Source organism: Poecilia mexicana, unplaced genomic scaffold, assembly GCF_051168715.1.
Source record: "Poecilia mexicana isolate PSO_F unplaced genomic scaffold, ASM5116871v1 scaffold_5, whole genome shotgun sequence".
In the NCBI taxonomy this organism is placed as follows: Eukaryota; Metazoa; Chordata; class Actinopteri; order Cyprinodontiformes; family Poeciliidae; genus Poecilia; species Poecilia mexicana.
Window position 1 is genome coordinate 31502469 of NW_028263374.1, and position 71717 is coordinate 31574185.

At 43.7% G+C, this 71717-nt stretch overlaps 1 protein-coding gene and 1 long non-coding RNA gene across 6 annotated transcripts; one reads left to right on the forward strand and one right to left on the reverse strand.

The window, feature by feature from the left end:
- The first annotated feature begins 3259 nt into the window (after positions 1–3259).
- mtss1 (MTSS I-BAR domain containing 1) lies at positions 3260–37794 on the forward strand. 4 transcript variants are annotated; one of them, XM_015014173.2, is made up of 15 exons: positions 3260–4045; positions 15031–15092; positions 17883–17956; positions 24080–24164; positions 26925–27016; positions 27086–27160; positions 28902–29059; positions 29200–29307; positions 29759–29853; positions 30832–30907; positions 31548–31724; positions 33088–33210; positions 33446–33596; positions 34325–34351; positions 35364–37794. In XM_015014173.2, the coding sequence occupies exons 1-15, from the start codon at positions 3974–3976 to the stop codon at positions 36317–36319; spliced, it is 2331 nt and encodes a 776-aa protein (XP_014869659.2). In that variant the 5' UTR covers positions 3260–3973; the 3' UTR covers positions 36320–37794. The 4 variants fall into 4 exon arrangements, with proteins under 4 accessions (XP_014869659.2, XP_087862041.1, XP_087862039.1 ...); XM_088005915.1 differs by having other exon boundaries at positions 3260–3506; XM_088005913.1 differs by lacking the exon at positions 34325–34351 and having other exon boundaries at positions 3265–4045.
- A 24915-nt stretch (positions 37795–62709) lies between these two features.
- On the reverse strand, positions 62710–71040 carry LOC148159829 (uncharacterized). 2 transcript variants are annotated; one of them, XR_015762922.1, is made up of 5 exons: positions 70772–71040; positions 68535–68605; positions 67949–68391; positions 63674–64299; positions 62710–63585 (listed from the first exon to the last, which is right to left on the reverse strand). It is a non-coding gene; the product is annotated as an uncharacterized LOC148159829 (long non-coding RNA). The 2 variants fall into 2 exon arrangements; XR_015762921.1 differs by having other exon boundaries at positions 67949–68605.
- Between the last annotated feature and the right edge of the window lie 677 nt (positions 71041–71717).

Genomic DNA, 71717 nt, shown 5'->3' on the forward strand with positions numbered 1-71717 from the left:
TAATTCAGACAGTCTAATTTCGGTTTCATTGTTGAAATACACTGCTCAAAAAAATAAAGGGAACACTCAAATAACATCCTAGATCTGAATGAATGAAATATTCTCATTGAATACTTTGTTCTGTACAAAGTTGAATCTGCTGACAACAAAATCACACAAAAATCATCAATGGAAATCAAATTTATTAACCAATGGAGGCCTGGATTTGGAGCCACACACAAAATCAAAGTGAAATGTTCCCTTTATTTTTTTTAGCAGTATATTTCTCTTCAGATGTGACAGTGGCGCAGTTGGTAGAGCTGTTGCCTTGCAGCAGAAGGTTCTGGGTTCGACTCCCGGCCCTGGTCTTTCTGCATTGAGTTTGGATGTTCTCCCTGTGCATGGTGGGCTCTCTCCAGCTTCCTCCCAGTCCAAAAACATGACTGTCAGGTTAATTGGTCTATATAAATTCTTCGTGTGTGTGTGTGTGTGTGTGTGTGTGTGTGTGTGTGTGTGTGTGTGTGTGTTGCCCTGCGATGAACTGGTGACCTGTCCAGGGTGACCCCGCCTGTTGATCTCTGGAGAGGCACCAGCACCCTTCGTGACCCCGATGGATGGTGTAGTGACACAGTTCACCCACCAGGTGGCAGTGTTTCACAGCGTGATAACAGACACCCAGATGAAACAAACAGAACAGTAACAATGAATCCCTCACTAAGCTCCGGATAGACTGAGGGCTGATCTGAAGAAACAGATGACCTGATGGGTTCCTGCCTCAGTCTCACACCTTCAGGGCTTTTAACATGTAACTTTATCCAATAATTAAACTATCATTTTACCAGCTAAGGGTTGGAGGAGCAGTTCGCCTTGGTGCCACCAATCTGTTTTCTCTCTAGTTTTCCGATTCAGGAGGAGCATCACCACCTTCTTCCTGGTGTTTGGTCTCCCTCTCCTGTCGGACTCTTGGTTTCCATGGAAACCGCACCACTGTTTGGCGGCTGCTGATCCTGTGACTCAGCAGTTCATTCACACAAACCCGAGCCCGCGCCGCGTGCCTGTCACCATGGCAACCAGCGTAGCGATGAGGCGGTGACTCAGCTTGTTGCCGGTGTTCTGTCAGATCAGCATACGTTGTCAGATAGTCATACGCTTAGCTCATACATGTATACGCTGTCATTACCATATGATTTTATTTAATCATCAACATAGAATCATGACGTAGATCATCATACACTTTGTTATTAACAGCTGCATGGCATCCTGACTTAGCGGTTAAGTAGGTTAATGAGTTGTACACAGGCGTGTGTTGTAGTTGACTGCAGCTGCAGCCAGACCTGCTTTAAATACACTTTGAAACCACGACAACGCATGTATATTTATCTAGTTATCATATTATGTGATATTATAGACAATTTAATGACTTATTTTCGTCATAACTTGTTGCGTATGCTGAACTGACGACTGTGCTGACGGTCTGACTTCTTAATTCGCATGCGTGGGCATGCGTACTGACTGCATGTATGATATTCTGACAGCGTATGGCTATCTGACAGAACACCGGGTGAATCAGAAATACACAACCAACCTGGATGTTTAGGACCTCAGTGTCACGTTACCATGGTCACACACACACACACACACACACACACACACACACACACACACACACACACACACACACACATATATATATTTATAACAGCTACAATAAAGGTTTAGATGTAGCATAACAAAGCAAGCGAGTCAAACACTTTTAAAATTTTATCTAATTTACAAGATTGATGATTGAAATGTTTCATAAAGTTGGATATTTAATTTGACTGAAAAACATTTTAGTGAATATCAATGGGAAAGAGTGAATTATTCATCATCCACCTAAGAAAGTTTTATCAAAATGTGAACAGATCATGAAGACTATAAAAATATTTTCATTTATTATTTCACTAAGCCCAAACATAGATTTCTGCACAAGACTAAAAATGCTTCCACATAAAATGTGAGGCTACTGGAAACTAAACTGCAGGTGTACGGAGGGCCAAAAGGGACACATTTCCATTTTTATTAATACCTATAAATGTGATCATTTCAGTTCAATCAGAAATTCATATATAAAAATTAATTATCCATCCATCCATCCATATTTATAATAATTTCAATGCAAAGTGTTTAAGTAGACATAAAAATGATTCTTTAAAATGTATAGTCATTGTATATTAGAAGCAGGAGATATTTAAGTTTTTGTTAGAATATTATTCTTCTGAATTTATTTTCAAAGTGTGTGTGCGGGGCTAACATGTGATTGGCCCACAGCAGAGTTACTGAGCTTCTACTGTGCAGGTGAACCAATCAGGTGCTTGGGGATATTTTCAAATTTTCAGTTACATTTTAAATTGTCGGATTATTGCACAGGAAATATGAAAAAATATTTAAATATAAATTGTGGTAACATATAAGAAACATACATTTGAATCAAAGAAATATGTTATTTTATTTAATTAATACATAAGATTGCTTACTGAGTTACAATTAGTATAAAACTGATGTAAACAATAACATGATGAAAATGTTGGCTGTTTTGATGCTGGGTTCGTTTAAACATCAGCTGCTGACTTGATGGCCTGCAAAGATTTTCACATATTTGTTAAACTATGTATTCGTGCACATCTACAAACAGATTCCCGCATATTAAACTTTGAAGTAGAACATATTTCAGCCCACTTTAAAGTCCTGACTCTGTGGAAAAACCTCGGCACCTTTTGTTTTGGTAACTTTCCTGATCCTCCGTGGCTCCGCCCCCTGGACCGCGGGCTTTGAGACGCAAAACAAACAATCCGCCACCTTGCACCGCAGACAGGAAGTCCCAAGGCTTTCAAAGTAAATGTACCACTTTTTTTATTTTATTAGTTGTGAAGCTAATGTATAACTCGTAATCCTAGGGGTATCACACAAAAACAGGACATAATTTTCCTGATGTCTCGCACTGTACTTTACAATACCCTAAGTTATCTTACATCTTGTATAAAGCCCTGTCTGGCTGGGGATGCAGTGAAGTGGCCAAACGTTTTTCTGCAGTGGAAGTTTCTACAGTGTTTCTTCAATTCAAACACTGATTGGCTAGTTTTATTTGCGCTGGTTTTCTTTCGTAATTTTCAGAGTTATATTTGTGGGTCGTCAATTTGCATCATCTATCTTTGTATCTAATTTTATGTCATAGTTGTTTGTGGTTAGCTGTAGGCTTTTATTTTGAAACCCCGCAGGGGATGTGGTGCTTGTAAACGCGAGTGCCTTGACGGGGTCTCCGGGAGAATCTCATTCAGTTCAGGTTAGGACTCCTGTTAGGGCAGCGAGAGGGACGCGGCTGCTTCTGTCGACCAAAATTCGCTGGAAAATAAATTATCCCGCCGCTCCTCTGGATACAAACACAGTCGGCAGTAAAGAGTCCCGCCGGATCGCAGAGAGGCTCCCGGACCGGTGAATCCGGTCGCAGTGATTGATCCGGATCGAACCGTGCGTTTGGACGCGTCAACGTGAGTGCGTGTTCCGTTCGGACTCGTGCACAGTCACAGGTTGCTAGCGGAGTTTACGCTAACCGAGGCTAGCAGAGTTAGCAGGCAGCGGGGCTTAAGAGCCGCTTCTCCCGGTTTCTGGGACTGCTACTCGCCAGGGTTAACCGTAGAAACCCGGTCAGACTTTCCCGGAGAGTGCTGGAGTCTCTAGCCAGGATGTGTTGTTGTTCCGGGCGTTTATCCAGCTGGCCGCCCGGTAGCATCGGATGAGTGCAGCCCAACGGCAGAGTTGGTGTTTTTTCCTCCGTTTGTTTAAAAGCTGGACTTTGGCTCCTGAGTTGCAACCCAGTCACCTCTGCTGGATAAAAAACAGCTATTTGACCCTTTGGAGCGGGATTAAAAACGCCTTTTTCTGTTTGCTTGCTTTTACTGTAAGAGGTAGAAGAAAAGTTTAGTGTTTGGAGGATTTTTCCGAAGCGTGTGGAAAAATGGATGCGGGTATAGAGAAGGAATGCAGCGCCTTGGGAGGGCTTTTCCAGCTCATCATGAGCGACATGAAGGTAATTATGCTTTTAACTCTTCATCCCCCACGAAAACGGAACATATTTACCTCTGTTCACGACGGCAGTGCAACTTTTTTTTCTGTGGTGATGTTTAATTATCGATCATTCTGATGATTAATCTGATAATTTACATTCTGCAGATTTTCCATTTAACTGCTGAAGTTTTTTATGCAATAGTAGAAATACATTAAAATATACAAATAAACTACTCATTTTTTTTAAAAATAAGAAAATAAACATTTTATTGCCTAAACTGCAACACCAGCATTACTTTAGTGAATTAACTGGAGCAAAATGTTCATCTAAAAAGTCATCCAGTACGGCTGACCCGGCCTCCATCATCCTGCAGCCTTGATTATAGTTGATGATTATAGTTTTGTAAATCTTTTTTGCTGAAACATGATTATCAGAATCAGTTTGAAGCAATGCCGCCATCATTCAGTGAGTCATTACGCCACTGACGGCGGAAACACCTGAACCAGGTAAAACCAGAGGATGGATCCGACTGGTTACTGACTGGTTAAGGACTTGGCTACTGGGGTGCTGTGGTGGCACAGGGGCAAAGCACAACCAACGTGTTGAGGTCTTAGTCCTCATGGCGGTGGTCACAGGTTCGATTCCCAGCCTGGCTACATTTGCTGCATGTCTTCCCCTCTCTCATTACCCTGTTTCCTGTCAAACTACTTTAAAATAAAGGCCACAAGAGCCAACAAAACTTTAAAAAAAAGAACTTGGTTACTGACTGTGTCCAGGTTTGGACTGGAAAAGAGCCATCAGAGAGGCTGGATTGGGGATTTACCAGCCGTTTGGTACCGCGTTGAGACAACTGGCCAGTCAAACAGTCGTTCAGTCAGATGTTCATGTTGGAAGCCGTGACCCGTTTGGCTGCTTCCTCCAGGTTGTGAAATATCAGGTTTTCAGTTGAATCTGAACGTTTCTTCCTCCTACGGATGAGTTGGACTAACTGGAGCGAGTCGGTTCGGATCCAACAAACTCAGAACCAGAATCGCTCTGACTCACTCCCCTTCTGATCAGCCTCTCCAAGTTTTTACATGATCACTTAAGTTCTTGCAAATCGATAGATTGCCACATTTAATTAGGCTAAATATGAATTTATTGCAAATTTTCCAGAAAGTTGGTCCAAAATGTTGGGCTAAAGTGATGATGTATTCCTAAATATAAACGGGTTACATTAAATTGATTATTAGTGTTTTAATGACTGACTTCCTGTTTCAGAGCGTTCCTGGACCTGGTCCCATTTAGGGGAGGTTCTGGTTCCAGTAGCTCTGCTGGTCTGTTTGGTGGTTCTGATCCTCTTATTTGTCACGCAAAGATAGTTTCCAGATTGTTCCCAACTCGTCTGATTTGTTGAGTTTGTGAGCAAACCACACGCGATGATTCAATCAGAACGAATACCAGAACATTGTGTAAGAGAGGATCCTCTGATGATTCAGTCCGGCAGAAATATGGAGCATGACTTCAGGTCCGGGTCGTTCCTCTGAACAGCTGCTGCAGTGTCTGTGTTGGGAGGAAGACGAGGGAAAGCCTAGCGATGAAGAGTTGCAGCAGCCTGTCGTGTTCTCGCCCTCTGCTTCAACACTTTGTGTGCAACATGATGAAACCTGCAAACACAGCAGTGAGTCATCTGTGATAACCAGGAAGAGACCGGCTTCAGTGGATGCTGTGGTATCACATCCTGGTTCTGGTTCTGACCAGCAGAACTTCCTGCATCAGCCTCTCCTACGCAGCTTCTGCTGAGGAGGGAGCTAACTGAGCAGCTGGCTGACCCAACTCTGTGGGCCGGCCTGGCGCTGCGCTCTGAAGGCCTCTGCAGCGAGTTCATCCTTTTAAAATTAAACTAAGCTTTAATTTCTAAAGATTGCTTAATGCTGGAACTGGACAACGTTGTAAATATCCAGAATAAATAAACAAAACTGCAATAATTAAAGTGAATTACTTTGATCTGGGAGTTGAATGTTTGCAGCATTTTTCACAAATGTCGGTTTTTCAACGATATTAAACAAATGCCACGATCAAACAGAGAAAGGAGACTGGTACCGGGCTGCTCGTCATCCGCCGCGCTGTTACAAGCGTAGTGTGCATGAAGTCAGTGTAGCTTAGCCTAGCACCGAATGTCAGCCATGACGAGGAACGGCGGGCCGAACTTCCTTCAGAGGCCCCTCACCCTGTGGGCCCCACTAATATTATACTTTCATATCTTCTCCTTCAGCCTTCCTCTGGGCTGAAAGACACTGAGTTTAATCTGATTTATTGAGGTCATCCTGGAAACAACTGTGGGTACTCTCTGGTTCTCCCTGGTTACTCTCTGGGTATTGTTGGCATGGTTAAAGCTGTGCTAGGCTAAAAGAGTTGAAGCTTCTGCATAAAGCAGAATGAATGTGAAGTAAAGCAGCCCAGACATTTACAACACAAACTACACGAGTAAAAACTCAAAACATTTCTGCTTTTCATGTCAAAACTCAATTTGAGAACAGGAGGAGCAAATACAGAAAACCCTGGGAGAATCAATCCTGTGTTCATGACGTACTGAATGCTGAGTTCTCACCCTCCGCAGTTTGAGGTTGTCGATGCTAAAATGCAGAGTTTTGTCCTTTGGGGTAGATTTGTATTTTTCTTGGATTCAGAAATGCTTCATGTGTTTTCATCAGACTTATGGCTGCAGACGGAACAAGTTGTTTTTGCATTATTCATCCCTCTTGAGTTTAGGAGTGTTTTTATACTGGAAACCAAAACTGCTACTAGATCCAGAGAGTACCCAGCGAGTACCGACGAGTACCGAGCGAGTACCGACGAGTACCCAGCGAGTACCGACGAGTACCCAGCGAGTACCGACAAGTACCCAGCGAGTACCCAGCGAGTACCCAGCAAGTACCCAGCGAGTACCGACAAGTACCCAGCGAGTACGCAGCGAGTACCCAGCAAGTACCCAGCAAGTACCCAGCGAGTACCGACAAGTACCCAGCGAGTACGCAGCGAGTACCCAGCGAGTACCGACGAGTACCCAGCGAGTACCCAGCGAGTACGCAGCGAGTACCCAGCGAGTACCCAGCGAGTACGCAGCGAGTACCGACGAGTACCAAGCGAGTACCGACGAGTACCCAGCGAGTACCGACGAGTACCCAGCGAGTACCGACGAGTACCCAGCGAGTACCGACGAGTACCCAGCGAGTACCGACGAGTACCCAGCGAGTACCGACGAGTACCCAGCGAGTACCGACGAGTACCAAGCGAGTACCAAGCGAGTACCAAGCGAGTACCGACGAGTACCAAGCGAGTACCGACGAGTACCAAGCGAGTACCGACGAGTACCAAGCGAGTACCGACGAGTACCAAGCGAGTACCGACGAGTACCCAGCGAGTACGCAGCGAGTACCGACGAGTACCCAGCGAGTACGCAGCGAGTACCGACGAGTACCAAGCGAGTACCGACGAGTACCAAGCGAGTACCGACGAGTACCCAGCGAGTACCGACGAGTACCAAGCGAGTACCGACGAGTACCCAGCGAGTACCGACGAGTACCGACGAGTACCAAGCGAGTACCAAGCGAGTACCCAGCGAGTACGCAGCGAGTACCGACGAGTACCAAGCGAGTACCAAGCGAGTACCCAGCGAGTACGCAGCGAGTACCGACGAGTACCCAGCGAGTACCGACGAGTACCAAGCGAGTACCGACGAGTACCCAGCGAGTACCGACGAGTACCAAGCGAGTACCGACGAGTACCAAGCGAGTACGCAGCGAGTACCAAGCGAGTACGCAGCGAGTACCGACGAGTACCCAGCGAGTACGCAGCGAGTACCGACGAGTACCCAGCGAGTACCGACGAGTACCAAGCGAGTACCGACGAGTACCAAGCGAGTACGCAGCGAGTACCGACGAGTACCCAGCGAGTACGCAGCGAGTACCGACGAGTACCCAGCGAGTACCGACGAGTACCAAGCGAGTACCGACGAGTACCCAGCGAGTACCGACGAGTACCAAGCGAGTACCGACGAGTACCAAGCGAGTACGCAGCGAGTACCGACGAGTACCCAGCGAGTACCGACGAGTACCAAGCGAGTACGCAGCGAGTACCGACGAGTACCAAGCGAGTACGCAGCGAGTACCGACGAGTACCAAGCGAGTACGCAGCGAGTACCGACGAGTACCCAGCGAGTACCGACGAGTACCGACGAGTACCCAGCGAGTACCGACGAGTACCCAGCGAGTACCGACGAGTACCCAGCGAGTACCAAGCGAGTACCCAGCGAGTACCCAGACTCATGGAGGGATTCAGACCCAGAACCATCCTAAGCCAACCCAGCAGTTTCTAACGGCAACCCGCCCTGCCCCATTAAAACACCAAGAAAAACGTTCAGGTGTGAAATATCAGAACTATTGATCAGGCCCGATCTGTCACAAGGTATGAAAACTGATCTATTGATCAGTGATTCAAGTTAAGCTGCTGATTTAATGTTTTTCTCCCTCAGAAGAGGAACAAAGGCTTTGAATTGGCAATATGCATGGTGTGTGTGTGTGTGTGTGTGTGTGTGTGTGTGTGTGTGTGTGTGTGTGTGTGTTCCAGCTCAGGTTGTGTGTGTTCTCTAGTCCATATGTAATTAAGTGTGGGTGTGACGTTAAGTACAGGCCGTTTGGCTGTGACACACAGCAGACACACCCTGCGTCTGCAGGTCGCGATGTGCCGAGCGGCGCTGACTCACTGTACTGATATGATATTTCATATTTCCTCATAGCGCCGCCGACTCCTTACAGGGAAACGGGCCGCAGGTGAGCGTGGGAGGAACACAGTTCAGTTTTCTGTAGAAACTAGCAGAGAAACACTGGGAGGATTTCACCTAGGAGAAGGTTAAAGGTTAGACGATGACAGACACGAGGTTGGTCTGGCAGCTGGGTGACTTGGTCAAGTCCTGATGCTTCTCACTGAGGCGACACACACAAAGCAGGCCTACACTCAGTTATCTTACTTTATATACGTGTTGTCGTTTAGTCCACTGACGCGTATCCGTCACGCTGCAGCTCCGCTTGAACAGCAGCTACAGCGATGAGCCTCCAGAGCCACATGAAGCCGGTTCCTCAGTGGTCCTTCCAGCAGCTGCAGGACATTCAGGCCCAGAGGACTAAAGTCTCCGACCAGAGAAACTCATCCAGGATTTAGTGGTTTGATTCCTGCAGCAGGTCAGACTGACGACCAGAAGCTGCAGCTGGAGATCTGACTAGAACCAGGAGGGTAGAGACACCACCCGGTTCTACTCCACCCGGTTCTACACCATCTGGTTCTACACCACCCAGTTCTACACCACCCGGTTCTACACCACCCGGTTCTACACCACCCGGTTCTACACCACCCGGTTCTACACCACCCGGTTCTACACCACCCGGTTCTACACCACCCATTGCTGCTGGATCAACCTGCTGGTTCTGGTTCTGTTCTGCATCAGAACCAGAACCAGACATGGAGAAGCAGCATTCAGCTTCTATGCACCACAGATCTGGAACAAACTTCCAGAAAACTGACAAACAGCTGAAACACTGAGTTCCTTTCAGGCTAAAAACCAGCTGGTTGGAGCTGCTTTGATTCGTAATCAATGAAAAAATTGATAAATATATTTCTTGTGCTTTTGCTCGATGATTTTGACGAATGCTTTTGGCAGCAGGAATGTGTATTTCCTGTTTTATAATTTACTATGTGATGTTTCTGTTATGAAAGCACTTTGAGCTGCTGGTTCTGTAGTAAAGATGGCCGCAGAGGGACGCTGCCGATTCCCACCACTTGCATCGCCTGTTAAGGTTTTGCTTGAGGTATAAATGCTACTATGTGATCTGGCAAAATGGAAAAATGTTCTGGTAATAAATTCACTTAATTTAGACATAAAACATGCTAAATACTTGCAGGCACAAAACAGCAGCTGTTCAGTCAAACGGACTGAAAAACCTGCAATCAGTACAATAATATTTAACAGTAAGGCTCTCAGCCATAAATTATACAGGAGCCAAATAAATCTCACAACACAGATATGAAATAATGTCAAGAAGAAAAGGAAACAATCATTAAAGCATCAAAATAAACACCTGCAGTGAACTCACACCGAACGTCTGCTTCAAGCTGCAGCGCGACTTAAACAACAAAAATATTTTACATTTGTATTAAAACTTTCAATAACATTAGACAATGTAAAAAACAACCAAACGGTTTCCGTCTGTTATTTGGATGAACCACTGATGATTTGTAGTGGATTGTTCTCCACTTTGCTTCTGTTGGTTAATGCAGGTTTAGTTTGTTTGGCAGGAAGGAAACGAAGTGATTAATCCTGACCTGATCTGCCTTCAGCTCATTCTTTGTTTGTTTTTTGCTTTTAACAAAGTGAAAGTAAAGGAGAGAAGCAGCTTGGTCGAGCTTCTTCCAGCTGACGTCAGCACAAAGTCAGTCTTATCCAGATTTTGTTCAAGCAGTTAAACGCAGCAGAAACAGCAGAATATGAAATGTTTGTTGCTGAGCAGGAAATGAAAGGATTACATAATTACTCCCATTTACACATGAAAGCGTGACTTTATCAGACCTTACCAACTGCGTCGCTGTGCAGTTTGGTGATGTATTGATGGGAAAAATGTATGATTTTAATTTAGATGCATTCAGTGACCAGTGGAAAAGTTAGCTTTCTGAATATTTGACATTCCTATCAGATCTGGAGAAACTCGTGAATTTAATGAAAGCTTGTTTTTCCTGCTGTGTTTTTCTTTGTTTCAGTTTTGATTGGTTGTTCAGGTTTCCCTCTTCGCCTGGGGAATGAGGTTTTCTGTTATAACGCTGTAATCTCTGATGTAGCAGCTCGATCTGCAGCGCCTCTGCAGCGGTTCCAGACCCGGCTCGGACCCGACATGCACAGATGACGAGGCTGTTCACCTGAAGGCAGCTGGACGCAGGGTGTGGCCTTATCTCACGCCCGGCTCAAAGCCTGATGAGGCAGATGTTTCAGGAAAATCAGAGTTTATGACGCTGCAGCTTCCAGTCAGACAAAATGATTCAGCTTCTGAAAAAGCAGCTGACTGCTTCAGCTTTCAGAGGCAGAAGAGAAATCAGTTGGAAAAAGTTTGAAAGCTGGATAAAGATAAACAAATCAGATGCAAAGAGGGATAAGCGTCATGTCAGACTTGGCTCACTTCCTCTTCTCCAAATCAACAGACTCTTTGTTGCTGTTTGCTAAAAGACAAAGATAAAAAAATCACATTGTTTTGGCTGAACACATCATGACTGGTTCCTGAAGCTAGCAGCTGCTAGCAGCAGCGTTTCCTGAAGAACATGCTGAAAAACCTTTTTGTTCTTCCGGCGGCGTGTTTGCGATGTTTTAAAGCTCTTGGTATTCCCAGAGCTGGAATCAGGTGATGAGTGAAAGCGACTCTGTTGCTCGTCAGGTTGAGGAATTTTCCTGTGAAGCTTCATCTCCTTCAGCCTGCTGCTAGCACGCAGCATGATTAGCGAGGTCTGGCTAAGCTGGAGGCCACGTGTGTGTCTCCGCTTTGAACCTCAGGATCTTCATCAGCAGATCAGCTGAGTTAGGATGGGGCTTTATGCCTTTCCTCAGCAACACAAAGCAAAGATCAGAGTAAAGCGTTGTGGGTCAGGATGGGAGGAAGATCGCAGCATGAAATCCTCCATCTTCCCCCTTCTGCTCCCCTCTGGGTGCTCAACTTCATCTCTGTTCCTGAGAATTGTCACAAAAATAACTTGATCATAACTTGGAACAGCTGAATTGAGTGGTAAATATGAACAATAAGCCTCACCTTCCCTGAATCCAGCCACCTCATTGGTTGGTTGAGGAATGTCTGCTTTGGTTTAGTCAGATCTGGGAATGTTGTCGCACCAGAATTCAGCTCTTTGTGGTTGCAGGTTGGAAAACCTCATGCAGTGATATCGCTGCACAGCATTAGCCTGTCAGCTAATGTTCATTACGACATTTCTCTCTCTAATGGCATTAGCTCGCATTGCTAATAATATCAATACATAGGCAGTCAATATGCTACTCAGGTCTAAACCAGGAAATGAGATTTTGTAGAACATCTTGTCAGCTCTGTCTCTGTTTCTATTCGCTGTGGTTAGAATAGTGAGCGTTCATTGGATCAGGGATGCAGAGTTCCTCTGTCCAGATGCTATAGTCTGTGCTTAAGGATCTATGTTTTGGGATCTATGCCTCCAATTAGTCAGATGATTATCAGCTTGATTATTCGGGAGGAAAGTTTCAAGCAGCTGTCATCCTGAGGGGAGTGACTCTTTGTCTGTGCAGACAGAGCGTTTGCATTGTGTTGAATGAAATTAAGTCATTTCACAAAATGCTGTAGGAACATTCTGCTTTCCTTTAACGTCTCCAAAAATCTGTCAGTCTGGGTTAAATTATTAAATTATTTTTGATGTAAACAAACCCAGAAGTGATAAACTTTACAGTTTATTATCACTTTATCTTCTGTGTGATGTCTGAACTTTCTGTCCTGTGAAAAACTTTATGGTTGCATATATAAAATTTTTATATCTGGTAAAAATAGGACTTTTTGTCTTTGGTGTCCTAAAAAGCATTGAATAAATTTGATGTATTTTAATTTGGGGTAAAATGTGCGTGAAGCGTTCTGAGCTTTATTTCCCCTCAGCAGCGTCTCGTCCTCAGACGGTTTAACTCTTTAATCACTATATTTATCTGTTTCTTCACTATTTCATTACATACGGGATTCTCTGGGTCACAATGGGACAAAATGGTTTTTTCCCTCTTTGGTGTCAAATTGTTATTTATTGCTAAATTATTGATCTCTTCTAGCGTGAGAAGCCAAAGTCAGGAATTTGTGTGTGGGACGCTGGTTAGCCACAGAGTTGCTTCATTCTGCTTCTTTATTGGAAGTTAATTAGATTTAATTATTAGTATGTAATCATTTCTGATGCAATTGGGATCTACGATTCAGACAATGCAGTTAGAAAATATTTTTGTGTTTTCTTCCATTTCCCTTTAGGCTAAAGTTATTCAGCATGTTTCAGTTGGGTTGGTTAGTAAGGGTTGGTTAGGTTGGTAAGGGTTAGTTAGGTTGGTAAGGGTTAGTTGGGTTAGTAAGGGTTGGTTAGGTTGGTAAGGGTTAGTTGGGTTAACTGTAATCCTTGTTCAGTGACATTCAGTGAACCAGTTCAAACTTTAGGGGTCTCAGTCAACATGTTGGCTGCTTAAACACGGCATGAAACATTAATTAACATTAAGGCCTTTATTTGAAATGTCACCAGGCCGGGAATCGAACCTGCGACCACCGCCACAAGGACTCAGTCCTCAATACGTGGGTTGTGCTTTTGCCCCTGCGCCACCACAGCACCCCTTGGCATGAAACATTCATAACTAAGCTTTACAACTACAAATCTACTCAGAAATTATTGTAATTTTAGTATTTTGTCAGTTTCTTCAATGTCTAATTGTTAAATTTCAGTTTATTCTTCTGTTTTAGTCGCCACCGTCTTTCTTTGGTTTGGTTTCCTGGGTTCTTTCTGTCAGAAGAGCTGAAGTCCAACTGGCCTGAATGGTTAATGAGGGTCTGAATGTAATAATGTGGCTGATGTGACACATTGGAGCCTCTTCACTGGTTTACAGACTGAAGGATTTAACTAACAGACTGGAACCAGTTGGCCCTGCAGGTTCTAATGGTCCGCAGGACCGGGCCACTCAGAACCGTTCAGGTCAGAACCGTTCAGGTCAGAACCGTCCAATCAGAACCGTTCAGGTCCAATCAGAACCGTTCAGGACAGAACCGTCCAATCAGAACCGTTCAGGTCCAATCAGAACCGTCCAATCAGAACCGTTCAGGTCCAATCAGAACCGTTCAGGACAGAACCGTCCAATCAGAACCGTTCAGGTCCAATCAGAACCGTTCAGGTCCAATCAGAACCGTTCAGGTCAGAACCGTCCAATCAGAACCGTTCAGGTCCAATCAGAACCGTCCAATCAGAACCGTTCAGGTCCAATCAGAACCGTTCAGGACAGAACCGTCCAATCAGAACCGTTCAGGTCCAATCAGAACCGTTCAGGTCCAATCAGAACCGTTCAGGTCAGAACCGTCCAATCAGAACCGTTCAGGTCCAATCAGAACCGTTCAGGTCAGAACCGTTCAGGTCTAATCAGAACCGTTCAGGTCAGAACCGTTCAGGTCAGAACCGTCCAATCAGAACCGTTCAGGTCCAATCAGAACCGTTCAGGACAGAACCGTCCAATCAGAACCGTTCAGGTCAGAACCGTTCAGGTCTAATCAGAACCGTTCAGGTCAGAACCGTTCAGGTCAGAACCGTCCAATCAGAACCGTTCAGGTCAGAACCGTTCAGGACAGAACCGTCCAATCAGAACCGTTCAGGTCAGAACCGTTCAGGTCTAATCAGAACCGTTCAGGTCAGAACCGTTCAGGTCAGAACCGTTCAGGTCTAATCAGAACCGTTCAGGTCAGAACCGTTCAGGTCAGAACCGTTCAGGTCCAATCAGAACCGTTCAGGACAGAACCGTCCAATCAGAACCGTTCAGGTCCAATCAGAACCGTTCAGGACAGAACCGTCCAATCAGAACCGTTCAGGTCCAATCAGAACCGTTCAGGTCAGAACCGTCCAATCAGAACCGTTCAGGACAGAACCGTCCAATCAGAACCGTTCAGGTCCAATCAGAACCGTTCAGGTCAGAACCGTCCAATCAGAACCGTTCAGGTCCAATCAGAACCGTTCAGGTCAGAACCGTCCAATCAGAACCGTTCAGGTCCAATCAGAACCGTTCAGGTCAGAACCGTCCAATCAGAACCGTTCAGGACAGAACCGTCCAATCAGAACCGTTCAGGTCCAATCAGAACCGTTCAGGTCAGAACCGTCCAATCAGAACCGTTCAGGTCCAGTCTGTAGGCTCGGCGTGTTAAACATGGCTGCTGTTCAGTGAACCAACCGTCTGTCTGTCCGTCTGTCTGCTGCAGGCCAGCTATCCCACCTGGGAGGATTTCGTCTCCAAAGGAGCCAAGCTGCAGGCCCACCTCAGGTAACCACAGCCGCCATAACTTCATGATTCAGCACTTTCAGAGCTCAAAGTGGATCCATGCAGGCTCACACTGCTGAAACAGGAAGTTTTCCAGGTTGTATCTCTTCACAGAAATAAGAAATCTGGATACCGCTTCTGAAAATATTGAAATGAAAGTATTGGTCACATTGAAGCCACATTTAGCCTTTCCTGTTGTATCCGTAATTTGATGAGCGTCACTCTGCTGCCAGTCGGCCACAGAAGGAAACTCTCTGCTCCTTCACACACTTTGTTCCTTGAGTCACGGCAGTAATGGAAAATCTCTGAATTGGTTTCATGTCTGCACTGACAGCAGCACCTGTGGCCTGAGTTTTCATGCTAAACAGGATCTGCTAACACAACATGCCGCCAGCTGCTGCTGCTTTATGTTTCTGAGGACTGTAGGATTATCTCTGCTCTACACTGAGATTGATGCTTCATTTTAATCAACAATTTTATCTAGAGGTGTGCTGATCGATCAGCCACCGATCATAATCGGCCGATTTCCGTGAAAAAGTGCATGATCGCTGATCGCGGTCTTTTGTTGCCGATCACACAAACCCATCATCACCTGCTTCTCATTTCCAGCCTGCCTGTGCAGCTGGTCTCCTCTTTCCTTCACTCTGCACAAACCCTAACCCTACTCTGCTCAGCCAGAAACAGCCAATCAGAGCTAGCAGTAACCAGCTAGCCGCCATGCTAACAGGAAGTTTTCATTCAGTAACTCTGGATTGTTTATTGTAATGGAACCTGTTTTTGCCTTTGAATGTTAAGTTTTATACTTGAGTTTTTGGCAATGTTGAGAGGTTTTATTTTGGCTCTGCATTATTTAGCCTCTTCAGAGCCTTCATATGTTATCAGTCTGTTAAAGATGGTATTACTATAGCAGTACAATTTGCACAATGCCTGTTTTGTTTTTTTCTTGGAAAAAGTTATTAAAAACAAGTTTTTGTCTAAATTAAGGTGAATTCATGGTTCCTTTTTCCACATAATGTAACCGGTAGTGGCTATGATTAAAAAAATAATAATTATGTGATCGGTATTGGGAGGAAAAAACCTGATTGGCACATCTCTAGTTGTATCCTCAGTCATTCCAACCTCTGAAGGTTTTTTTTAACCTTTTAAACTTCCAGATACAGTCAACACTGAGTGTTTGAAAAAATGAAGGAAAAAAATTGGATAAAACTGGGGATGCTCCGATCAGGTTTTCTTTTGCCGATTCCGATACCGATCACCAATGAGGCCGATCGCCTGGATTGACTGTTAATTTTCTATGTGATATGACAAAATAAATAAATGTTCTGGTAATAAATTCACCTAATTTATGCTTAAAACATGCAAAATATTTGCAGGCACAAAACAGCAGCTGTTCAGTCAAACGGACTGAAAAACCTGCAATCAGTACAATAATATTTAACAGTAAGGCTCTCAGCCATAAATTATACAGGAGCCAAATAAATCTCACAACACAGATATGAAATAATGTCAAGAAGAAAAGGAAACAATCATTAAAGCCAAAAGCATCAAAATAAACAATCCTTCCTGTTAGCATGGCGGCTAGCTGGTTACTGCTAGCTCTGATTGGCTGTTTCTGACTGAGCGGAGTAATTATGCAGATCAGGGAGGAGATTCAGAGATTATCTGTCTCATGTTAGGACAGCAAAGTTTTAATACGTATGTAAAATTTATTTTTTTTAAGTTAGATGCTGCAGCTTTAAGCAGGTTCGGTGTGAGAGTCACCACCAGGTGGAGCAGAAGCGAAGCTCCGTCTGTCAGATATTACTACCTGTAGCGTAGCAGCGGTTCAACAGGAGAGCAGAACCAGCGTCTGACATCGCAGCTCGAAGACTTAAATAATTTTCCAGGTTATTTGTTTAGCTTTCTGACCGTCATGCTAATCCGGTGAGTGTTTGTAGCTGTGCGCTGCTTTACCTGCTGTCTGATCCTCCGTATGTCTGATTTACTGCAGTGAGCCTCGATGTAGCCAAACTCCGTCATTGTTTTTATGTCATATTAGCTTCGCTGTGTTGATGCATTTTGACCTGCTTCAATTTTCCGCCGCAACACGCAAACTTCCCCTTTCACTCAGTGCGTTATAGTTCCACATCGCTTAGGATTTGTTGCTGCCCGTTTGCGCAGAGTGAAGGAAAGAGGAGACCAGCTGCACAGGCAGGCTGGAAATGAGATGCAGGTGATCAGTTTGTATGATCGGCAACAAGAGACCGTGATCACCGATCATACACTTTTTCACGGAAATCGGCCGATTATGATCGGTGGCCGATCGATCGGCACACCTCTAGATGCAGCTTATCGGCTGAGTTCCCACCAAGCTGCTTCGATCCCACGCGCTCTGCGGCCTGAAACCTCCAATCGTGACGTTCTGTCAGTCGCATGTCGCCTGGATCAGAACCGGGCTGCCGAACTACCAAACCTTCCATGAGACGCTGCCTTTTGTAGGGTCTCATCTGGATCCAGCAGCTCAGCTGGCAGGATGGACCTGCTTTGGTTCTGCTGCAGGAAATGCATAAACCTGTTTAGTGCGGCGGTTCTGCTGGTCCGTTTCCTGTGGTATCTGGTGATCTGTAATGCCAAGTCAGTGAAATGTCTGAAGCTCAGATTAGTTTTGTTCTTCTTGCTGAAAGTGCTTCTGAATGTTCTCTAATAAATCGGGTGATTATTGGTGGCCGATCGGCCGAACGCCGGCCGGCTGTTTGGAACCGCACTGGAAGCTCGGAGCTGTGATATTTCTGGATGTTTGTGTGCTTTGTGCAGGACGACCCTCCTGCTCACTGGAGCCTTCCTGGACGCCTTCCAGAAAGTGGCGGACATGGCGACCGGGACCAGAGGTGAGAAGGACCGTTACAGAACCTGAACTGGGCCCAGTTGGTGTTCAGGTCTGGGTTACTGGTGGGAAACGAGCGGCAGCAGGAAGCTCAGACTGATTTTGTTTGAAATGAGACTCGTTTCCTGAGAACGTCTGTAGACCCGAGCAGGAGGAGAACTCCTCACCGGATCCAAACCGGCGTCTGGATCAGAACCTCCTTACCGTTTCCTGTTTCCTGCTCTAAAATAGTTCCTGCATCCACTTCCGGAACAGCCAATCAGGAAGAGTTGCTCCTGCTGGACCAATCATGAGGCTGGAATACTGCCAGGCTAAGTTAGATTAGCAGCAGCCAGACATGCTAACGCTAATGTTAGCATGCTAATGTTTCTGCAGCCTTTCACTTCAAGTAACAGGAAGGACATGAACGAAAAGAGGAGAAAAAACTAAAGACCAGATGAATAATGATGAAACCTGAACGGTCCAGTCCGGAGAGCTGCTGCTGTTTAGAGAGACAGAAAGCGAAGCGGCGTTCAGTGTAGGGCTGAAACGATTCCTCGAATGATTCGAGTACCTCGATTACTAAAATTCCTCGAGGAAAATTTACCTGCCTCGAAGCTTCGTTAATTTATGTTTTATTAGTTAGCGCACCGTGTTCCGGCCGGGACTTCATTTGCGTTGCGCGGAGCTCTCACTTCCGCCTCTGAGTTGTTGACAAAAGCTAAGTCTCAGCGGCATAAAGTCCAATCTTCAAGATTGGCCCGTGGGGATTTTATTGATTGATGATAATGCCCGACTTTTTATCGTTTTTGGGGAACCAATAAGCATCCTTAAAATGACTGGGGGAATGCCTGGAGTACGGCAGCATTTCTCCTCCGGGGCTGCTGGTTGAAAGCGAACGGCGGGAAGAGCGCTGAGGTGAGCGGATAGCCTGAACAGGGCGGGCGGCTGAGTAGCTGATGCTTACCGTGTAAATGTAGCTTTACCGACGAACCGCACAATAAATTTCATATCCCGGTCTGAAGAAACGGGTGGCGGAGCGCATCGTACATGGCTGGTAGATGAGTTTCTGAGTGTGACCAGTGAAGGTGTCGTAAATATCCCGTATTGCTTCCCCCCGTGTTCGTCCCCCGGTCTAACGGTTCGTCAGTCCGCTGGTCTATTTCCTCCCCTCCACCCCATGTTCGTTCATTCGCCCTCTCCTCCCACTCCAGGCGGCATTTCCCGTATTTTCAAACCCAAAGCGTGACAGGTTAGGTGGCAAGGTGAGTTTAATTAATCTATTAAACTCACTGAAGATGAATACATAAACTAAAAGCTGGATTGTAGACATTTTTTATAAGCATATTTGTGAGCCTGCCTCTTTGTTATTAAATTCAATATAATTTCAGATTTTTCTATAACTTTTCTTCTGGTTAACTTAGAAAGTGAGCTATTATTGTTACAGGTTAGTTTTTTAAACTACAAAAAAGCAACTGTTAGGGATGCTCAAATATGGAAAATTGGACTGATATTGATATCTGATAGTAACACCGGTATTATGCCAGATTTACCAATATTTCATTTTAGATTTTTTTTATCCGATTACTCGATTAATCGTAAGAATAATCGATAGATTACTCGATTACTAAAATATTCGTTTACAACAGCCCTAGTTCAGTGCAGAGAAACGTCCGTTTTATTTCCTTCATGTCTTTGGCAGCTGCTGCAGTTCAAACATCTGTTCTTTGCAGTCATAGCTGATGTCTTTTTTATTGTTTAGATATTTTCTCTTAAAAATGTCTGAAATTTGGACTGAGGAAATAAATAATAGTTTATTTCCTCAGTTGTTCTTAAATAGTTTATTTTTGACTTTCTAGATTTCGTTTCTAATTGCTTTTTGAAAAAGCGATATTTAAAATGAGCTGCACATAGGAGAGATTGACTATTTATATTTTACTTATTAGACATCAATAAAAGATAAATCCATGTTCCAAAGTTTAGTTTAAAATATTTCTCTTTTGTTTTTCCAAATCAGTTGTTTGACATGTTAAACTTTTAAAAATAAATCTGTAAAATATTCTTCATTAAAATACTATTGTTTTATATTGCGATATAAATCAGTATCGTCTGTTTTGGATTGTTTTCCATATCGCTGTGCAGTCTGAACTCAGCTCCATGTTATGGATGTAGATATTAATTATGATGTCAAAGGTAATTGTTCCCAGTTGTCTCTGCAGCTGGATCTGAGAAGACGGTTAAATCAAAACGTGGGTTAAAGTCACGTCAATATTTACGGAGTTACTGCAACGTCTGCAGCTGGCAGTGCAGCTTTTTGTCCTATTTAAAGTCCGACTCACTGAATCTGTTAGTCTGGTTAGAAAATGGATTCTTTAGATCTTCTTCAGTTGCAGTTTGACAGAAAAGGAGAATCGGATGAAACCAGAGGCCACTTTTTACTGGACCTTATTCTGCAGCAGCGCCGTCTTCTCCCGACTTTAAGTTAATGAGGCCACGCCCCCTTAGGCCACGCCCCCTGCTTGCCATCAGAACCATTCTGATGTGTCTGTGGCAGGTCTGTTCTTGGTTTCCATGGTAACGCTGCTGTCCTAACGTGCTGCAGTGGGATGCATTTCAATGTGTCCTGATGTCAGAAGGGGACGCATGTCTCTGACGGACGGACAGTGACATCACTTCCTTTGGCTCTATTGTTTCCATTCTCCTTCCACACTTTTTATTTCTTTCTCTTATTAAAAGTTATAATGACATTTTTTCCAGATTATTTCACTTATAACTAGAACTTTTTCATCAGTATTAAGGAGTTATTAACTTAAAACAAGCTCCCATTTTTTGTTAGTTTCTTGTAAGCTGTCTGATGTCAGCAGTTCTAATCTGCTCTAGAAACCAGAAACACATTTTGTTTCTGCAGTGTAATTCGTTAACATCCAACTCCTCCTTCCTTCAGCGCTTCTATAACACAAACTGACCACATTTATTGAATAAACTTCATGTTTATAGAGAAAATCTCCCAATCAGCTGATTTTCAAAGCGGCTTCCCGGCTAACGGCTCTCTGGTCGTTTCACATGACTGGGTTTCTCTGGAAGCAGCAGAACTGTTGACGCCTTCGGCATCATGAGGTTTCACATCTTCAGGAACACGCACATCACAAGACAGCCTGGTGGGCCCGACTGGCGCTGGCTGCGCTCACCTCAGGTAGACCAGCAGCAGGCAGACCTCCAACATGCCCAGCTGACTGCGGCTGAAAGAAGGAGGCGCTTCTTTACTCAGAATAAATTGGTTCCAAAACCAAGTCTGATATCCAGATGACTCTGATTCAAGGAAAAGAAACCGGCCGAAAGGACAGAAAGCTCATTATGGAATTTATTACATTGTGAGAGTGAATAAACTGTAAAAAACATTCAGTTGTCATGTACAGACAATGAAATGCAATTATTAGATTTCTAATCATTTTAACCTGATCCAACATTTTAATAATCATGTTTAATTTACCATAATTTAAATATAGTCTAAAAAAAGTCTGTCATATTTTAAGTTAATCAATTCAAAAGTGCACTTTCAACATCTTAGTCATCAAAAATAAAATAAACTTATTGTGAAACGTAGTGCGCAATATCAAACTCAAAAGTGTGGCTGCATTCTGTTCTCATCAACTTTAAGCTCCACTGTCCTTCAGTACAAAAGGGTCAGAACCACAAAATATCACTGACGCACCAAACAGTCTGACGTTTCAGCCAGAGGGGGGCGCACTTGGTCAGCAACCAGCAGAGGATTCAGACATAAAAACAGAAACTGCTCAGACGACAGACTCACCAGGTAGATTCGAAGAACTGCATCAATTTGTGTCGAAAACGCCAAACGCAGCACGCCGCGACCTCTGGAGACGGAAGTCCTAACCCTGACCCCACGACCTCTGGAGACGGAAGTCCTAACCCTGACCCCACGACCTCTGGAGACGGAAGTCCTAACCCTGACCCCACGACCTCTGGAGACGGAAGTCCTAACCCTGACCCCACGACCTCTGGAGACGGAAGTCCTAACCCTGACCCCACGACCTCTGGAGACGGAAGTCCTAACCCTGACCCCACGACCTCTGGAGACGGAAGTCCTAACCCTGACCCCACGACCTCTGGAGACGGAAGTCCTAACCCTGACCCCACGACCTCTGGAGACGGAAGTCCTAACCCTGACCCCACGACCTCTGGAGACGGAAGTCCTAACCCTGACCCCACGACCTCTGGAGACGGAAGTCCTAACCCTGACCTCACGACCTCTGGAGACGGAAGTCCTAACCCTGACCTCACGACCTCTGGAGACGGAAGTCCTAACCCTGACCTCACGACCTCTGGAGACGGAAGTCCTAACCCTGACCCCACGACCTCTGGAGATGGAAGTCCTAACCCTGACCTCAACTGAACTGGAGGCTTTAAAGAAGTTGGCAGAGTTTGGGGCAACACAGGAAGTGGGCCCACAAAAATAAAAGTCGCGACAAATGAGTCGGGGCGGACCGGAGTCGGGTCGGGTCGGACCGGAGTCGGGTCGGACCGGAGTCGGGTCGGACCGGAGTCGGGTCGGACCGGAGTCGGAGCGGACCGGAGTCGGGCCGGACCGGAGTCGGAGCGGACCGGAGTCGGGTCGGGTCGGACCGGAGTCGGGTCGGACCGGAGTCGGAGCGGACCGGAGTCGGGCCGGACCGGACCGGAGTCGGGCCGGGCCGGACCGGAGTCGGGGCGGGCCGGACCGGAGTCGGGGCGGACCGGAGTCGGGTCGGGGCGGACCGGAGTCGGGCCGGACCGGAGTCGGGCCGGACCGGAGTCGGAGCGGACCGGAGTCGGGCTGGACCGGAGTCGGGGCGGACCGGACCGGAGTCGGAGCGGACCGGAGTCGGGCTGGACCGGAGTCGGAGCGGACCGGAGTCGGGCCGGACCGGACCGGAGTCGGAGCGGACCGGAGTCGGGCCGGACCGGAGTCGGGTTCAGTTCTCTGCTTTCCACCCTGTTGCTGCTGTTCTCAGTTTGATTCCTGCCAAGCTGCTGGATTTCGATATTCAGATGTCATGAGAATCGGCTCCCCTTCCAGCTCCAGATGAAAACATCCTGGACTGAAGCTGATGGAGAATCTGTGGAACAAAATAAAGATAAATCAGGAAACTAGAAGAGGAATTAGTGATTATAGAAGAGGTTTGATTATTAAGAAAGCTCTGGATGACACAACCTTTGACTAAAATTTACAAAAAAGCAAAAAAAAAGGTTTTCAGTAATAACTTTAGGTTTCGTTGAATCGACATGCTGCAGAGTTTAGTCTTTCTGATCAGTTGCTGTTTGTCTGGGTTTGCATTTTACTGCTGATCAAATATGTCACTTTATTGTCATAATTAGCTGAATTTAATGTAGATTCAATGTAGATTGCTACTGCAAAAGATTCAAGGCTGAAACAGTTTCAGTTATTGGAATAATCAACTAATTTAGTAATTGATTAACTGGAGTACACAGTTACACTTGGATCAGTAATTCAGCCAAAACTGTAAAAAGTAAACATTTTGCATTTAAGATAAAAAAAACCTTCTTTGCCAGTGAATCTGTTGCACCAGAACTGGTTCACTTTCTGTAAAACAGATCTATTAATCAGCTTTTGAATTCAGTTATTATCAGTTAATCAATAATAATCTCCTGATCAGCTCTACTGACTCAGCAGAAAGCCTGTTTTTCCTCATGTTGGAGGATCGTTTGCTAGAAAAGATCAAACATTCACTAAAAGATATCATCAGCTTTTACATAATAAATTGTTTTTCTTATTTAACAAGGTTTTAGTTATTTATATGTTTAATGTATTCTTAATATTGCAAACTTAAACATAACCAATTAAACAACAAATCTGCAGAATGTGCCAATTTTTTTAATCTAATCAATTAATCATTATAATGGTTGATAAATCGTGGAATTGGTCGATTGATCATTATCATCATCATCAGCTGCAGGCCTGAATAGGTTCAGAGCCTTGATGAACGATGAGCTTCTAGACGCGTGACGCTGGGAAGCAGTCCCCTTAAAACACTGCTGTGGTTCTGCTTAGCATTAGCATTAGCATGCTAACCCTCATGATGACGGAACTTGGTTTTAGTTTTAAAGTGAAACTCTGGGATTGTTGCAGGTGCCACCAAGGAGATCGGCTCAGCGCTCACCAGGATGTGCATGAGGCACCGCAGCATCGAGTCCAAGCTCAAACTGTTCACCATGTAAGACACACACACACACACACACACACACACACACACACACACACACACACACACACACACACACACACACTCCCCTCCGGCTGCTGCATGTGGCCATACGTCAGGAGAGTAATTCAGCATCTGGTTCCCACACTGTCAGATGAAACGTGTCATCACAGCAGCATGCAGCCGTCTGTCCTCCCCGCCTGCTGTGTGTGTGTGTGTGTGTGTGTGTGTGTGTGTGTGTGTGTGTGTGTGTGTGTGTGTGTGTGTGTGTGTGTGTGTGTGTGTGTGTGTGACACATATCATGCTGTGGGTCCTCACAAGGAGAAATGCTGTTTTTGGGTTCGGCTGCAGAATGAGTGGAAAGTTCCCTCAAAGATAAAGAGACATGAAGCCGTTTCAGCTGCAGCTTCACTCGTTATTTCACTGCACTGCAAAAACACAAAATCTCACCGAGCGCTAAAACGATTCCTTGAATAACTCGGGTTTCTCCAAAGCTTTGAGGCAATTCGCCCGCTTTAAAGATTTGTTAAATGTAATGAATCCTGTTAAACTATTCTGAGCTCTGTGATTTAGCAAGAAGGGTTTTGCTGTTGCGCGACGTTTCCGCTAGCAGCTATGCTACTAACATATGTATGCTAAGAGCTAGTTTTAGCTGTGGAGGTAGACATGAAGCGCCCAGAAAATAACAAACAGTCCAAAGTTTAACAAACTTTTCCAAACTCCAAGCGGAGTTTGGAATTAGCTTTTCATGTTAGCATGTCTTCAATGTTGCAGCTGCTGAACAGAAATAACCGGCTGCAGACATCGACCTCATCCAGGTACTCACTGGAGCAACAGTCATCGTTAATGTTTGCTTGGCAAAATACATTTAGCTAAATATGTGACAGTTTGTCAGGTTACAGATGACGAGGAACGAGACTTTGGCTAATGTTACACGAACCAACTGATCACAGTAGCTACCTATCAAGGTGCTAGCTAACACGCCGCTAGCTAACGGTGTGTGAAAATAGCAGCTACTGTATCAGGTAAAGATAAAAGCAGAGCAAGATGACAGCAGACAAAACATTTATGACTTAAATTAGGTTCTTGGAGTGAATATCTCTGGTCTACAAGTATTTGTAGTCGTTAATTGGATTTAGTCGGATCATTTCAGAGTTGAAGCTGGAGATTTGACATGGTGTTGAAGCAATAAAATAAAATAAAATCATTTTAATGGGTTGCTAAAGGTGTAAGTAGTTTTTGCAGAACCTGATGTTTATAGTTTTTGTCTGATTACTTGATTAATCACCTGCATATTTATAGATTACATGAATGCATAAATGTATGAATGATTGTGGCTCTAGTGTAAATATCTGAGTGTCCAGTTTCACTGGACAGGTGCTAAAAGCTCAAATCATTTATTACTCTATAGGGCTGTTGTAAACGAATATTTTAGTAATCGAGTAATCTATCGATTATTCTTACGATTAATCGAGTAATCGGATAAAAAAAATTATAAAATGAAATATTGGTAAATCTGGCATAATACCGGTGTTACTATCAGATATCAATATCAGTCCAATTTTTCATATTTGAGCATCCCTAACAGTTGCTTTATTGTAGTTTAGAAAACTAACCTGTAACAATAATAGCTCACTTTCTAAGTTAACCTGAAGAAAAGTTATAGAAAAATCTGAAATTATATTGAATTTAATAACAAAGAGGCAGGCTCACAAATATGCTTATAAAAAATGTCTACAATCCATCTTTTAGTTTATGTATTCATCTTCAGTGAGTTTAATAGATTAATTAAACTCACCTTGCCACCTAACCTGTCACGCTTTGGGTTTGAAAATACGGGAAATGCCGCCTGGAGTGGGAGGAGAGGGCGAATGAACGAACGTAAGATGGAGGGGAGGAAATAGACCAGCGGACTGACGAACCGTTAGACCGGGGGACGAACACGGGGGGAAGCAATACGGGATATTTACGACACCTTCACTGGTCACACTCAGAAACTCATCTACCAGCCATGTACGATGCGCTCCGCCACCCGTTTCTTCAGACCGGGATATGAAATTTATTGTGCGGTTCGTCGGTAAAGCTACATTTACACGGTAAGCATCAGCTACTCAGCCGCCCGCCCTGTTCAGGCTATCCGCTCACCTCAGCGCTCTTCCCGCCGTTCGCTTTCAACCAGCAGCCCCGGAGGAGAAATGCTGCCGTACTCCAGGCATTCCCCCAGTCATTTTAAGGATGCTTATTGGTTCCCCAAAAACGATAAAAAGTCGGGCATTATCATCAATCAATAAAATCCCCACGGGCCAATCTTGAAGATTGGACTTTATGCCGCTGAGACTTAGCTTTTGTCAACAACTCAGAGGCGGAAGTGAGAGCTCCGCGCAACGCAAATGAAGTCCCGGCCGGAACACGGTGCGCTAACTAATAAAACATAAATTGACGAAGCTTCGAGGCAGGTAAATTTTCCTCGAGGAATTTTAGTAATCGAGGTACTCGAATCATTCGAGGAATCGTTTCAGCCCTATTACTCTACCATGTATGTAATGTCGATAAATGTCTTATCAGTACGTTGCTAGTTTCAAATATAACAGAAATATTTTTTGCTAGTGATCATATAGTATTATTGCACCTTAGTATGAAGGTCAGGACTGTATGTCATTGAGCGATCCTGTTATTAGAGACATTGTTGTGAAAATGTTTACAGTTTTTGTACGCGGTGTTGAGCCTAATCTGGTGCAGCAGGAAGCTGATGCCGGGTCTCCGTATTTTCAGAGCGCTGTCAGAAAGTCTCATCGTGCCTCTGGAGTTAAAGATGGAGGAGTGGAAGAAAGCGGCGAGCCAGCTGGACAAAGACCATGCTAAAGGTAGGCCCGCCCCCGCCGCTGCACACAGCCAGTTCCCGCCCTCATTCACGACTTCCTGTTCCTGTTCAGAATACAAGAAGGCCAGAGCCGACATCAAGAAGAAGTCCTCAGACACCATCAAGCTGCAAAAGAAAGTGAAGAAAGGTGAGAAGCTGCTTTCTTGTCCTGTGAAAATCTCTGAAGGAGGAAACAAGCGGCTGCTAGCAGCTGCTAGTGGCTTTAGCACTGAGGCAGCAGATAAAACTGTTTTCGCTCAGGTGAGCCTTTCACCTGGACTGGCCAGATGTCTAACGAACCAAGCGTTCCTTTTCCTGATAATGTTGTGGAAGGACGAACTCTTTCCTCTCTGTGGATATAAACCGTTGTTTACCAGAGATCAGCTGCAGTGCGGCCACCTCTGGTCCTGCTGGGCTTCACTTTGCACCCGCTTGTTCAGACGAGGTCCGCTGTAAACCCAGCTAGCGGCTGCAGCCTTGCTGCTTGAAGCGTTGCCATGGGAACCAGAATCTGCCTCACCTGGCCCTCACCGGCTGCTGCAATAGCTACGACCACATCCCATAATTAAAACCAGACATGCAGAAACTGGAAGTCGATATTCAGACGGGGAATAGTGGGAATATTTCCCTTGGGCCACCAGTGTTACTGGGAGACGAGACTGGCCCAGTCCTGACTGCCAGTAACACCCAGTTTGCCCACCAGTCACTTTAGACTCTGTATTTTTATTTTTTAGCACTTTTACAGAATTTCTGCATATTACAGATGCAGAGAATTAATTGACTTGCAGTCTATTGATTATTAATGGTTTATTAGATTTAAATTGGTTCCAATCGATTTGCTGTGTCTGCTTTTTAGTGCTGTAGTTTGTCCTCCGTCCAGCAGGGGGCGCTGTTTCTCACCCTGAAACAAAGCCTGTGATACAGAGTCAAAGATGGCGGCTGTTTCCTGAAGCAGGAAACGGAAACGGTCCAAACAAAGTCCGGCTTTATGATGCTAATAAACAAGTAATTGAATTCAGTTTTAGATTAAAGAAAAATTTTATTGTCCAAAAGTTAAAATCAGCATTCCTTTGATCATTTGTAGCAAACGATGAATCTACAGATAAAAATCCTTCAACATGAGAGGATTTTGCTGATCTGGAGATTATTATTGATTAACTGATTAATAACTGGAGGTGATTAATAGATTACTTTGCAGAATGTAAACCAGGCGAAGGTAAAGCTGAACCAGAGATGAGATTCACAGAAAGTTATTTTTATTTTTTTATATGTTCAGATTTTTTGTTCAGTTTTCTTTGAATTTCTGCTCTGTGTTGATTTTTATTCTCAGTTAACGATTAATCGATTACTAAATTATTTCAGTAATCCGTTTATCTGATTGTTTAGATCAACGATGTTAAAACAGCTACCTGTGTTGTAGAACATCAGGAGAGCCGGCCCCAGGCATAAGCAAGCTTGGCTGCTGCTAGGACTGAATTAAATCACAGGCCAAATATCTATCAAGTTGATTATTGGAGCTGAATTGATATTTTCTGCACAGAAACATTAAAGATTTTAAACAGTTAAAACTAAAGGTTTGTGAAAGTAGAAAAATATTTGTTACCATAGTTACAAGCTCAAACACAGTTTTGTCTTTGTGTTTGAGCTTCTGATAAATCTCAGCAAATTAAGCCTTCATAAGAGGCTCTTATAAAGGATAAGCCTCTTCATAAGAGGCTTATCCTTATATCCTTCATAAGAGGAGCCTCTTATGAAGAGGCTTAAGCCTCTTATGAAGAGGCTTAAGCCTCTTCATAAGAGGCTTAAGCCTCTTATGAAGAGGCTTAAGCCTCTTATGTTTCTCTGGAGGTTTCTGAGTCTGAATCCCTGGCTCTCTGGTCGCTCCACAGGGAAGGGCGACGCTCGCGGCCAGCTGGACTGCGCTCTGCAGGACGTCAACACGCGCTACGCTGTGCTGGAGGAGACGGAGAAACGGGCCGTGTGCCGCGCGTTGGTGGAAGAACGATCTCGCTACTGCAGCTTCGTCAGCATGCTGAAGCCAGTCCTGGTCAGCGCTCCGCCGCCTCACTCTCTGAAACACACACCGACACTAATACACACTCTAAACCTCTGAAACCTTGTGTGTTCCTGTGTGTGTTCCTGAGGTTCCTGTGTGTGTTCCTGAGGTTCCTGTGTTTTGTCCCTCAGGACCATGAGATCAACATGCTGGGCGAAGTGACCCACCTGCAGACCATCCTGGAGGACCTGAGCGTTCTGACGGCTGAGCCCACCAAGCTGCCGGCCGCCAGCGAACAGGTCTCCTATCCCGCTCCGTTTCTGTTTCTCAAAGAAAACAGATTTTTACTGTTTCTAGATTCAAGCTAGGGCGGGGCAGTTAGCCAGTTTTATTTAACAAAAAATCCAGATTTTTTGTTAAATCTGGATTTTTTCCCTCCCTGGGTTTCCATAGTTCAGAGTGAGGTCATCATCCAGGGCAGCCATTTTGTTTGACAGTCGTGTTTTACAGCTTCTGTTTATTTACCTTTAGTCTGGGTCAGCTCTGTGACAGACTATCAGGGCCAGGCTGTGATTTTTTATTATAATTATGAGAGTAAGATCATAATATTACAAAATACAAACATAACAAGGTTTTAACAGCATCATAATACATTTAATAAGAAAATAAAGTAGAAAAAAAGGAATGTTGAACATCTAGGGAATGTAAAGAATAAATTTCGTCTCTTGAAGTTGTTTTTCTTCTCTTCAGGTGATTTTGGATCTGAAAGGTTCGGACTTTAACTATACCTACCAGACCCCCCCCGGGTCCCCTGGCAACATGTCCAGGAAGAGCAGCATTAGCAGGTAAGCCTCACCTTTACAATCAACTGTGTAGTTATTTAATATTCAGGGGTCACGTTAACCAAATATTTTCTGTATTTGAGTGTTTTGGGGGGTTTTCAACAACAGACAAATTTGAATCCCGTCTGTAATTTTGACAGGTTATAGTTCACACCTTTATCTGGAGCACATGGGCAGACATGATCGTAGTGTTTCTATCAGTCAGACCCCCTGCATGTTTTATGTGTCACACCTGGACTGAACTTGCTGCACTGATGGCTGCAGAAGAGGTCATGCAAACATTTGGATTATCTGTTCTGGAATAGAGGCTCATCTAAAGCATGCAGAGCAGGGGGCCTGGGAACTGGAATTGAGAAGCACTGCAGTATAGACTTTAGCATCTGTCTGTTTCGGCGAAGCGAAACCACGCAAAAAGATCCTGGCAAAAATGCGAACCGGGCCACACAGGGTAAAAAACACACCTAATTCAATTGATCGGTTCGATCAGACAGATCCAACTGCTCGATGAACCAGCGCAGATTTCTCTGTAGATGCGACCAGGAGGAATTTGTAAAGCTGTGCGTTCAGACCGCAGTAGGTGATGTAATTTAAGTGGAGTCTTTTAATTTTATTATAAGTTATTGGGGCCTCAGTCAGTGGTTTGTGTCACTATGGAGAAAAAGTTATAGATGCTTTCATCTGCTTTGTGTGAAGGAATCAGGATTCAAGGTTCAACTAAAAATACGTCTAAGTAGTCGATGTTATGATTATAATTTGATGAGTAAAAATAGAACATGACCAATTTTGTTTTTAATGCTCTGTCAAAATGACGGTTTGTTTCCAATCAAATTTCTGTTGTTACAGTAGTTATTTATTATTACACTGTAGTTACTAAGTAACTGTGTAATAATTAACTAATGTGTAATAATAAGTAACAGCAGTTACTTATTATTACACGCTCACATACAGGTACAACTGTTCTGATTGTTTTCTGTCTTGCAGTTACCAGTCGGTGTCGGTGAGGCACGTTCCCTCGTTGGACTCCATCAGCTGTGCTGTGGATGGCGTTCACCTGCAGGTAGCAAACAGCAGAAGAATCCTTCATGCAGCTTTGCTGCTTTTTACTGAGTTCTGAATGGAGGAGAGACTTTTAACCTTTTGTCTGTTTAGAGTCCAGGACTCACCTGTATGACAAAACTTTGTGAATTAATTTATGAATTTACTGTGATTACACACTGATGTGGGGAACTGATGTTTGAACATCCTGTTCTGGCTGGAAGGAGCTAATGCTGCAGCAAGAAAAAGTTTAAAGATTTCATGATTTAGCTGTAATTATCGATAGTCATTATCTTACTGATGTAAGAACAATAAAAATACTGTAGCCTGCTTAGTCTTTATGAATGTAAGTAAAGTATCACATAAATGTGACTGTGTTGAAGCAGAAATGCATTCTGGGTAAATGGCGTATGCTAGGAGTTCATTAAAAATCACTTTGGTTAGCTGCAATGAGGCTGAGTACTGATGTTACTTCACATAACCCCAACCTTAAAACCCAAAACGTTCCCTTAGCTACCAACCAGCTGCAGCTTCTGCCCCCTTCTGGTCGTTCAGTGAACTGCAGGGACGATCACTTTAATTTAACCTAAATTAATTCTACTTCCACTCCCTCCTTGGAATTTCAAAATAAGAGCCTTTCAGCTGTGGTTTCTCCTGTGTAGCCTGCCACCCCTTACCTGCTGTACGGCTGTGATGAAGGTGGGCGGTCCCTCAGCGAGGGCAACTCCCCCTCCCGTATCAGTCGCCATGGTAACCACAGTCCTGTTGCTGGCTACAGGCGGTGTGGCGCTCAGAGCCGCCGGGTTAGCCGCCGGGACGTGAGCGCCGTGAGGATTACAGTTAGTACCCCCATCATGACATCATCATGACCCCTCATAGTGCCTCATCATGACTTCCTGTTGGTCACAATGACTTCCTGTTGGTCACAATGACTTCCTGTTGGTCACAATGACTTCCTGTTGGTCACAATGACTTCCTGTTGTTCACTATGACTTCCTGTTGGTCACAATGACTTCCTTTTGTTCACTATGACTTCCTGTTGGTCACAATGACTTCCTGTTGTTCACAATGACTTCCTGTTGTTCACTATGACTTCCTGTTGGTCACTATGACTTCCTGTTGGTCACAATGACTTCCAGTTGGTCACCTTGACTTCCTGTTGGTCACAATGACTTCCTGTTGGTCACAATGACTTCCTGTTGTTCACAATGACTTCCTGTTGGTCACAATGACTTCCTGTTGGTCACAATGACTTCCAGTTGGTCACCTTGACTTCCTGTTGGTCACCTTGACTTCCTGTTGGTCCCAATGACTTCCTGTTGGTCACTATGACTTCCTATTGGTCACAATGACTTCCTGTTGGTCACAATGACTTCCTTTTGTTCACAATGACTTCCTGTTGTTCACAATGACTTCCTGTTGTTCACAATGACTTCCTGTTGGTCACTATGACTTCCTGTTGGTCACTATGACTTCCTGTTGGTCACAATGACTTCCTGTTGGTCACAATGACTTCCTTTTGTTCACAATGACTTCCTGTTGGTCACTATGACTTCCTGTTGGTCACTATGACTTCCTGTTGGTCACAATGACTTCCTGTTGGTCACAATGACTTCCAGTTGGTCACCTTGACTTCCTGTTGGTCACCTTGACTTCCTGTTGGTCACAATGACTTCCTGTTGGTCACAATGACTTCCTGTTGGTCACAATGACTTCCTTTTGTTCACAATGACTTCCTGTTGTTCACAATGACTTCCTGTTGTTCACTATGACTTCCTGTTGGTCACTGACTTCCTGTTGGTCACAATGACTTCCTTTTGTTCACAATGACTTCCTGTTGGTCACAATGACTTCCTGTTGTTCACAATGACTTCCTGTTGTTCACTATGACTTCCTGTTGGTCACTATGACTTCCTGTTGGTCACAATGACTTCCAGTTGGTCACCTTGACTTCCTGTTGGTCACAATGACTTCCTGTTGTTCACTATGACTTCCTGTTGGTCACAATGACTTCCTGTTGTTCACTATGACTTCCTGTTGGTCACAATGACTTCCTGTTGTTCACTATGACTTCCTGTTGGTCACTATGACTTCCTGTTGGTCACCATGACCAACAGGTGATTGTTGGTAGCATCCATGATGTTTGACAGTAAGTTCTGGTTCTGGTGCTGACCCAGTTTTCTGACCCATTGTGTGTGTCAGGATGCAGTAGTTACCACCCAGCCACCTGCAGGGGGCGCAGAGAACGGCCTGCTGCCCCCCCCCCACAGCGCCTACATCCATCATCACGGCGAGCGAGCCAGAGCCATGTCAGCGTCTGGGAAGGTAACCAACCGATCACCAATAATATTATTACTTGACCAACCGATCACCAATATTAGTATTTGACCAACCGATCCGATGTATAGCCTTTTCAAAATCATCTCTGAATGAATCAGCTGGTTGGTCCGTTCAGGAGAAACCAAAGGAATGAAAGATGGAGAATTACTGAAGATCAACAAAATGCAGTAAAACTGAATCAACTGAATATTAAGCTGAGTCCGTCCTCTGGTCCCTGCAGTCGTGCTCGGCGAGGGATCAGCTGGCGCTGACGTTGGGTGCGTTGAATTCAGACGCCCCGAGGAGCAGCAGGGACTCTCTGCACTGTTCGAGCGGCTACAGCACCCAGACCACCACGCCGTCCTGCTCCGAGGACACCATCCACACGCACAGTGAGTCCAGAGACGCAGCACAGCCTGCAGCTGAATGCTGCTGAATGCTGCAGCTGAATGCTGCAGCTGAATGCTGCTGAATACTGCTGAATGCTGCTGAATGCTGCAGCTGAATGCTGCTGAATGCTGCTGAATGCTGCAGCTGAATGCTGCTGAATACTGCTGAATGCTGCAGCTGAATGCTGCTGAATGCTGCAGCTGAATGCTGCAGCTGAATGCTGCTGAATGCTGCAGCTGAATGCTGCAGCTGAATGCTGCTGAATACTGCTGAATGCTGCAGCTGAATGCTGCTGCTGGCCAGAAATCCTTCAGACTGTAGTTAACAAAATTTCCCTTTTATTGGTTCTTTTATAATGAAACGGTTCTGATAAGAATTTTGATTTAACTTTCAGTCATTAATGGTAAATAAACCAGTAAACTTTTTTTATTAATTTGGTTGAGAAAAACAGGTCTTGACAGAAATCTTGCCAAGGTTTTTTCAAGATTTCTGGAAAATCTTTAAAAGTCAGTGACTTGAAAACAATGTGACTTTTAAGACTCAGATGCAGATTTTCTTTCCAGCAATATATCACTAAGTTTAGGAAAAACAAACGGAAAAAGGAAACATTTGTCCATTTCTTATTTTGAAATTGAGAAGCTATCATTAATATTCCAGACCTCCTGTGCTTTAAATGAGCGTCTTGTTCTGGTTTCCCGCTTCCTGTTCAACTTCCTTCCCTCTCTTCCAGCTATGAGGACAGATGCTTCTCCCTACGGTACGTCTGCTCTCTCACTTCCTGTCTGCTCTCTCACTTCCTGTCTGCTCTGAGAATCGAAATCATTTCAGGAATAAAATTATAATATTCTGGTTTCAGGTCAGTTAGAATCAAAGTAACTATTTCTGTTTGCTAAAAGTGTTTAATTTGATCAGGAAGGTGATTTATCTTAGCAGGATTATTTTAATGTAATGAATATTTATCATGATAACGACTCAGTGACTCATTGGTCTGTTATTGACACTAAGGTTGGCTTATATTTGATTCATTAATGTCATTGGGGATGTTTTATAAAATTAATGTTCTGTTATTAATGTTAGAAAAACATTTCAAAACATAATTTTTTAATTTTAGTTTGCCTTGTTCCTGCAGTAGAACGCAGAATATCATCATAAGAGATTAAATGTAATTTCTATAATTTAATCGTAAATAGAAACTATTTTAGTTAATCTGTTTCAAGAGAAGAGAAGGGGGCGTGACCTGTATCGTCAGGGGCGTGACCTGTATCGTCAGGGGCGTGACCTGTATCGTCAGGGGCGTGACCTGTATCGGTAGGGGCGTGACCTGTATCGGTAGGGGCGTGACCTGTATCGGTAGGGGCGTGACCTGTATCGTCAGGGGCGTGACCTGTATCGTCAGGGGCGTGACCTGTATCGGTAGGGGCGTGACCTGTATCGATAGGGGCGTGACCTGTATCGATAGGGGCGTGACCTGTATCGGTAGGGGCGTGACCTGTATCGGTAGGGGCGTGACCTGTATCGATAGGGGCGTGGCCTGTAGCGGTAGGGGCGTGGCTTGTAGCGGTAGGGGCGTGGCAGCAGATGTTTATTTAAAGTGACAGCGGTTCATCTGAACAGGCAGAGCTGATCAAACTGAAATCTGATTAACAGTAATTTTAGATCAAATATTTAATGGACATGTTTTGACTAGGCCATGAACCATCCTAAGCTGTGGTAGGAAGCATAATGGGAACAGCTTGAATAATTCTCTCAATCTGTTTTGTCGTCTCCAGCCGACTACGAGTCGATCTCTCTCCATGGAGACGCTGACTCCGCCCCCTTCCACCAGCTGTGCGGCAGCCGCTCCGACCTGGACAAGTCCTCCACCCTCCCTAGGAATTCGGACCTGCGCTTCCAATTCAGGGACTTGGTCCAGTCCAAGCGGCCGACCTCCACTGTCAGCCTGCTGGCCGACGGCGAGCTGAGCGGCGGCGGCCATCAGCACGCCGCCCACACCGCCACCATCCGCCGCAAGCCGTCCTCCAAGCCGGCGTACCGCCGCGGCACCATCAGTGGCGGCGTGCCCATCCCCATCAGCACGCCGCAGGTCCCGCTCAGGGCAGGGGACGACGACGCCTTCTTCAGGGCGCCCCCCGCTGGCGGCTTGGGGCACAGCAAGCTGTGCACCTCCACCCAGAGCCTCGTCTCCCTGCCTTCCTCGCCGTACTACCAGCTCGTCCCGGGTCACATGCCTGTCCCCGCTGTGCCGCCACTGCCACCAGGAGGTGGCAGCATCAGGCAGCAGCAGCAGAGGCTGCAGCTGCAGCACCAACAGAACCAGCAACAACAGTTTGAGCAACATGCACAACAGCAGCTGCAACAAAATCAGCTGCAGCAACCGCAGGAACATCTGCAGCAACATCAGTTGCAGCAACACAACCAGCAACATGTACAGCTGCAGCAACAGAGCCAACAGCTGCAGCAACATCAGCTGCAGCAACAGAGCCAACAGCTGCAGCAACATCAGCTGCAGCAACAGAGCCAACAGCTGCAGTTGCAGCTTCAAAACCTGCATCTCCACAATCAGCAGCTGCAGCACTGCAGCCCAGCTGCAGCAGCCCCGCCGCCCATCTCCAACCAGCAGGACACTGCAGGTGCCGACATGCTGACGCTCATCAGGAAGGTGAAGCTGAAAAGAACCCTGACCAACGACCGCTCCGCCCCCATGCTGCCGCCGCCGGGCCACTGAGGCTGCAGCAGCATCGTGCAGCAGCATTGTGCAGCGGCGGCTCCCCTTCCTCTGATGGAGGTCCATGTTCACATCCTCCTGCTGCTCCGCCGTCAGACAAGTTCTGACCTGCAGTTCAGATTCCCGTTTCCATAGTTACTGCAAAACAAACGGTCGCGATTCCCTTGTTGGGCTGGGTGCGTTTGATTCGTTGCCTGCAGACTTCCAGGTGGGCGGGGCTTAACAAGCTCCTCTGTTTCATGGTTGGTCTTGCTGTGATGTTTAGTTGGTACCGGACCGGGTCACAGGTGCGATTCCCCCCAGGCTAAAACCCGGCTGTTTCCATGGAAACAACCAAATATGGTAATGAAGATGAATGTTGGCTTCAATGTAAACAAACAGGATGAAAGTTCTGCTGTTAGCCAGTTAGCATAGCGGTTAGCGTAGCTGGTTATGATGAACAGCTCTGACCTGTTTCCTGAAAAATAGTTTTTTAAAATCCAAAACAGAATTCTTGTAGATAATTTAGAGAAATATTTTACTCTGTAAAGATTATTTTGTTAAATTAAGATGATAATGTATCAAAAACATGTTTTGGGTTTAATTTTTGTTTTATTTTTCATGTATTTTTAAATCCTTAGATTAGATTTTTGTTTTTATTCTTAAAAGTTAAATTATGTAAACATTTAGTTTATTTTCCCTTCATTTCTTTGCAGAACTGCTCGACTCTTTGATGTTGATTGAATCGTCTTAAACTGATTTAATATTAAATCAAGTGAATTAATGAGATTCTGCGCTGGAAGGAGGAGCTAAAAAGTGTTTTGCTCAGTTATTAAAGTCAGAAACAGTTGAGTAAATAAAAACCTTTTAATCTTATTTATTCCAGATTTAAAGGATTTATCTGCAGACTTTGGTTGGGCTGAAATAGCTGGTTCTGTTTTCATCCTGACCCGGTTTCATTAAAGTGGAGCAGCAGATTTCTGAACATTGGAGGATTTTTAGTTTTTCTTCCTCTCAGTTGTTAGTTTAAAGAAATAAATCAGGACTTTTTTGTTGAATGTCTTCATTTTATTATGCAAACATTTTATTTGGTAAACTTTCCTAACTGATTTGTGTTTTACAACACGGCTGTTTGGACCCGACTCTTTCCTGATTGGCTGTTTGGACCCGACTCTTTCCTGATTGGCTGTTTAGACCCGACTCTTTCCTGATTGGCTGTTTAGACCCGACTCTTTCCTGTGAATATTGGAGTTTCTGTTCCTAGAAGAGATTTTTGTATAAAAATATTTCAGTTGATGTTTTGCCGCTCAGTTTAAGGAGGAAGCCTGATTGGACTGAACGCAGGACGCCGACTCATCTGGTTCTGTTTGGGATCAAGAACAATAATAATGAGAATAATGACTCCTGTCTTTAGTGTTTACTTTGATCCGTTTCTACTAAAACTGGAACTTCAAACTTTTGTTTTGGGTAAAGCTGCAATAAAAACCTATCCAGAATTTTGCCTCCAGTGTTTATCAGGAAATCAGATTATTATTATTATTGCAGGTTTGCTTCGGTTTCATGACGTTCTTAAACTGGAAAACATTTCCTCTGACTTTTATCTGAAACGTTGGATCATTTTTGAAGGTTCGGTTGTTTCATATAAACTCCAGCAGGAGAAAAGTCAAACTTTTGGATCTGAAAATAAATGTTTAAGTTATTTTGTGGAGAAAAGGGTAAAGTGATCTCCAGACCAGCTTCTCTGAAAAACAGAACTTTGTGCCTGCAACAGAGGGCGCTAGTCAGTGAACTTAGATGGTGGTTCAGTGAACTGGTTCTTAATTTTAATCTAGTTAAAATGACTTGTTTCATGTTCATAGTTCACCCCTAGATTATTTTTGAAAAGTTTCAACTTGAACCAGTTCATTCATTTCGGCGTACTGCCAAACTTCTGCTTTCATTCCTAAATTCAGTTTCATCAACAGAAAAGGGAAATTACATGACATTTTTTACTCCATGTAAATATCCATCCATTTTAAGCTTAAGGCTTAAGCTAACCTAAAACCCTCCTGTTGATACACTGACATTACTTACCTTCTGTCTTTCAACCACTTTGAAAAGTTTTTCTTCGTCTCTCCAACATCTTTTTCCTTCCCACTCTTCAGTTTTCTGTTTCGTGGCCCGGAGTTTTTCCTGCCGTCCATCTTTAGCTTCCTGTTGTCAGAGCCCTACAGTTCAAATTTAAAAGAAGAAAACGCGCCTCGGCTCGTTCTGGAAGGGGAACCAAGCTGCCTGTATGGGAGGAGAGGCGCCTAATCAGCGCTGTTCCTCTGTTATTGATCATTTCATATGTGATGCCCACTGATGTGTGCCCACAAAAGTGGAAATAAAAAGGTTAATACACATAAACAGCTGTTAAATGCTGACTAGAAAAAAAAATCCCCACATCGTTTTTGCGCCCCCTCTAGTGCAGCGCCCCCATGCGTTGCATTCAGTGCATTCCCACTTTTTGGGCCACTGATCACGGTCACAGATTAATCAATTGCTTATAATCAATAACTGAAATGACTAACTGGAGCTCATCAGGAAGTTTGAAGGGTTCAGTTTGATCAGCGAGGGTCAAAGGTCATGGGGTGTTTTAATGTCACCACGTGATGGGATCAAAGGATCCCTTTAATCTTCTTCATCATCATGACTCGGCAGGAAGTGGATCTTCAGTCACAGACCTGACGTCGGGGGGAGATTCCGACCCGGTTCCGTTTCCGACTCAGATGAAGGCTGCTTTACCTTCTGATAAGCACAAACTCAGATTTGGAAAATTAGTCCTTTTGGGTTGTTGCCATGGCAACAGATGATCCTATGTAAAGCAGAGATCAGGATCAGGATCTGACTGCATATCGGTTCGGGTCGGTATTATGTTTCGGTGTGTTTGGATTCTGGTTCCGGTCGGGATCTTTTCTTCTGGATCCTGTTTTGAGGTTTTTGATTCATTTGGGGCAGATTAATTCTAACGGGTCGGTGTTAGTCAGCAGAATCGGGGTCGCCATGTTGAGTCTTGATGATAGAAACCCGGAACCTGATGATTCAGACTGACCCATAAACCCGAACTGATCAGCTGCTTCACCGGGACTCTGTGGGTATCACAGCTGCAGTTCCTTCTGGGCTCCAGCAGGGGGCTCATGTTGCTCCAGCTGTAGTTTCTTCTGGGCTCCAGCAGGGGGCGCAGCAGACCGGCTGCTGACTGTTTCAGCCTTCAGGACCTGGAAACTCAAACTTTCTGTTCTTTATATCTGCTGCTGATGGAGAAAGAACATTTCATTTCTAAATGTTTAAACATAAAAGTAATTAATGTTCCAAAACTGGTTTGTCAAAAATACATCATTTAAAAAAAACATTATTTTTCTGATTTAAATTATCTTTTTTTGATGGATTGTTCTGTAATGTTCTGAAGGTTTTGGAGGTTTTAGTTAATTTTGTTGTGAATTCAGACCCTGGACTCTTTCATGTGAGTTTCTACATTTTTCTACATTAATAGTTTAGATAAACAAACTATTATTTTCTGGTAATAAATGAGAAAACCCTTACTAGGATCTGATGATGAGTCCTGTTGACCTCAGGATGACCCCTCCTCCTCTTTGTGACATTTTTTCACTAAAGTTTAATTTCTGAACCATGAGCCGGCACTCTGCTGTTCTTCCCAGGTGACTCAGCTCCCTTCCCCTCCCCCACCTGTTGACTCAGAGATCAAACTGCATCCCTGAGGATGATGATGAGGCGCTGCAGCTGATTGGCTCTTCGGGCGGCTCTGCTGTGACGTCACGTTGGACCAAAACTCAAATCTGTTCAAGGACCTTCAGAACTTTCTGTTGCTCTCTGAACAATGACCAAATTTCCACAGAAAACTGACATATTTAGATTTAGCTTAAATTTTCTAGAAAAAAAGTGGACATTTTTCAAAAGTCAAAATTGTTAAACTTTTCAAGCTCAGAAATTTCCAAGTTTAAATTTCTGAGATTATTCCCAAAATGTAAAATCTTCTTTTCCTTTTAGGAGTTGCCACAGCCAGGTCTACGTGTCCAAAACGCTCCTCCAAATTAATAATAATAATGATAAAAACTTCCTCCTCTGCCCCCACCCGTCCACACCGCACCCTTTTGGCCCCTCCTGCAGGTGGTGGGCCCCTGGGAAGGGGCCCCCTGTCTCCTCTTAGGGTTCCATGGGTAAAAGCCAGGCGCTCGCCAACGTGCCCCATCCCAGTGACCCGTATCTGGGCGAGGGAACACAGAGTCAATGATTGTGTGCGTCATAAGGGGTCTTTGGGCTGCACTTTGCTTCCTCACCTAGGACCCGTCTGCCTTGGGAGACCCTGCCAGGGCATGAAGCTCCAGGCAGCAGAGCTCCTAGGATCAGGGAGAGGAGAGGAGCCAGTTGAGGGGCATCTGTCAGGTGAGGAGTCCAGGTCCCACCGGGAGGAGAGGAAGACCCAGGACACCTGGAGGGACGATGTTCCTCTGCTGGGAACGCCTTGGGATTCCCAGCGACCCGACCCGGGCAGAGGAAGATGGACGGATAAATTATTCAACAATGAAACATTTCACAATAACAAAAATACAGAAATGAAGAAGTTCTGTTATTTTGACTGGATAACAGAAAATGAAATCCATCCATCCATTTTCTTACACCCTGATCCTTTAGTGGGTCAGGAGGAGCTGCTGCCTCTCCAGTTAACGTTCCAGGCGAGAGGCGGGGTCACCTGGACAAGTCGCCAGTCTGGGCAGGGCAACACACAGGACACAACCACACACACACACCTAGGGACAATTTTAGAGAGACCAATTAACCTGACAGTGGGAGGAAACCAGAGAACCCAGAGAGAAGCCACCATGCACAGGGAGAACATGGAGGCTCCATGCAGAAAGACCCCGGGCTGGGAATCGAACCCAGAACCTTCTTGCTGCAAGGCAACAGTTCTAGAAAATGAAATATCATTTTAAAATAGATTTTTATTTACTTCACTTAATCAGATCCCTGCAGCAGTGGTAATGGCCAACACAGGGCCGGCCCAAGCCTCCATGTGGCCCTAAGCCTCCATGGGACCCCAGCCTCCATGGGCCCTAAGCCTCCATGTGGCCCTAAGCCTCCATGTGGCCCTAAGCCTCCATGTGGCCCTAAGCCTCCATGGGCCCTAAGCCTCCATGTGGCCCTAAGCCTCCATGTGGCCCTAAGCCTCCATGGGACCCCAGCCTCCATGTGGCCCTAAGCCTCCATGTGGCCCTAAGCCTCCATGTGGCCCTAAGCCTCCATGTGGCCCTAAGCCTCCATGGGCCCTAAGCCTCCATGGGACCCCAGCCTCCATGTGGCCCTAAGCCTCCATGGGGTCCTAAGCCTCCATGGGGTCCTAAGCCTCCATGGGGCCCTAAGCCTCCATGTGGCCCTAAGCCTCCATGGGGCCCTAAGCCTCCATGGGGTCCTAAGCCTCCATGGGGCCCTAAGCCTCCATGGGGCCATAAGCCTCCATAGGACCCCAGCCTCCATGGGGTCCTAAGCCTCCATGGGGTCCTAAGCCTCCATGGGGCCATAAGCCTCCATGGGGTCCTAAGCCTCCATGGGGCCCTAAGCCTCCATGGGGTCCTAAGCCTCCATGGGGTCCTAAGCCTCCATGGGGTCCTAAGCCTCCATGGGGTCCTAAGCCTCCATGGGGCCCTAAGCCTCCATGGGGTCCTAAGCCTCCATGGGGTCCTAAGCCTCCATGGGGTCCTAAGCCTCCATGGGGCCCTAAGCCTCCATGGGGTCCTAAGCCTCCATGGGGTCCTAAGCCTCCATGGGGTCCTAAGCCTCCATGGGGCCCTAAGCCTCCATGGGGCCCAAGCCTCCATGGGGTCCTAAGCCTCCATGGGGCCCTAAGCCTCCATGTGGCCCTAAGCCTCCATGGGGCCCTAAGCCTCCATGGGGCCATAAGCCTCCATGGGGCCCTAAGCCTCCATGGGGCCCTAAGCCTCCATGGGGCCATAAGCCTCCATGTGGCCCAAGCCTCCATGGGACCCTAAGCCTCCATGGGGCCATAAGCCTCCATGGGGCCCTAAGCCTCCATGGGGCCCTAAGCCTCCATGGGGCCCCAGCCTCCATGGGGCCCAAAGCCAAATGTGGTCTTGGGGGCCTCTAGTTCTGCTAACAGTGTGGACCGGCTGCAGTCAGCAGTCTGATCATCAGGTCTTTCACACACCTGCTATAAACTGATTGCATCTCTGGCTGTTTACATTATATACATGTATAATATAGGACACATTTATTGGCCAACTGGTTTATCAACCAGTCGATTTCTGGGCGCTGATTTCCTTAATTTTGGGGGATCGTAATCGGCCGATACTTGCATGTGAAGCTGATCTTTATCAGCAAAGGTTATAACTCAGCCTCTGTCCTCTTCTGCTCTGCAGTGAGAGGTTTGACTGACAGACCAACAGGTCTGAACCTTTACAGTTAATATTCACCCACTGTGGAAACTCAGTGACTTTCTTGCTACATTTAGCAACATTTCAGACAAAAAAATTCATATCAGCCAAAACCAAAATCAGCAGCTCAGGCTTTTTAAAGATGGGTAACCAGGGATCGGCCAGAAAACTGCAGTCGGTGCAGCTCTACACACATTCATGACCTTCTCTGATTAAACTCATTTATCTAAAGCGTAACTCCAACAGCTAAAAATGTCATTTATACCAGGTGAGTCTTTCTCCCCTGAGTATCTGGACCGGTACCGGTACTGGACTGATTCTGAGCCTTCAGATGATTTTAACAGAAGTTTCACATAACTTAGAAGTTTATGTAAAAATAATGTTTGTTTTAGCCACAAAAAGCTTCTGCTCAGCAGTGTTGAAGAAGATTTTAGGTTATAATATTTCTTAAGAAAACTCTTTGGCTCCATCTTCTTCGATCCCAGGTTCTCCCGGCGGGCCGCGTGTAGCCACAAAAAGAAATGAGTGCAGACGTCACAGAATTACAGAGTTTAATCCAATAGAAGACAACGCATAAAATCACAATAGAAACTGCAGAACAACAGAGACATACTGTTTCCAAGCAGGAAAATAGTGAAATGAAAGTCATTTTACATCTTTTTACCTTTTCGGTTGTGTGATCGACATTACACCCAATAACGAAGCAAGTTCGTACCATAGCTAAAATATCTGTGAGACAGTCGTTTTTGTTGGTGGCAACAAAGATGGCGCTGACTCCCTCCGGCTAGAGCAGTGACGTCACGCTCCGACGCTCTATTCCTCCTCTTTCTTTGTCAAGTATATATATTATTGTAAAAACAAGTCACTTTATGGTGAAATTGTGTGTTTTTGATATTATAATAACATAGAAATTATGACCCACAAAATTTTTTTAAAAATCAGCTCCACTGAGGGGCCCCTTAGTGGCCCTGGGGCCCTAAGCGGCTGCTTAGTTTGCTTATGCCTTGGGCCGGTCCTGTAACACATCCACACAAACTTTTATGCAATTAATAAAACAAGATAAGATCCATCTGACGCGAATGTCAAAAAATAAAATTAGATAATAAATAAAAATGAATCACTGCAGCAATTCGTCAGAAACTTTAAGTCGGGAAATTAAATACATTTTGTTTTCAATATGTGATTTTAGTTTGACTTATAAGAAATAATGAAAACAAACTTACCAGTGAGGAGAAATAAATAGATTTTTTTGTAATCAGACGGCCGTTCACCTTGTGACGTCATTGCCCCTGCATGGAGGGGAGAAGCCGGACAAAAAAAGAAAGAGCTTATTCCCATTAATAGTGGAAACTGATTTAATATTCTTGTTATTTTAATACATTTCAAACCAAGTCTAAACAGGAAATATCTCGTCTTATTTTTTTTATCTTCTACTGAAGAGAGCCAATCAGCAAGCGTAGACTAAACAAGGCGGGTCAGAACCAGAACCTTCCAGTACATCAGATATGAACAACTCGGGTTATTTCTGACTCCACAGCTGAGATATTTATGAACATGGAGACCTGTGTCAGAAATAAACCGTTGCATCATTTCACGGACTCATCCTTTAAATTTAGCCCCATTCTGCTGCAGGAAGCCTAGCCTTTCACAATAAAAGCATGTTGAAATATGTACTATTTGTTTCAGGAAGTTTTTAGAGAAAAGAACCAGAACAGTAGCGGCGCTACCGCTACTTGACGATATTGATGGTGTTTATCATAGTAAACTACATGAAGGTAACCGGTACTAACCACAACATTTTTTTATCATAATAGTGATAGTCAAATCAAGCCATGTAGCGGTTAATTAGGCAATTAAATGAACACAAGTTAATTTAAAAAAATAAATAAACAAATATGACAATATGACCCTTTGCACCTGATGTCACTGTCTCCACCTCGATGGATGTCCAAACCTGTTCTCTCCTGTATAAAGCCTGTGGTAGCCTAATATCGCTTTTTTTAGTTGATTTCGCAGTAAAATGGTCACAAGGTGCTGCAGGTCGGCTGCACAAACAGACAAGGGTCAAAACCAAGCTTGTCATTTTATTTTAATGAGGAAAGATACGGCGATGGATGGTAGCCGCACTGTTTATGACATAGTGACATAAATGATGCGGTGGGGATTCAGGCAAAGTCAGTAATTTGATCAACACGTCAGGAGGGAGGAGGTTGGGGCCGGTTTTTAAGCTAGCTGTAAATAGCGCCGTCTATGAGCCCAACCAGGTGTTTTACGTTCACAGACAAATTAGCTTGATTCCAGTAAGTAGAAACCATGAATAAACTGACAAAAACAACTTGGAAAAACAAGTTTAGCTGCTCAGTCCAATGGGCTCTTTGGTACGACGTTGACGTCACATCTCCAGGAGCTAATGCGGCTCACTTGTTTCCGCTTTGACTTACCATGACAGCTAGAAAAGACAAAGTCATAATTCAGACGCAAATAAACCAATACTACAAACATTGTTGTCTTCCTTATATAATGAGCTTTGTAAGTTTTCATGGACTGCAGAGCGATAATGAAATAAGAAGATGGTGGCTTGTAAATATTCGTCGCTATCAGTTAAAGCTAACGCTGCACAGCAAACATTGCAGCCTTCACTCCGGATCAGCTTCTTAAAACTACCGGAGGAGACGGATGGTGAATAAAGGGGCCTCCTGAGTTACGTCCATGGAGTCACTTCTGTATTCGGCCTGAAAGAGTTTATGAGAACCAGAGCCAGACAGCCGAGCAACTGATCCGCCTGTACATCCTGCTGTAAACACCGTCCTATCTGAGCTCTGAACAAGAAACATGCAAATAAAACGAAATAACACGGAGACATGAAGCAACACGGTCATATTTTTCTAAAAGCAGCAACTTTGAACCTGAACAGCTGAACCAGATCTCTGACACCAGAGCTGCGCTACTGTCAAGCTATGAGGCTTGTTGAGCTCCGTCAGGCTTCGGAAGTAAAAAGTCCGAACCGGAACCGAACCCCGTTAGTCTGTGACACTAACGACAATAAACACACATAATATACTTGAAAATAAGGTACAAACATTGTCCGTTAGAATGGATTAAAAGTGTTTAGATACTTAAATATCACATTTTTACAAGAAAAATGTCTGAGAATATTGCCTACTAGCATAAGCTAACGTTAATGTTCGCCACAAAGTTAACCCTAAAGTAAAACTCACCTTCGTGTCCGTGAAGGCGAACATCTTAAAACCTTTCTCCAGCTGACTTGTTGGGGCTTCGTGTCGATGTTCATACCTCAGCCAAACCCTGCAGCACCTGGTGTAAAATGCCATTTTCAATAGACCAGAAATGACCGAGCCGCTTTTCCCCGAACGCGGAAGCTGACATGCAAGGAGCCAAAACTCCCGATTCTCACTTCCGATGTTCATCATGGCGCTTCAAATGATTAAGTAATGTAGTTGCAAAGGGTCAATACTTGGGTTTCCCCTTTGTCATAAATGCCGTTTTAACCTAAACAATGTAATATTATCTGGAAGTAATCTGGCTAATGGCTCAAAGCTTCGTGCTGACGTCAAAGCGTCAATTAAATGCAAATCAGTCTGAAAAATAACAATACTAATATATGTGTGTTGATAACTATAGGGAAAAAAGGATCTGTCATAGCACCCTCAGTAAAATGCTTAGCTCCCCCTTAGCACCTGCAGAAAAAAATTTCTGGAGCCGCCACTGAACCAGAACCATTTAACATTTAACAATTTAACCGCCATTTATCCAGAACTCTGTGTGGATTATCTTTGCTGCAGCTGGAAGCAAAAGTAAAGAAGGAAATATGGTAAAGATTCGTTACCAAAAATGAAGTTGTGCCTAAAATAATAAATGCTTACATCGTCTCCACAGGAAGCAGCTGGAAAAATCAATCGGTTCGGATCATTCAGACGAGTTCAAACTAAACTCAAATGTTCAGTTTCTGTTTATGCTGTGGTCTCTTCTTCTTCTTCCTCTTTTTCTGCGAGCGTATGTCACAAAGTCACACTGCCTCCTACAGGCTAGACTGCATCATTTCCAGTGCTATTTAGCTGAATGAGTTTTCAATCTCCTAATGTGTAAACGAAACTGTTTTTGAAAACGTTGTCATGGAAACCGGGCCTTAACTTCATCTGACCCAAATGTTCCAGTTAAAACTGAGGCCCTGTTGACATGGCAATGATTTCTGGTGAAAATGGAAGAGTTTTGTTTACATTTACATGAAGCCACCGAATGTTTTCTCCGACAGCGGCACAGACGATGTTTCTGAAACGTACCTTGTGTCTTGTAAACAGAGTAAATGGATCTTTTCTGTCAGGGAATCCCTAGTAAAAAAAAAAGTATACTTTAGTACACTTTGATGTACTTAAACTGTACTATTTTGGAACAACGTTTTTTTGTGCTCAGCATATTTTAATAGTATTAAATTACAATTTTTAGTATACTTTAAGTGCACTTTTTTATGTACTATTCAAGAGCTTGATTAGTATATTTTGAGTCTACTAATTCTGTCATAGAATTATATTAAATATACTTTTAATATGCTTTAAATATACTGCTTATTAGTAATGTATTTAAATTACACTTAATTTTGAGATTTGATTTACTGCTATTGCTAATAAAGTACAATTTTAATTACTCATAAAAGTCTTCTTTATTCCTACTTTCCTATTTTGTACATTACATGCATAGTTACACCGCAGTACTTAGATTGTTTTAGGCTACAATTACACGGAAAGATTAATTACACAAGATGTTCAAGGTAATTAAAATATTTTGTTTTATTACCGACATTTTAAAATTGTCCAATTTTACTCACAACTTTATGAACTTTACATAAATTATCAGTTTACACATCAAAAGTGAACACAATGAACATGAAAATTTAAGTGTGACAAAAAAACACGAAAGTTATTACTTTAAAGAACAACAATTATAATTACATTGTACTTTCAATATATTACCATTTTGCTAACACTTTATTTGATGGGGTGTGTATAAGACTGACATGACACTGTCATAAAACCTGTCATCCAACTTTTAAAGCAAATTCTCATTAAAATTGTCATTATTTACTGAATGACACTTCATGACACTGTTGGTGTGTTCCTAACAGGAGTGAGGATCAACGACAACATTCCCGTTCACTGCACCTTACAGAATCCTACAAAAAAGAACAATAGCGCAATTAAACTGAGAAAACATTTGTATTTTAAAGAGAACAGAAATACTTATGATGACATGCAGTATTTGCTGTGAATTCTTAAGATGAAGCTGCTGCGCTATCAGCTGGTCCGAATAAACGGTCTGAACCGCCTTGTGTGTCCGATTCCTGCCTCAAGTTTCCTTCCGACAAAAACCCTTAAAGAAAATACAACGCAGAGTCTCAGGAACAGCGAGGTGTCATCTCACACGGACTGGGTCATTAGCGGAACAAGTCAGCCTCGGGCCGGGGGGCGGGGCCAATGACCGGGCCCTTCACGTGTATCACCTGCGCTGGTGGAAACTATTGAGCTGGGGGGTTTGGGCCACGTTTGTCGTTTGATTTTTACCCAGTAAGCACATTGGCTGAACCGTGAGTGAAACTGTAACTGACTACTATGTATTCTGTTGAGAGACAGTAACTTTAACATTACATACAACTTTCTGAACAGGCGAGGGCGCACTTTCTCTGTCTATAATCAGAAATTAAAGCGACTTGAAACCATTCCTCCCTCCCTGGCTCCTCCAGACCCGGACCCCCATGGGCACCGATCCGGGCCGGCCCGGGGGCAGCCGCCCCTATAGCTCCGCGCCTGGACAGGGTTATAGATGGCGCTTAGTTTCAAAGAACCTGGCCCAACTAGTGGCGTGGCGAGAGCATTACACCTTTTCTATGCGTACCGTTACTGTGTAAACAAAGATTGTAATTAGAACGTCTTCATGTAAATGTGTTAACAGAAATGGAACAAAAACTCAATTTTCTTGGATCATTGTCATGTCACCAGGGCCTAAACACAGACAGTTTCCATCTGGTGCTGGTAAAATGTTTTTTATGTTTCCTGTATGATGAGGGTCAGTGAGTTCTGGGTGACAGAAACGGACTGCAGAGAAATCTCAAGCTGTTTATTTACGGTTCTCAGGTTTCAGGTGTCAGCCCCATTTCATGACCTGCTCAGCAGTTTCTGCTCCTCCAGCCTCCCTATGTCTCCTTCGGAGTAAAACAGAAACTTTAAGCTCCAGTTGTCTTTAATGCCGCTCTCAGACTGTGGGGACTTGGTTCCGTCCAGCAGAACCGGTCCATCTGCTCCCCTTCGTGCCGGGACTCGGCCTGTTCAGCGGGAATGAGCAGAAACTTGTTACCAGGGAAACCATCCCGCTGAACTGCTGTTCCTCTCTGCTGATTGGCTGGCGGATGCCGCTAAACCCGCCAAAAAGTTGTGCAGCCAATGAGGAGAGCGGAGGGCGGGGCCTGACTGAGTAAGCAGCTGGGAGAGAGAAACACTGTAAAAAATAACAGCAGGGAGGCGACGCTCAGCTGATTCTCTGGTCCAACAGCCGAATCTCCTCTCCAGAGTCCTACTGACGTCATTATGTGACTCAGGCGTGTTGAAGTAGAGATTTGTCTAAAAGCTGCAGGACTCCAGGCTCCCTTCTGGGATAGATGGATAATATCAAACAGCCAAAACCTACCAAATATTATTTATCTGAAAACCAGGAGCGACTCCTCACACCTGGACACCATCAGCTCCAACCGGCTGCCTCAGGCTGCAGAGGCAGCAGCACCACAAACAGGCTGAAGGACCGTGTACTGCCATTTATCACCCAGTTTCATTATAATCCATGTCATTTTATTGCATACTATACTGATAATAAAGTTTATTATTATTATTATTTTATATCAGTTCATTTACAAGTAACTTTTCAGCAAGATATAGAAGCTTGTTTTAAGTCAAAAATATTTGAATATTTATAAAAAAGTGCTGCAGGCATTTTATAATCTTGTTTAAGCAAAAAATAATTTGCCAGTAGTACATTTTATCATTATTCAATAAATATTTACTGAAAACAAACATACCAGTAGTTTTATTTGAATTCAAGTGAACCCAGATATATGCACTAGAAACTAAATAAAAATAGTTGGTAAGATTTTGTGTTTTTGCAGGATTTCTAGGCCAAGCTGCTCCAGAGATGAGGCTTTGACATCGACACTGTTTGTGTCTGCAGACTGAGAGACGGAGTCTTAAACACGGACGGTCAGCTGAACAGGTGAGGCTTCGCTCCACCACAGGACTTGATGCTCGATTCTCGTGTTTCCCTAAAATTCACTTTTTTTCTTGTCTTTACTACTGCTAATTAAATTGACTGAATTCAGTGTGAGACATTTTCGCTTCCAAAGCGAAGAACGTAGCAATGTAGTAAAGATGGCCGCCACCCAGCAGAGCTCTGTTTAGGCAGTAAAGATGGCCGGTTCTGTTTGGATGTTGGACCAAACAGAATCGGGTGTGATGCGTTCACTGACTGCTTCATCACTTCATCAGATTTAATGTCTGACTTCTGCTGCTGCTGGATTGTGACGCATGTCGGATGAAATGCAACGTTCAGACTGCAGACATCTGGAAATGATGGGATATAGTTTAGTCGCACGTCTGGAAGCGGCAGCTGCACGCTGGCGCAGTCGGTAGCGCCATTGCCTTGGAGCAAAAAGGTCCAGAGTTTGATTCTCCGGGTTCTCCGGGTTCCTCCCTCAGTCCAGGTTGACGGGTCTCTAAGTCCTCCTGGTCTGGATGGTTGTTTGTGTCTCTATGTTGTCCTGCGATGGACTGGCAACCTGTGCAGATGACCCCACCTTTTGCCTTTTGACCTCTGGAGGTAGACAACAGCACCCGCTGGACCCCGATAAGGACAAGGTGTAGATGATGGATCTGGAAGAGGATCAGATTATTTGCTTTTTGTTTTGGGTGAAACGATGGTGTGAAATGTGCGGCACTCGCCTGCAGAGGAAAGTTGACTGATTCCATAAAACTGTTGCTAAAAAGGAGCTCAGCATTTTTTACAGTGTGCAGTCGTGAACATCGGATCTGCTGGAGTTTGTCCAAGAATCACTTCCTGTGGCAAGAAAGGCTTTCATTCAGAACCACGCTCCCCGAGGGAACCGGAACCGGAAATGGAACCGGCCCGGTTCGGTTTGTAAGGAGCTTGAAATCCTGGAAAATGCCTGGATTTCATTTAAGTGTTTTCAAGGTTTGGAAAGCCCTTGATTTCAGTGTAAGATCCTTGAAAGTTCTTGATATTCAAACTGCACAGTTTGAATATGTAAAGTTTGATTAAAAGCTTAACATTATTTACAGTTTGGACCAGATGTTTACATTCTTTACATATTTTTTTTTTCCTCGCTGTCTGAAGAAACTTTTCTGGTTTCAGGTCAGTTAGGATCAAAACATTTTTTAGAGATTTTATTTTAGTATTTAATTTGATCAGGAATGTGATCTACAGGATTTGTTTGGATTATTTAAGTATAATATTTATCATTCCTAACGGCTCAGTGATTATTGATCTGTTATTAACAGTAAGGTTAGCTTATGATTCGTTAATCAATGTTAGTGAAATCTGGTGTATGGAACATTTTATTTTAGTTGATTTTGTTCCAGCTGTAGAATGTAGAAAAAACGTCAAAGAATTATTAATAGTAAATGATGTCATGTAATAGTGAATTGAAACTTTCTTTTTAGTTCATTTGTATTGTTTTAATTTTCCAAACTTTGGGATTTGTTTATGAACTCTGAAAGTTCCTGCAGCTTTTCTGTTTGTCTGCTTGTTACGGAGAGTCGCTGGTTCACCCATCGGCTGTTTCCTCCCACTCTCCTCAAACATGTCGGATCGACCGAAACGCAGCGTCAGAAGTGAAAGTGACGAATGAAAGTCGAGTTTTTGAGGATTTTTACTTGAAGAATCTCCCTGCAGATGGATCTCTGCTCACATGGCTGATCGTTATTTTCAATTCAAAAACTATATAAAGACAAAATATTTTCAATTCAGAAATCCTTTTTGCATCCAAATTATTGCATAAGAATATAATAGAATAATAATAGAAACATTTTTATGCGTTAGAGTCTGTGTATTTAATTAATTGACACTAACAGGCTGAAGCGATGTTAACCAGTAACGCTGTGATTTCCACACCTTTCATCCTGATAAACATGCACTGTTCAGGCTGGCACAGCAAGGAAACGTGTCACACAGAGAAAAACAACGTGTTTGTGTGTCCAGCTGGCCCGCAGCATGACTTCTTGCTCTGAGGCACTTTTCAGCCAGAAACTCAGATTATTTAAAGGGAAGCTGCTGTTAAGTCGTTAAGCCTTTGTTTTGTCTTCATGAATGCTTTTTATGATAAACATATTGATATTTATCTGGATATTTGTTGAGAAATTATGAAATATCAATTGCTAATTTGGAGCAAACTTTTAAAATGTGATGAAAAGTAAAATGTGAATTAGACGTGTTTCCATCTGCGGGCACAAACCGGACCAGAGACTTCCTGTTTCCGTTTCTTCTTCTGCACATTAACTCTTTTTGCAGTTTTGCTTTCATCAACTTGTCATAATGTGACAGTTTGACACGCGGATAAAAACGGTTGATGTGGAGAACAGGCTGAGTGACCTTTGACCTTCACTCAGCTGACTCTGGATGACATCCAGACATTCTGTAACAAGACAAACTGTATATATTAGAGATGTGCCAATCAGGTTTTTTCCTGCCGATTCCGATCACTCATGAGGGCCGATCACCAATACCGATCACATAATTATTATTTTCTTTTAATCATAAACACTACCGGTTACATTATGTGGAAAAAGGAACCATGAATTCACCTTAATTTAGACAAAAACTTGTTTTTAATAACTTTTTCCAAGAAAAAAACAAAACAGGCATTGTGCAAATTGTACTGCTATAGTAATACCATCTTTAACAGACTGATAACATATGAAGGCTCTGAAGAGGCTAAATAATGCAGAGCCAAAATAAAACCTCTCAACATTGCCAAAAACTCAAGTATAAAACTTAACATTCAAAGGCAAAAACAGGTTCCATTACAATAAACAATCCAGAGTTACTGAATGAAAACTTCCTGTTAGCATGGCGGCTAGCTGGTTACTGCTAGCTCTGATTGGCTGTTTCTGGCTGAGCGGAGTAATTATGCAGATCAGGGAGGAGATTCAGAGATTATCTGTCTCATGTTTGGACAGCAAAGTTTTAATACGTGTGTAAAATGTATTTTTTAAGTTAGATGCTGCAGCTTTAAGCAGGTTCGGTGTGAGAGTCACCACCAGGTGGAGCAGAAGCGAAGCTCCGTCTGTCAGATATTACTACCTGTAGCGTAGCAGCGGTTCAACAGGAGAGCAGAACCAGAGTCTGACATCGCAGCTCGAAGATTTAAATAATTTTCCAGGTTATTTGTGTAGCTTTCTGACCGTCATGCTAATCCGGGTGAGTGTTTGTAGCTGTGCGCTGCTTTACCTGCTGTCTGATCCTCCGTATGTCTGATTTACTGCAGTGAGCCTCGATGTAGCCAAACTCCGTCATTGATTTTATGTCGTATTAGCTTCGTTGTGTTGATGCATTTTGACCTGCTTCAATTTTCCGCCGCAACACGCAAACTTCCCCTTTCACTCAGTGCCTTATAGATCCACATCGCTTAGGATTTGTTGCTGCGTTTGTGCAGAGTGAAGGAAAGAGGAGACCAGCTGCACAGGCAGGCTGGAAATGAGAAGCAGGTGATCGGCAACAAGAGCCAATGATCGCCGATCACCGATCATGCACTTTTTCACGGAAATCGGCCGATTATGATCGGTGGCCGATCGATCGGCACACCTCTAGTAAATATTGCCAAAAATTCTGGATCCGAGCCCGTTAGCGGCTAGCGGGGATCCGGGCCTGTTAGCAGGAATCTGAGCATCCAGCTCTATATCTGAAGAAAACGAGTCGCCGCTTGGGGAAAACCCGGATAAAAAACTGATTTGTTTTCCTCTAACTGCAATCAGCTGGAAATCTGCTCTCCAGTAATAATTTGCATGATTCATAACACCGTTTAAATATTTTCCCTTCAGGCCATATTTACATAAAACATTTCCATATCAAACGTTTTTTATGTGCTTTCAAATCAACCGATCTGAAGCTGAACACTGCAAAAACACAAAATCTTACCAAATAGTTTTGTGTTGTTTCCAGTGCAAATCTTGCTAAAAAGTTACTTGTAGTTCGTCGTATCTTACTGTAATAAAATGTTTTCTATAAACTAAGCAGAAATACTTGGTAAGATTTTGTGGTTTTGCAGTGAAAATATTTGATTTTCATACAGAGACAGTCTAAGGTTAGGAGTTACTAGAATGAAGGAGAGAAGAAGACAGTAAAATGAATGTAAAGTGTCCAAATAAGGACTTCCTGTCGGCGCTGCAGCTGCTGGGTCCAGAGATAAGATGTTCGTTTCCCTGTTTGCTCAGCGAAGCCGATCGCTTTGAGGCTTATCGCTGCCCATCAATCATTCCCAATCCTCTGGATTACACAGGAAGCTGGATTCAGCCGCGGGTCACATCCTGCCGCCATGTGGTTCTGGTTCTGATGAATGTTTTCACACCCTGCCGCAGACTTTAATGGTTTTACTGGGATTTTATGTGAAACGTCATAAACTGGTGGTGGATTTCATTTTATGTCACAAATAAAAATCCAAACAGGGCATCAGGAATCTGAGTTTATCCTTTGGAGTTGATTTTCTCCAGCTTGGAAACATTTTACACTGCAAAAGCACAAAATCTTACCGCAGTCAACTTTCTACTGCAAATCTCTCAGTTCACATAAAATAAAACAATCTTTTCACGCAGATACACAAACTTAAGTCAATAATTCTCAAATATTGACAAAGTTCTGCTTCCTATGGCAGATTATTCCACTAATAAAATGGGAAAATGTGACAAAAAAAGTTTTTTTTTGTTTTGTTTTACAAGTTATCCCTCCTGTTTGTTTCTGAGGCACAGCAACAATGTTCCTGGTCAATTTGGAGTGTTTAATCATACAATAGTGTCAGAAACCAAAAAATTCCTCCAAAGCATTTTTGTATCTGATTATTAACTCCAATACTATCCAATTCAGTCAATATTTGTGCAGTGATGGTTTTTTTTATTTCTCACAAATAAAGGATCAATGACAACAATTTACTCATTTGGCACTGGAAAAAAATTTCTTTGAAATTGATCTTTTGTAAAAATTATTACATTAGATTTTTTTAAATATTGATCTTTATAATTGAACCTGAGACACGGAAACTGTTCAGGGTCTAATTGACCTGCTGATTAAAATCAAGACAAATGAGTCATGCAGAGATTATGTTTCCTCCACTTCTGCTGAGTGTCACTCGGTGTGGGTGGAGTTTGTCCTCTCGGTGTGGGTGGAGTTTGTCCTCGGTGTGGGTGGAGTTTGTCCTCTCGGTGTGGGTGGAGTTTGTCCTCTCGGTGTGGGTGGAGTTTGTCCTCGGTGTGGGTGGAGTTTGTCCTCTCGGTGTGGGTGGAGTTTGTCCTCTCGGTGTGGGTGGAGTTTGTCCTCGGTGTGGGTGGAGTTTGTCCTCTCGGTGTGGGTGGAGTTTGTCCTCTCGGTGTGGGTGGAGTTTGTCCTCGGTGTGGGTGGAGTTTGTCCTCTCGGTGTGGGTGGAGTTTGTCCTCTCGGTGTGGGTGGAGTTTGTCCTCGGTGTGGGTGGAGTTTGTCCTCGGTGTGGGTGGAGTTTGTCCTCTCGGTGTGGGTGGAGTTTGTCCTCGGTGTGGGTGGAGTTTGTCCTCTCGGTGTGGGTGGAGTTTGTCCTCTCGGTGTGGGTGGAGTTTGTCCTCTCGGTGTGGGTGGAGTTTGTCCTCTCGGTGTGGGTGGAGTTTGTCCTCGGTGTGGGTGGAGTTTGTCCTCTCGGTGTGGGTGGAGTTTGTCCTCTCGGTGTGGGTGGAGTTTGTCCTCTCGGTGTGGGTGGAGTTTGTCCTCTCGGTGTGGGTGGAGTTTGTCCTCGGTGTGGGTGGAGTTTGTCCTCGGTGTGGGTGGAGTTTGTCCTCTCGGTGTGGGTGGAGTTTGTCCTCTCGGTGTGGGTGGAGTTTGTCCTCGGTGTGGGTGGAGTTTGTCCTCTCGGTGTGGGTGGAGTTTGTCCTCTCGGTGTGGGTGGAGTTTGTCCTCTCGGTGTGGGTGGAGTTTGTCCTCTCGGTGTGGGTGGAGTTTGTCCTCGGTGTGGGTGGAGTTTGTCCTCTCGGTGTGGGTGGAGTTTGTCCTCTCGGTGTGGGTGGAGTTTGTCCTCTCGGTGTGGGTGGAGTTTGTCCTCTCGGTGTGGGTGGAGTTTGTCCTCTCGGTGTGGGTAGAGTTTGTCCTCGGTGTGGGTGGAGTTTGTCCTCGGTGTGGGTGGAGTTTGTCCTCGGTGTGGGTGGAGTTTGTCCTCTCGGTGTGGGTGGAGTTTGTCCTCTCGGTGTGGGTGGAGTTTGTCCTCTCGGTGTGGGTGGAGTTTGTCCTCTCGGTGTGGGTGGAGTTTGTCCTCTCGGTGTGGGTGGAGTTTGTCCTCAGGAACAAAAAATGTTCCCATCAAAAGTTGTATGAACACCTGCTTTCTCGCAGTTTCTTAGTGAAGTAAAGACAATAGTGAGAAAGTGGGCTTGTGTGTGTGTGTGAGTGTGTGTGTGTGTATGTGTGCGTTTGTTTGTAATACCTTGTGCGGACGATTTTCCTGACATATACTACGTTGTGGGGACCAATCGCTCCTTGTGGGGACCGGAGCCTGGTCCCCACGAGGGGAAACCCTGTTTTTGGGTCAGGGGTCAGATTTAGGGCTAAGGTATGAATTGAGTTTTGGTTGGTTAGGGTTAGGAAAAGGGTAAAGGTCAGGTTTAGGCTGTAGAAATGAATGGAAGTCAATGGAAAGTCCCCACAAAGATAGCAACACAAACTTGTGTGTGTGTGTGTGTGTGTGTGTGTGTGTGTGTGTGTGTGTGTGTGTGTGTGTGTGTGTGTGTGTGCGTGGTGAAATATGGTTCATAGCTGCAAGAAAACATATAGAATTGGAACATTTTTTATCTTTTTACCCTTCAACTTGACTGCCGGGTCAAATTGACCCGAACAGTATCTATGTAATATGTCGACTCTGGGGGAGCTGCAGATGTGCAAAATGAATACATTTTAATTTATATGTAGAGTGCACCTATTAAGACAAATAGAAAAAGTTTCATGCAAAAAGAAAAAAAATACTTCCAACTATTTAAAAAAAAAATTAAAATGGGTCTGTTTGACCCGCAACATAACAGGAGGGTTAAAAACTTTTCCTCCCCTCCCCGACTTGTTGCTGGTTCCAACATGATGAACCTTCATAGACTGGGACTCGGATCAAACGGATCGTAGTTGAGCTGAATTGAAGTCACACTTTTCAGAATTTTACTGACATAAGTTCCGATTCGGTTCTGGTGTGATGAGGGTGTGAAAATGTTGCAGAGTGAATTTATCTGATGTCCGGCGATGAAGTGGGTCAGTTTTGCTTCGTGCTCCCAGAGCGCCGGAGACCCTGATTCTGGTTCTGGTTCTACTGATTCTGGTTCTGGTTCTGGTTCTGCTGTGACTATTAAAACAGATTCAGGTTTTAATTGGGTAGAAAATCTGTTTTAGATCCGTTTCCTTTTGTTAAAATGTTTCCAGATTTCACAGCGCAGATGCTGATTGTGACTTGCAGATGTTTACACTGTGAATTAATGAATGAATGAATGAATGAATGAAGTGTCCTCCAGTTGGCATCAATCACAGCTTCACTGGAAATAACAAATGATTCAAATTTAAATTTAATCGTCAGAAATAAGAAACTTTAAGAAATGATTGAAATGATTAAATAATCTTTGACGTTTATCAGGTTTTCGATTTCAATCTGATGAAGTTTCTGCTCATGTCCGGTTTTTATTCCAGTAATTTGAGTTTGGGAAGATAAAAAATGCTTTGTAATATTTTGTGTTTTTCAGCGCACTGTCCTGATTTTACAGGAATTGATTCACATCGTATTTTATTCACCAAATTATTGTTTGAACATTTTGTGTACAAATTGTTTGAAGAAACTCTCATCTCAATGTTTAGACTGGCCGCCATGTTGACTGGCCGCCATGTAGACTGGCCGCCATGTAGACTGGCCGCCATGTTGACTGGCCGCCATGTTGACTGGCCGCCATCTAGCCTGGCCCCCATGTTGACTGGCCGCCATGTAGCCTGGCCGCCATGTAGCCTGGCCGCCATGTAGACTGGCCGCAATGTTGACTGGCCGCCATGTTGACTGGCCGCCATGTAGCCTGGCCGCCATGTAGACTGGCCGCAATGTTGACTGGCCGCCATGTTGACTGGCCGCCATGTAGTCTGGCCGCCATGTTGACTGGCCGCCATGTTGCCTGGCCGCTTGCATTCGTGGTTTCCTGTTGCGCTTCGCTCACTGATCTTCTTTCAAGGTGATTCCCGTTTCTCTCCTCCTGTGTGAACGAGTGACTCATGGTTTCTTTACAACCCGACTCTTTGCCATTCATTAACGTTTGTTTCCGGATCAGAGCGGACCTGACCGGGTCGGGACCGACTCCAGAACAATCCGTCACGCCTCACCACTCCTGAACTCTGAGCTCATCTACGATGAGATGAAAGGTCAAAGTTCAATGGGAGGATGGAGGCAGTCGTCCAGCAGAGCTGAATTCTTCAGGTTTGATCTGAATATAGCCGAGCCGTGACCTTTAACCTCTGAACAAAGAGAGTGAAAGCAGCGCTGATGAATTTCTTCCTTCCTTTGACTGAAGGTTAGAGCAGAAACTTCCTCAGATGTTCTTCCTCTTTCCCTTCACAGGTTAAAGAAATCAGATACAAAACCTGGTACACTGCAAAAACACAAAATACTAACAAGCAATTCAGTTTGTGCTGCAAATATCTCAGTTCACTGGAAATGAGATGATGAGCAGCTTTTGTCCATGACTTGTTAAAGTTAACTGGAATCTCTTTCTGATCACGCTGATCTTATTTCCATAAAGAGTTTTTAACCCTAATAAATAAACATGCTCCTGTACGTAAAATTAGGGCAAAGGGTGAAATAATCCATGGTTTTCCTCAGCTGTTGGAGCTCTGCTCAAACAAAGAGATGCAGCTTAGGCTAGAAAAATAAAACTGAGGAGAGCTGGCTTTGTTTTAGGAAACTGAGGAATAAGCGTACTTTATTAATTAAAGCAAATTCAGACTATTTCCTTGCTGAGATGACAAAAAATTCAAATGATCCAAAGAAATGTTGGAGAGCAGTGAAATCAGCTGCTGATCAGGCGCCACTGAGGGACTTTCCAGATTTTGTTTGGAATAAAAGTAAAATGGTGTCTGATAAATTAGAAATTTTAAATTATTTTAACAAACATTTTATTTCTGTAGGCTCTCTACTTGATGATTTAAATTCATTCGGCCTAAATGTCAATACTGATGAGCAGATTTTGAATAATGATTGTAATTCACCACTTTTGATTTTTCCCTGTTTGTACAGCTCAGGTTCTCAGAGAATTGAAAAACAGACACCAAAAAATCGGCAGGGCCAGAAAACCTGGATCCTTTATTTCTAAAATTAGCTGCAGAGTTTATAGCAGAGCCATTGTCTCATATTTTAATCTAAGTCTAATCTTTACAAAATGTCCAGTTTGGTTTTAGGAAAAACATAGCACTGTTACTGCTACTTTATGAATGATCTTCTTCAGGCTCTTTAACAAAAAGCTTTGTGTTGCTCCGTTTGTTGATTTATCAAAGACTCAGTAAATCACAGCTTTTAACTGACACACAGGATTGTTCTCTCACATCAAACCACCATGTGGGCAGCTGGTTACCTGTCGATCAGAACCCAGAGTCCAGTTGGCCGGCTTCACTTCTTCTATTGGTACCATTTTAAATGGTGTCCCACAGGGCTCAGTTCTTGGCCACTTTTATTCTCCATTTATATAAATAGCTTGTGTGAAAATCTGTCCAATGCTTTTTATCATTTTTATGCAGATGATTAGTGATTTACTGCTGTTCTTCACCACTTTCTCAGGCCATACAGGTTTTGCTTTTAATGTAGTTCAAACCCGGTTACAAACTCTGAAGTTGGTTCTGAATGTGTATAAGACAAAAGCAATGGTTATTTTCACACTCTAGAAAACTACCAGAGATCCATCTACAGCTTCCAACTGCTGCAGGAACACAGATTGGGTTTGTCAATAATTATAAATATCTTGGCTTTATTTCAGATAAAGAGCTTTTTTAAAAATCACAGAGTAAATTTGTTACGAACAATGAAAATGAAGATTGGGTTTTATTACCAAATGGTTCTGGTTTTTCTCTTAAAGCTGGAAGTAAATTGGTAGCTGCAACATTCCTGCCACTCCTGGATTATGGAGATGTTTTATATATGAATGCTTTGACCAAATGCCTTCAGTCACTAAATACTGTTTATCACTGTGAGCTGAATGCAAAGCTCCTTTAAGCGTAGAAACAATCACCTGATGATCCTGATTTATAACCCTCCACTCGGCTTGGTCCAGCATACTTCAACTCTTTTACATAGATCTGTTAATTCTCATTCTTTTCACTCTAACAACATTTTTCTTTTGCATGTTCCACGTTTCCGAACTGAAAAAGGGAAACAAGCTTTCAGTGATGCTGGAATCGGCTCCAGTCTGAAATCAAGATGTCAGAACTGGTTTCACTGGAATTATTTCAATCGATTCTTAAAATTAGGCAACGAGATGCTGCTGAACAGAGGCACCGTTTTTAAATTGTTTTATACTGTTTTATACTTGTGCACATGTATTAATTAGTTTTATTTTGTAACCAGGTTGCTGTGTGTTGCAGACTTCTGCCCAGGTCCCTCTTGAAAATGAGATCTGGATCTCAACGGGTTCACCTGGTTAAATAAAGGAAATTAAAAAAAAGATTGTTTCAGGTCAATAATTCCTTTATATTGATAAAACGTTATTTCACTTGGGAAAAATGATTTGTTATAAGTTAAATAATCTGCCAGAGGAAGTTGAACCTTTAATCGATATTAATGATTTTTTTATTTAAAACAAGCTCCTCTTTCTGTTGTTTTGTCTCATTTCCAGTGAACTGAGATTTGCAGCACAAACTGAATTGCTTGGTTGTATTTTGTGTTTTGCAGTGTTCATCTGAAGGCCTCAGTCTCGATTCTTCCAGCTGATTGTGATGTGGCCACTTCCTGCTGCAGCTCTTTGTTTCTGTAGATTGTCTGGTTTGCCTTTGACTTCTGACCTCACCTGTCGGCCATCTTCTGCCTCCATAACTTTCTCTTCAACGTTTCTTCCCATCGCCATGGAGACGCCCAGCTTGCAGCTGCTGCATGTCAGCATGCTGCAACCGGGGAGAGAGAGAGAGAGAGAGAGAGAGAGAGAGAGAGAGAGAGAGTGTGTGTGTGTGTGTGTGTGTGTGTGTGTGTGTGTGTGTGTGTGTGTGTGTGTGTGTGTGTGTGTGTGTGTGTGTGTGTGTGTGTGTTTAAAAGTGCCTTAAACGCATCTGGCGAGCAGCTCCGCCTCAGGCCCTGCTGTACTAACCCAGCTACCCTTTGCCAGAAACGCCGAGCAACAGGCCACAGTTGGTATGACTGGCAGAGTAATCAGCCAATCAGAGCTGATATACAGTGCCGGTCCGTCCCACAGGCCCGGATGTAAGGAAAAGCTTCCCCTGATTTCCCATCGCCGTGGCGAACTTGGTGTTTACAAAATGGCTACGCTTCAGATCCGGTTTACTAGTTGCTGACTTTTCAAAATCGCCTTTTTGTAAACCCTGTTTCACGGATAAAAAAATAAATAATTAAAAAAGGAAAACCCGCACCAAGCCTGGATCCACTAACAGACCAGTAAGAACTTTGTAAGGCATTTTAAACTATCTATGAGCGCTACGAGTGGCTAACAGCTAGCAGTCAGTACAACAACCTGTGGATTTTATTTACAAGTTACTTTTCTGCTACGTTCTCATACAAACGTTACTGAATATTTTTTATTTTAATTGTTCACGTGTCTATTTGAGCAGTTTGGATTGATGTTGAGCTTCACTGCAGAACATGGAAAAGTTTAGCTAAATTGCTGGCTGTTCAGTTATGTTTTAGTTGGCTGCATTGTTGCTTTTCTTGGCGTATTTTGATTTATTTGCATATTATTAAATGCCTGTGGTTTGGTGTGGTGCATAGTTGCTGCACTGTCCTGCACAACGTGTGTATTGTTCAGGTATAGTTGAGTCTATTGAATCCCTGACTGAAACCCCAGGGCACGGCGCTGCCGGTTCCACTAGAACCAGAACATCTGCTCCACCTCCAGCTGCTGTGGCTCTGAGTCCAACCAACCTGTTCCCCTCCTGGCCTGTGGGGGCGCTGCACCAAGAACCACTGAAGGAAACGACACAAACCTCTGAAGACACTGAGAGCAACTTCCTTCTTCACCAGATGGAAACAAGATGGAGGCGTCAGATTTTAGTGTTGGTGTCATGATGTGCAGCGTTCATGGTGAGGCAGACGCAGGAACCCAGGTTAAAGTGATGAAAGATGATTAAATGAAAATAATAAAGTTCCACAAAAGTCCTAAACACAGGCAGCACAGTAGAGCAGGCAATCAGGTTAACAAACTGGTAGCTCTGGCAAACGAGGAACGTCAGACAGATAGAAAAGGAGCCGACAAGAGACCAAGACAACAGGTGGACACAGGGAGGATAATCAGGGAACAAGACACACCTGGAAACAATTAAGGGGAAGGAGACAGGACAACACAAAGACTCACAGGGAACAGACTAAGAATAACAGAGATAGCAAAACACGAGCAAAACCCCCAATCCTGACAGTTGGAGGATTTCTCTTTAGTCTTTGGCTAAAGACCAGGAGCCATTTCTGCTGCTAGTGCTAGGCTAGCACGCTAGCTTTGGTTGGATCAATCAATCAATAAATCAATCAATCACTTTATTTTGGTAAATTGTCCACATTAAACACAGGAAAGAAAAAAAAAAATAACAATAAAGAAACCCATAATTTACCAAAAAAGGAATAGGCTGGAGCCAAGCTTATTCTTGTCTACCCCATTTTATTTACCCAGAATGCCCTGCGCTATAGTCCACTTCCTGCTTTTGGAGCGGTCTCTGGTCCTCTTGGTGTTCACTTCAACCGAACCCAGACTGAGGTGTGGAGGACCAGAGGTCAGAGGTCGATTAGCATTCACACCTCGCCAACCGGACTGGACTTTCAAAGCAGACGGACTGGAGTTGGAGTAAACGAACCAGAATGGGGCCAAGCGGACCGAGTTGTTTTTCAGATACAAGATTCTGATTTTAACAGTTTCTTGTAGATTTGCTGGATGAATAAAATCCCATCTTCATGAATCACTTTTCAGTTTTGATTTCCATTTTATGTAGTTTTTTGCTTCAGCACTGACTGTCATTTAAAAACGTTTGTGTGAAAGTCTTGGACTGTTGGGAATGTTTTTATCTGCTGTCTTTCAGTGAGAACGGCGTTTCTTTATGCGTTGCTTAAATAAGTTTTCACTTCTCAGAAATGTCTCGGCTGCAGCAGCGAGTTTTCGAGTCCTTTGGACAGTAAAACTTTTTTTTCTGCAAAATTAGGACTGTGACTGGAAAATGTAATTCTTGTCTCAGAGTTCCTGAAAGCATCTTTGTCTTATGCAAACAGACGCACGTTGAAACTTGGCTGTGGCTTCGTCTCCCATGGGAACGGTGCAGAAAGCGGCTCCCAGCCGGGACCCGACTGTTGCTCAACACGTTGCGACAGGCTCACCAAGAAATACGAGCCTTCAGGATCTCGGTTCAAATCTGGAGGAGCAGAAGGGAAAAAAACGAAAGTTCAAGTACAAACGGGCTAAAAGGAAAGGGGAAAATTGGAGAAAATAACTTTCTCTACCCGTCGTTCCTCGGTGGATGAAGCTGCGTCGGTCAGCAGCGATTCCAGCTTCAGTTCCTCGATTACAAACCAGGGAAGGCAAAGGTCAAAGGGCAAGGCTGAACTGAAACGTAGCCAGTTTGGAAGCTGATAGATTCATGAAGTGAACAAACACGACTTTCAACATTTTATTGACCTTTGGTCAGAGAGCAGCGATTCTACCAGTGACTTCATGAATAAATACAGGGGTAGAAATGTTCATGCTCTGGATTAGCATGGAAGCTAACTCTTTAATTAATGTTGCCAGAACTTCCTCTGGTTTGGGGAACAATATGAATCCTCAGAAGGTAATAATTCAGTTGTTCAGTCCATTTCTGCTTATTACATACAGCAATTATTGCAGCTTTAATGATGTTTAATTACATTTTAAAGCCTCATTTTATAACATTAGTACATATTGTGGTGTTACTTCGCCTTTCGATCATGTTTCTATAATCAACAGAAACATTTCCACTAAAATTCAACAGACGGAGCTGCAGGAGCTCCGATCAGCAGCAACACGACTTCAGGAGGAACCAGACGCTCTCAGTTCACAGCTTCATGTCCAAAACGAGCAGAGAGACGTCCAGAGGTCAGCGGGGTCAAAACTAGTAAAACAAAAGAATAAAAATACGAATAATTACAACAGACTGAAACCTTCTGGCTGCACAGGTTTGATTTCACCTGGAAGGTGAAACTTCTGGAACACTTTGAATTATTCCAGCTCTGGACTCCTTTTAAAGGAAATGCTGAGTCCAACAAAATCTTCCACAGGTGACCCGTCCAGGTGACCCGTCCAGGTGACCCCGCCTCTCGCCCAGAGAGGAGAGGCAGCAGCTCCTCCTGACCCCAGTAGGACCAGGATGTTAGCAGATGGGTGGATTTCGGTTTGCTGTGGCTGTAAAACAGTTTGAGCTACTAACAGACGTATAAAAGGATCAAAGCTAAAGAGATGATAGTTTCTGGATTTCATGACGATGCCCCATCACTTGATGCTAATCTAAAACCTTCAGCCTGAGTGGCTTAATCTGGCAGATTAAACCAGATTTTATCAGGTGAAAGCAGCCAAAGTTTTAGAGCAATTCAGAATGAAAATGATTCTGAACCACTGAATCTCCCAACATCTTTGCAACAAGTTTAATTATAATTCATTATAATAGTGGAAACACATCAGTATTTTTATTTGCCTCACATTTTATCCAAACTGTTTTCAAGCCTTTTTCTGTTGATTATGATTTTCTAGAATATTATATCAAACCAATAACATTTTACTTAAAATGATATTACTGTTATTTATCAAGGTACTTTCAGTCTGACAAACAACAGAAATGCATTTTTATCTTAAAACTGTGCACTGTAAAACATCTGAGTTTAGCTGTGGTTGAGGCTATGGTTAGTTAGCTGCTAATAAATCATTGCTAGCTAGTTTGTCATTGGTAAGTGTAAATTATCAACAGCTGGACGGGTGCCATCGGTTCACTTTTGGTGCATTCTGGGTAAAAAGATCAGCACAAAAACATTAAATATGTGATTTTCTGGAGTTTCATTCAGAAGCTGGAGAAAGTACAAATAAACAGACAAAAATCTACTAGTGAAAGTGAAAGAATCACATTAATATTTTTACTCAAGTACTTCATTTTACAAGTCAAGCAGCTGCTGAATGTTTCCATGTTAACAGATCATTGATGTTTTTCTAGTGATTCTGTCCATCAGGAACAATCTGCAGAGTAAAATGAATCAAAATAAGACGTGTTATTTTAGCTGCAGGAAACTTCAAAATAAAAGATATCTGCCTGAAGAAAGACGCAGCTAACTGAGGAAGAGGCGCTGCTCATTTCCAACTCGCTCGTCATCAAACCCACAATAACAAAATATCCAACTTAACAGCAGCTCAATTGTGATTGAAATAATTCAATTTCCTGACACCATTTCCAAAACCTCAACCTGGAGTTGATTTTTGAACCAGATAATTTGAATAAGTCATGGATTATTTTCAGACTAACAAGAAAGAAATGCAGTGGTGATGTAAAAGTTACAAAATACACAAAAACATTGTAGAAATGTAGTGGAGTAAAAGTCAAAGGTAGCAGAATTTCATCTGCTTCAGTAAACAGGAACAATGTTCTTTTGTTCAGTAACAAAGTGGTTTACATCAGCGCCTCCATCTCTTTACATGGGAAACAAACAGCGAGGAGCTTCTTCTGCTCCATCTGGACAATCAGAGGAAGTTGGTGAAACTGCAGATCAATAACCAATAATCAAGGAGCTGGACTTCAGGCGCCGCATTCAGTTGGAATGTTCCGGCATCCGGTTACTGTTGGCCAGATATAATCCCATTCCCGTCTGTCCTGATCCCCCCCCTCCACACACACACACACACACACACACACACCTACACACTAACACACACACACGTTTGCATGGCTATCTTTGTGGGGACTTTCCATTGACTTCCATTCATTTCTACAGCCTAAACCTGACCTTTACCCTTTTCCTAACCCGATTCATACCTTAGCCCTAAATCTGACCCCTGACCCTAAAACATGGTTTCCCAATTGGTCCCCACAATGTGGTATATGTCAGAAAAATTGTCCCCACAAGGTATTACAAACAAAACGCACACACACACACACACACACAGACAGCCAACACGGATGTCCTTAACGGGTAAAAACAGGAAGTTGTTCACTTCCCACTGCAAATTCCTAATCTCTCTCTCTCTCTCTCACACACACACACACACACACACACACACACAGGGAGGGCCGGCTGGCATTCAGCTGTCAGGAATGAAAGCCATTCTTTCTGTGTGACTGTTCTGACTTTCTATTGGCTGAGGAATGCAGTGGGCAGAAGAGGAGCGCTCTGATTGGCTGGAATGAAACTGAGTCGGTTTGAATTGGAAGAAGTTCAAGCTGCTGTGAAATGTGATATCAGAATGACTAAGAGGTTGCTTCCCTTTTTCCTCATTATTAAAACGGGACTTACAGGAATCTGGGAAAACAATGTTCCCGTGGCTTCGTCATTCCGGCAGAGAAAGCTGACGACCCGCTGAGTCACGAGACGTTGGCAGCAGTCGATCTGACCACGAAGAAAGGAAGAGACTCGGGTCCAAACAAGAAAACTGCAGCAAAACTCTGCTAGAGCTCTGATTGGGTTGCTAGGCAACCGGTGGAGCTCAGTTTTTAGCTTCAAGAACAGCATCTGAACACATCCTGAATTTTCTTTTCATTTAATATTTTTGAATAATTTGTCAAAAGATTTGTCCTTTTTTAGACTATTTTGGTTTAATTGGTTCTGACGTTTGGACTTTGAAAAGCTTCTGAAACTAAAACAGTTTTGTCTGAACTGACTGAAGCCCAATTATTGATCAGTTAAGTAAAGCTGAATGTTGGGGTCGGAGGGCGTTCCCAAACGTTCTGACCTGCATCACTGCTGAACCTTTTAACCACATCTTCTGCCACCAAACCCAAACTGCTGCTCGGCCCGGCCAGGAAACGGAAAGCAGAAGGAAAACATTCAAAGCGTTTCCGTCAAACTGAGCCTGAAACCAGATGATGTCATGAAACCAGGAGGAAATATTTTAATGTTTCCCTCGTGGATCAATGGTTTGCAGAATCAATTTCAACTTAAAATGTAACTAAGGATTTTCCCCAGTATATTCAGAAGAAACAGGTCCAGTTAGACGGATAAGAGACATGAATGATTCATTCTTCCATCCAGTTCAGTTTTCATTTTATTCAACTGGGAAGTTTAAAGCAGAGAAACCAGCAGGACGAAACAGATGATCTGACAATCCAGCGAGAAAATCGGCTGACTTTAAGCTCCGAGAACCAAAGGTCAAAGGGCACGGCTGAGGCGGAGAGGCCGGAACCAGAAACTGAGACCAGTTGATTTCTAGAAACTCAAGAACGAAGGAAAAACGAGACGTGAAGCCATAAAACGAAAAACGTCCGAATAAAAACAGAATTCAAGATTCAACAAACCAAACATGACGAGTAAAGAAAACCAACAACGATCAATAACCCAAAACAACAACGATCAATAACCCAAAACAACAACGATCAATAACCCAAAACAACAACGATCAATAACCCAAAACAACAACGATCAATAACCCAAACCAACAACGATCAATAACCCAAACCAACAACGATCAATAACCCAAACCAACAACGATCAATAACCCAAAACAACAACGATCAATAACCCAAAACAACAACGATCAATAACCCAAAAAAGTTGATCTTTACTCACCTTTTGACCTTTAACCTCTGTGCTGATATCAGATTCAGATCTTCTGTTGCAAAGCAACCAGATCAGCAGCCGACCGCACAGAACCGACCCAAACGTTTCAGAACGGGTCGCCTGCGTTCACCAGCCGGCTGGATCCGGCTGGATCCGGGTGGATCCGGCTGGATCCGGGTGGATCCGGCGTTTGGGTCGGTCTGAACAGGAATGAAGGATTTTTCCACATTTTGTCGCATTAGAAAAGGGAACTGCAGCTCATTTCTGGTTAAAATATAAATTCTAAATATTTGTTGTGATGTTTCTCTGCATCGACCTGCCTGGTGCTGAAGAGGTTCTGATCGTTCTGATCGTTTCGCCTGTTTCCTGTTTGCGGAGGAAGCTGCACCGTTCTTCAGGAACAGCCCGACCTCCAGCAGAACCTGCACATCATCCCTTGTTTACCAGATTTTCTTTTTAGGATGAAGGGAAACATGTTAAATATTGATCACTTATTAAATCAATCAACTCATTGATAAGACATCGATTCCTGAAAATTACAAAGAAATGAAGTGAAAAAGCAACTAAAACTTTTAGCAGAAGATCTTTAATAGACCAGAGGAGAGTCTGTCTGCTTGAGGGAAAACTTGTAGGAAGGACGATCTCAGCTGTTTTCACTCTGGTTCCCTGCAGAAATCAGAAAGGATGTCGGTCAGGAGAAGCTTCAGTCTGTTGATGCAGACCGAATAAAATTAATCTGTAAATGAATAAAACTCAACATTTGTTTTTAGTTTCCACATAGAAAACAACAAAAACCAAATAAACAAAAACCAAATAAACAAAAACCAAATAAACAAAAACCAAATAAACAAAAACCAAATAAACAAAAACCAAATAAACAAAAACCAAATAACCCTCCTGCTGTTTTTCACTCACTGCCCTGAAACCGTTTGCTGCAGTTTGTTTCAGATTGCTGCAGTTTGTTTCACATTGCTGCAGTTTGTTTCAGATTGCTGCAGTTTGTTTCAGATTGCTGCAGTTTGTTTCAGATTGCTGCAGTTTGTTTCAGATTGCTGCAGTTTGCTTCAGATTGCTGCAGTTTGTTTCAGATTGCTGCAGTTTGTTTCAGATTGCTGCAGTTTGTTTCAGATTGCTGCAGTTTGTTTCAGATTGCTGCAGTTTGTTTCAGATTGCTGCAGTTTGCTTCAGATTGCTGCAGTTTGCTTCAGATTGCTGCAGTTTGCTTCAGATTGCTGCAGTTTGTTTCAGATTGCTGCAGTTTGCTTCAGGTTGCTGCAGTTTGCTTCAGATTGCTGCAGTTTGTTTCAGATTGCTGCAGTTTGTTTCAGATTGCTGCAGTTTGCTTCAGATTGCTGCAGTTTGCTTCAGATTGCTGCAGTTTGTTTCAAATTGCTGCAGTTTGCTTCAGATTGCTGCAGTTTGTTTCAGATTGCTGCAGTTTGCTTCAGATTGCTGCAGTTTGTTTCAGATTGCTGCAGTTTGCTTCAGATTGCTGCAGTTTGTTTCAGATTGCTGCAGTTTGTTTCAGATTGCTGCAGTTTGTTTCAGATTGCTGCAGTTTGTTTCAGATTGCTGCAGTTTGTTTCAGATTGCTGCAGTTTGTTTCAGATTGCTGCAGTTTGCTTCAGATTGCTGCAGTTTGCTTCAGATTGCTGCAGTTTGTTTCAAATTGCTGCAGTTTGCTTCAGATTGCTGCAGTTTGTTTCAGATTGCTGCAGTTTGCTTCAGATTGCTGCAGTTTGTTTCAGATTGCTGCAGTTTGCTTCAGATTGCTGCAGTTTGTTTCAGATTGCTGCAGTTTGCTTCAGATTGCTGCAGTTTGTTTCAGATTGCTGCAGTTTGCTTCAGATTGCTGCAGTTTGTTTCAGATTGCTGCAGTTTGCTTCAGACTGCTGCAGTTTGTTTCAGATTGCTGCAGTTTGTTTCAGATTGCTGCAGTTTGCTTCAGATTGCTGCAGTTTGCTTCAGATTGCTGCAGTTTGTTTCAGATTGCTGCAGTTTGCTTCAGATTGCTGCAGTTTGTTTCAGATTGCTGCAGTTTGTTTCAGATTGCTGCAGTTTGTTTCAGATTGCTGCAGTTTGTTTCAGATTGCTGCAGTTTGCTTCAGATTGCTGCAGTTTGCTTCAGATTGCTGCAGTTTGTTTCAGATTGCTGCAGTTTGCTTCAGATTGCTGCAGTTTGTTTCAGATTGCTGCAGTTTGCTTCAGATTGCTGCAGTTTGTTTCAGATTGCTGCAGTTTGCTTCAGATTGCTGCAGTTTGCTTCAGATTGCTGCAGTTTGCTTCAGATTGCTGCAGTTTGTTTCAGATTGCTGCAGTTTGTTTCAGATTGCTGCAGTTTGCTTCAGATTGCTGCAGTTTGCTTCAGATTGCTGCAGTTTGTTTCAGATTGCTGCAGTTTGCTTCAGATTGCTGCAGTTTGTTTCAGATTGCTGCAGTTTGTTTCAGATTGCTGCAGTTTGCTGCAGACTGATGCAGTTTGTTTCAGATTGCTGCAGTTTGTTTCAGATTGCTGCAGTTTGTTTCAGATTGCTGCAGTTTGTTTCAGATTGCTGCAGTTTGCTTCAGATTGCTGCAGTTTGCTTCAGATTGCTGCAGTTTGTTTCAGATTGCTGCAGTTTGTTTCAGATTGCTGCAGTTTGTTTCAGATTGCTGCAGTCTGCTGCAGTTTACTGATTAATCTGAATTAATTTGTCAGATTTTGCTGTTTTTCATAAATAAATTTCTCCTCTTGTCTCTTCCTGCCAGACCTGTTTGTGCTGCAGAGCCTCTGCGAGTGTTTTGAGCCTCACAGGAAGTTGTAGTAACCATGGAAATCGAGTTGAGCTTCACCTGTTTTTTTCCGGTGGTCTGTGGTCTCACACGCCGTGACTTCCTGCTGACGAAGGCGCCGCCTGCTTCTAGGAAAAACATCGAAGTTTAAAGGAAAGTCGAGTCGATTAGATTCCATCGTCACAAGTTTCACATCGATTGGGATTTCTGCACAACTTTAAAGTTTCCTTCATGTCACAGAAGATAAAATCATTTAAAAACATATTCATATGTTTAAAGTCCAGACTGTGTTTCAGTTGAACCAGAAATATTCAAACATTTAAAAAGATTTTAACTTTTGCTGCTGAATTTAAGTCACGTCTGCCAAACTAGATCTCATCTTGATGTTTGGTGAAAAACATGAAAGGTTGTTTAGAGCTGCAGAGACAGGAAACAGTTTCCACTTCCTTCAGATTAAAGGCCTGCGGTTTAACTTCACAGCACATCAGCTGGCTCAGGGTGCACTTACTTATCGCAGAGTTAATAAAACAGATTTTATTAACATCAGATTAAATGCTGGGAAGTTTTTATGTTGATGCCAGGAAAGATCTGCTGCAGCTGTCTGTGTTTCAGCACATCCAAAGAAGCTTCTGACTGGAGATATTTTCTTTATTCTTGTTGGTCAGATCTCAGGTTCGTCTAAAAGCTGTATTATTTAGAAATCTGCTAATAAGCTATGAGAATAAAATTGCATAATTTTATGACTTTATTGTCATATTTATTCTTTATTTAGTTATAAAGAACCGACTTCTTGCTGTTTGTCTAAGAATGGAGTCCAGAAATATGAAGGTACAGAGAAAATATTCCTAAGATTTACAACCTGCATTAACTGGTCATTAATCTCCATCTTGGTCTTTTATTTGTTCCTAAATCACCCATAACCCTTTTATTGTGAAAGGTAGAGACACGCCTTAACCACAGAAGAACATGAGCCAAGCTAAATACACAAACACACACTCGCTTTCTG

Bases quoted from the DNA above. Each gene is read 5' to 3' on its own strand.
- mtss1 (XM_015014173.2), top strand. From the start codon at position 3,974: ATGGATGCGGGTATAGAGAAGGAATGCAGCGCCTTGGGAGGGCTTTTC. The intron at 29,060-29,199 runs GTCAGCGCTCCG...TTTGTCCCTCAG, and splicing joins GCATGCTGAAGCCAGTCCTG to GACCATGAGATCAACATGCT. The intron at 33,211-33,445 runs GTAACCAACCGA...TGGTCCCTGCAG, and splicing joins CCATGTCAGCGTCTGGGAAG to TCGTGCTCGGCGAGGGATCA.